This window comes from Ochotona curzoniae, unplaced genomic scaffold (assembly GCF_017591425.1).
Source record: "Ochotona curzoniae isolate NIBS_2020 unplaced genomic scaffold, NIBS_Ocur_1.0 contig_117, whole genome shotgun sequence".
Classification (NCBI taxonomy): domain Eukaryota; kingdom Metazoa; phylum Chordata; class Mammalia; order Lagomorpha; family Ochotonidae; genus Ochotona; species Ochotona curzoniae.
The window spans coordinates 43613-115701 of NW_024464972.1; the positions used below are offsets into that span (position 1 = coordinate 43613).

General features: G+C 48.8%; 3 pseudogenes; 1 reads left to right on the top strand and 2 right to left on the bottom strand.

The window, feature by feature from the left end:
• Positions 1 to 23496: 23496 nt before the first annotated feature.
• LOC121166924 lies at positions 23497 to 54450 on the top strand (annotated as a pseudogene).
• LOC121166946 lies at positions 46725 to 47652 on the bottom strand (annotated as a pseudogene).
• Positions 54451 to 65622: 11172 nt separating the features above from the next.
• LOC121166954 lies at positions 65623 to 66476 on the bottom strand (annotated as a pseudogene).
• Positions 66477 to 72089: the final 5613 nt, after the last annotated feature.

Sequence of the window (72089 nt, forward strand, 5' to 3'; positions counted from 1 at the left end):
AAATTATGCAGTAAAATGCTACATTTATTTAATAGCATACATATATAAGTTGAGTGAAACTACAAATATTCAAAGATAACTCAATGGAAGTATATTGACATATTTCTTCCAAGATAGGGAATCAAATAAAAATGCCAACTTTTCACTGTTATTCAATTTAATACTTTCCCCAAGAAAGTAAACAAGGGAAGGAAATAAAATGCACAGAAATAGGAATCAAGAGATTCAACTTTGTTTTTGAATTCTTTTTCCCTGATTTTGTTAATAATGAAAACTAATGAACACCACGACTCTATTCAGCCATTAAAAATAAGATTTTGTTACCTGCTACAAAAGAGATGAAACTGGATATGATAAAATCAGGAAAATGTACAAATAGATCTAACATGCTATATATATAAGTCAAAAACTCACAGCTGCACTTTGAGTGGTGATTATTACTGACTGAGAAGAGTGAGGCCTGGGGAAAGGAAGGAGGTAGAACAGGTAGCAAAGAAAGTGAGACAGAAGGAGCAAGATCCAGTGTCCCATCCCAGTGTGTGGTGACTACAGTTCACAATAGGATAAGCTTATGCAGGGAACTGGAAGGGAGCACGCTGTGTGCTGTAAAAACAAAGACACATGGAAAGCCTGGGCACCTGGTTTACTCAGCTTAGGCTGTATATGTACACAGATACTGCACTGTACCTTGTGACAGTATTCAAGTACATGGTGATCAAAATTGTGTAGAAGTTTTAGAAATCAGAATCATCCCTTCACAGTAACAACATCTAAAAAATATAAACTGTCTCTACACAGTATAAAATACATTTAGTACTTTGTAAATTCTTTATTGTATTTTCATTTTTAAAGTATTTATTCATTTTCACTGGAAATTCAGATTTACAGAGAGGAGACACAGAGAAAGATTTCCCTTCCACTGATTCACTGCCCACATGGCCATGACTGCCAGAGTTGAGCTGATCTGAAGCCAGGAGCCAACAGCTTCTTCTGGTTCTTTCATGCACATACAGGGTCTCAAGACTTTGGGCTGTCCTCTACTTTTTCCCAGGTCACAAGCAGAGAGCTGGATAGTAACTAGAGAAGCTGGGACAAGAACTTGTGCCCTTATGGGATCCTGACACATGCAAGATTGGGACTGTAGCAACTACAATATCATGCTAGGTTCTTTTTTTTTTCAGGAAAATATAATCTTAATTCTATTTTTTATCTTTTATTATTATCATTTTGTGATAAATTTCCATAGGCCCTGGGATTTTTCTTACCCCCTCATTTTTAATTACTTAAAAACCATTTAATTATTTGCTTAAATGTAAAAATTACACAGCAAGAGTCAAAGACAGACAGAGATCTTCCCTCCACTTGTTAACTCCCCATGTGGCCACAAGAGGCAGCAAGGTCCAGGCCAAAACCAGCAGCCTGAACTCCATTCTGATCCTCCTCATGGTGCAGGTGTCCAAGGAAATGGGACATTTTATTCCATTTTCCCAGCAAATTAGCGGGGAACTGCATCAGAAAGTGAACATCACACTACAACTGATGTCTCTCACATTCTTTTCAACAAATAATAGAGAAATTAATCAAAAAGTACAATGTGATTTTGGATGTTGGGTCACTGAAAGAAAAGTGTTTGACACCAAATGATGGTACAAACATTCACTTTCACCATTCTAATACCTTTTAACATATGAATATTCAAAATGATACTACCAGAATGAACAAAATTGTTGCTCTTGCTACTAAATAAAAAGAATGACAAAAATTACATACAGGGTAGGTGAAAACAGTTGAGACTATACCTGAACTTCTCAAGAAATTGGGAGTATAAAAAAAAAAAAAAAGAATTTGAGAGTATACCTGAATTTCTAAAGAAATGAGAGTGTTATTTACAATTGGGTTGAGATTATTTACAAATATACTTTACAGACACTAGGGAAACTACTCAAAGAAAAATTTAGGAGATACATCCTTGATATCTTCATAGAGACAGAATATGCACCATCTAACATATTCAGTTAAAATGAGGGATGTGGGAGTCTAGTAGAGTGGATGAGAAACTGCTTAGGAGACGCTCACCCTACACTGGACTGTCTGTGTTTGCGTTATCACTCCACAACAAATTCCATCTTGCTGCTAACACACTCTCTGGATGCAAGCAAGAAATTCCTCAAGTATGCGAGTCTTTGCACCTGCTAAAATGGACAGAGATTTAGTTCCTGACTCCTGCTTTTGGCTTGACCTTGTCACAATCTTGTAGGAAGTTAAAGAATTAAGTAGCAGATGGTATATAACTCTCTGTCTCTCCATGACTTTTATAAATGAAATATACTAAGAAGAATTATTTTTTAAATGATAAGAGAAAAATAATTGCAAATTGAAAATTGGCATGGATATTTGGTGCAGCTTTTCACACACAATTTTGAGGACCACATGCTTCTTCCCAGTGATTGTAAATAGACCAGCACGTTCTGTAAAGGAAAATCTCATAGAAGAACAAAGGAAAGTACACACTGACTGACAGTAATGAGTATTAGCTAACACAACATTGTAACTACTGAGTCAGTGGGAACTGCTACTTAGCAATGTGATCAGAGATCTCAGCTAACACTAGATGAAGAAAAAAAAAAAGTCAAGCCTAATCCTAGAGAAACACAAAATAAGTGCACATGGAGGAAATGTTAGCCTGCAAACATTCTACCCTATCCATACTTCACACACTAGCAGAATGTATCCACAATTTTTTTTTAAATTTTTATTTTTATTATGTTTTATTGGAAAGGTGGATATACAGAGAGGAGAGACAGAGAGGAAGATCTCCCGTCCGATGATTCACTCCACAAGTGAGTGCAACGGGCCGATACTATGCCAATCCAAAGCCAGGAGCCTCTTCCGGGTCTCCCACGCGTGTGCAGGTTCCCAAAGCTTTGGGCTGTCCTCGACTTCTTTCCCGGGCCACAGGCAGGGAGCTGGAAGGGAAGCGGGGCTGCCAGGATTAGAACCGGTGCCCATATGGGATCCCGGGCGTGCAAGGCGAGGACCTTTAACCACTTGCGCCACCACGCCGGGCCCTATCCACAATTTCTAACCTAAGACAATGACCCATGTTGAAAACACTTGACAATATTAGCATATGACAAATGAAAAGCAAGACATGGACTGTCACCATATCAAAAACAAAAGCAAAGGCCAGCATCATGGTAAAACATATAAAGCTGCTAACTGCAACATCAGCATCCCATATGGAATCAGCTGTTCCACTTGCAGCCCAGCTCTCTGTGAATCTCCTGGGAAAAGCAGTGGAAGATCATCCAAGTGTCTGGGCCCTGATCACCCACATGCAAGACCTGGAGGAAGCTGCAGGCTCCAGGACTCAGCTTGGTCCAGCACTGGTTATTTTAGCCATCTGTGTAGTGAGCTGTGGGTAGAAGATCTCTGTATATCATTTTTTAAAGATTCATTTACTTTTATTGCAAAGTCAGATATATATAGAGAGAAAGTAGAAGAGACAGAAACATCTGCTGTCTGCTGATTCACTCCACAAGTGGCTGCAGCTGCTGGCACTCTGCCAATTCAAAGTTAGGTGCCTGGGGTTATTCTGGGTCTCCCAACGGGTACAGGGTCCCAAGGCCTTGGACCGTCCATGAGTACTTTCCCGGACCACAAGCACATGGCTGGATAGGAAGCAGGAATGCCAGTATTAGAATCAGCGCCCATACGGGATCCCAAGGCGCTCAAGGAGAGGACTTTAACTACTAGGCCAAGGCACCTGGCCCTTTATCTCACTTGAACTCTCATTTGAACATACACAAATAAAATAAATAAATAAATAAAACAAGTAAAGACATTTTTAAGATCTATTTACCATAACATATCATTTAAAAATTCAATTTAAGAAATCACAAACATCAATTATCAGACAGTACTAGGATTTAGTCACCTTTGGGGATGGAAGATCAAAGAGACCAAGACTAAAATTGACAAAGGATTTTTTTCAAATGGCTTGTCTTAAAAGTTCCTCCTCAGGCCACTGTGTAGCACAACGCCAGCACCACATGCTGCCCCTCAACCTTGCAGCAAAACTCTGAGGAAAACAAGGCTGTTTGTTCTAACTGCTGGAGTCTGTGCTGGTCTGGTGTGAGCAACAAGAAAACTGCCCCAGATCCTTAGAAGGAGCTTCACTGAGAACTGAGCTGGGGGCTCGAGACACTGCTTCTCAACTCAACACATGCCTTGACATAAAGAAAAACGAAATCATGTCCTACATGAAGGTCGAACTGTCCCTGGGCACTCCCCTCTCCTCACTGCACAATGGGTTCCACTCTGAGTCCTAGTGTTCAAGGTCAGTGTTGCAGAGTGAGGACCCCAAGGTCACCCTCCTGGCCCCGGCCCGCCCCGCGGCCTCAGGAGATGCTCTCACACACTCACCCTTCCCAGCTTCTCACCAGTCGGGGGTCCTGCACAGGCTCCTGCGGGGAGGGAGCTCACAGGGCAGCACTGGCTCAGCCACCTGCGCCTCTCCACCAGCACAACCAGCAACGCGGCTATGGTGGTGCCCACAACAACCTCCTGCCTGCTGCCACAGGGCTTCCTGGGTGTTTCTGATTGGACCACTCCCACATAGCTGAGCACATCACAATGTGCCTCCAATCAGAATCACAAAGGGATGAAGGTCAGTGAGGTAGGATTCTGGAGGGAGGGGGAGTGAGGGGCGGGGCTTCACCTCAGGCAGGAAGTGGCCTCCTCTCTTGCAGCTTGAGCCTTCCAACAGCAGGGGCCGCTGTCGCCTCTCACATCAGTCCACCTCCTGGCCTCTCCTTCCCTCTCTGCTTCAGGTTCAATCTAGAAAATGAGAAATGTAGGACAAGATTCAGCAGGTACACACCACTGAATGTTCAACAGAATCTGAGACTTTTCTTTATATTGGTATTTTTTTTTTCCATTAATTCATTTCACTTTGTAAAATACAGTTCTGGCCCGATGAGTTGCTCTAGTGGCTAAAGTCCTTGCCTTGAAAACACCAGGGTCCCATATGGCTTTTGGTTCTAATCCTGGCAGCCCCACTGCCTGCCCATCCAGCTCCCAGCTTGTGTCCTGGGACAGCAGTGGAGGACAGCCCAAAGCCCTGGGATGTAGAAGAAGTTCCTGGCTCCTTGCTTTGGATTGGTGCAGCTCCAGCCGATGTGGTCACTTGGAGAGTGAATCAAAGCACACAACTTATTCCTCTCTGTCTCTCCTCCTCTCTGTATATCTTACTTTGCAATGAAAATAAATAATTTTAATCATTTTTAAGATTTATTTTTTATTATTTTTTATTGGAAAGGCAGATATACAGAGAGGAGAGACAGAGAGGAAGATCTTCCGTCCGATGATTCACTCCACAAGTGAGTGCAACTGGCTGATACTATGCCAATCCGAAGCCAGGAGCCTCTTCCGGGTCTCCCACGCGGGTGCAGGTTCCCAAAGCTTTGGGCTGTCCTCGACTGCTTTCCCGGGCCACAGGCAGGGAGCTGGAAGGGAAGCGGGGCTGCCGGGATTAGAACCGGCGCCCATATGGGATCCCGGGCGTGCAAGGCGAGGACCTTTAACCACTTGCGCCACCGTGCCGGGCCCTGAAAATAAATAATTTTTAAAAAATAGGTATAACTGAAGAATATTTGAAAATATGATATAAATCAATCTATTCAGTCTCATTTCTCCATCGTTCATTTCCCTGTTAGTACTTTTTGTTTTCATATTCTTGCATATCTATTTCTTATTAATACACAGTAACTTGATGATATATAATGATCTCCTGTCCAGAAATCTTGCTTGATACTCTCATGATTTTAAGCTTGCTTTCCCACAAAAGTGCAATTAGTGTATATTGACCATTCTGCTCTATATCCTTTCTGTGTTCAATTTTCTGATTACACATTCACAACAATGTATAAGAGATAAAGAGGGCTTGTTCTGATTCATCAAGTAAAAGAAAACCTGCAGTGACATATTTAACTCATATTTTCTAGGTTATGTTATGCGATGTGATGTGATGTGATGTAATGTGATGTGATGTGATGTATTTTTGTAACTTAGTTTCCACAATTTATGGTTTTTGGTTGCTGTTTTAAAACACATTTTTACGGGTGTTTTAAAAAATTTTGTTGGAAAGTCTGACAAACAAAGAGAATGAGAGACAGCATGATCTTCCATCCACTGATTCACTCCCCAAGTGATCACAAAGGCCAGTGCTGTGCCAGTCTGAAGCCAGGAGCTCAGAGCCTCCTCTAGGTCTCCCATAGGGGTAGAGAGGTCCAAGGCTTTGGACTGTCCTCAACTGCTCTTCCAGTCCACAAGCAGGGAACTGCATGGGAAGTAGGGCTGCTGGGATTAGAACTGGTGCCCAAATGCAATCCCGGCACGTACAAGGCAAGGATTTAGGCCATTAGGCTATTACCCAGGCCCCTATTTTAATACATCTTACTCCTAAGTATTTCAGAACATCCTCTCATAATCTGTGAATGATTACAAATTTTATGCAGGATGATATTTATATCCCAGAAATTGATTAGTTGCAAGGCATTTCTTTCTAAGTGATTTTACTAGTTTTTTTAAATTTTGATATTTACTTATTTATGTATTTGTTGGAAAGACACATTTACATAGAGAAGGAGAGACAGAAAAAAAATCTTGCATCTGCTGTTTCCCTTCACAAGTGGATACATCAGCCGGAACCAAGTAGAGCTGATGTCAAAATCCTCATCCAGGTATTGTATGTGTGCAGGGTCCCAAGGCTAGGTGCCATCAGACTGCTTTCCCAGGCCACAGGCAGGGAGCTGGATTGGAAATGGAGCTGCTGGGTATAAACAGGCACCAATAAAGGATCTCAGCACATATACAAGCCGAGGATGTACCACTGAGCAATCATGCCAGACCCCTATTATTTGTTAATTTTGTTAATGGATTGGCATAATGGCTGGTTTTCACTAAGTGTAACACAAACTTGAGACTATAAACGATTCCCACCTACTGTGCTGGTTTATGTGACATGTTCTGTATTTCTCCCAGTGCTTTAGAAAATTATATAAGCATTGTCTGTCTCCTCATGTCTGGAGCCCTATATGCCTGTAGCTAGGCCTGGATTTGTACATCTCTGATCTTGTTCCAGGGATTATGCAGTTTCAACACTTCACATGAATGAGACCTGTATTCATCCTCACAGTTTGTCATTACAAAAATCTATCATTTGGGCCTGGCACTGTAGCCTTGAGGCTAAAAGTCCTTGCCTTACATGAGCCGGGATCCCATTTAGGCACTGATTTCTGTTCTGGTGGCCCCATTTCCCATCCAGTTTCCTGCTTGTGGCCTGGAAAGCAGTGGATGATGGTACAACGACTTGGAAATCTTACCTGTGTGGGAAATCTGGAAGAAGTTCCTGGCTTCTGAGTTAGGATCAGCTCAGCTCTGGCTTTTGCAGCCACTTGGATATTCCTTGTGCATACAGCATAAGGCAGCTGCCTGTACAGCGGTATTATTTGCTCAGAGCAATAATTAATAATCACACTGTGCTCCACCTACTTCTCACATCTCACTCCTTCCTTCACCCTCCTCTGTCTGAAGTTCCCTAGCTAGCTTTCCTCATGAAACATGAAATAGTTTGTTGCAGTGTTTCATGTTGATTTCTCTACCACACTAGCCCACTTTGCCCTGCAGCAGTGGGAAGGCTATGGGGGTGGCAGCTAGAAATAGTGTTAGGGGGCCAGCCCTTTTGGCCCTGGAGGAGCTTCGATGCAGGCCAGGGGTGTGGAAGATGACACTGGAGGTCAGGTGAGGTGGCAGAGTGGGCATGTTTTGGGGCAGGGGATTCAGGACGTGCAGGCTGGGGCTGCAGGGACACTGGCAGAAGGGGCCTAGCCCTGGAGCGGCTGGCAAGCACACTGCCTGCTGAGGGAGCAGGATCACTGGCTGCCCTCTTTTTCCCTCTCCTCCGTGCAATTAGGTCTGGCCCTAAAATGGAGGACTACAGTGCTTCATGAACAGGGACACCAGCCAGGATGCCTTGGTTATGAAGCAGATGGCAGGCAGAGAGGGGACTCATAGTTCACCTGCCTGTGGAGATTATCCCTGGAATTGTCTCCAGTGTGCTCCTTAGGCTCTGGCCATACTGCCATGGCCATATGTGGACCCATTGGCTCTGGAATGCATGGTGTACTGGTGGCACATGTGAACACCAACCAAGCAGCATGTGGGGCTGAGGGAACTGTGAGCAAGGGCTGAGGGGTGCACTGGCCTAGGTGGCTTGCATGATGTGGCCCTGGAGCAGATGGAGTGCATGCTCAGGGCTATAAGTGCTGTCTGAACAGGCCTGGCCCTAGATCAGCAGAAGGTGGCAATGGTGAGGTAGAGTTAGATGTGTGTGGAGCACCAGTTCAGCCCATCTGATCCTGGAGTGGCTTGCCGGCAAGCTAGGAAAGAGCGGTGTGGTTAAGGGGAGCAGGGTTGTAAGTGTAGTACACATATGTCAAACTGGGAGCATGGGGATGCAGCTAAATGTGCAGCAGTGGTCTGTGGGCTGCCTAGCAGAGCAAACCTACCTTACCATGGGCTGGCAGGTGAGCAAGCAGCCTGTTGTGGTGCCAGGTGACTGGCAAAGCCCACCTGGTTCTACAGCAGCAAGCGGAGCAGCTGAGCAGGTGTCTGTGGTCTTGGGTCCTGGACCTGGAGCAGTGGGAAGTATATAGATATAGGGATCATCAGTCTAGTCATTTTGGCTCTGGAGAAGGTGCCAAGCTGGCAAAGGGAGCCGAGGCACCGTTCATGCTGGGCAGGCCCTGGAGTGGCCATCCTGGGTCAGGTCAGAGGTGCAAAAGAGGTTCCAAGCACTGCCTGATTCTACCTGCTTGAGATACCTGTGACAAGGACGGTCAGGTGGCCTAGAGGCAAAGTGTTCTTCTCCAAGCAAGCCTGTCCCTAAAGCAGGGGACAAGGCAGGAATGCTAGGGGAAGTGTAGGTGCTGGGTGAGGGGGTCTGGTGTTGGAATGCAGGCAGAGTATGGGGCATGAAAACTGGGGTCCATGTACTCTGGCCCAGGCAGCTTGGCTCCATCCAGGACAAGAGGTCATTGTGTCAGGTGGGGTGTGGGTGCAGGGGAGGCAGAGACCAGCCGAGACTACTGAGTGTGGCAGCAGCTGGTGGGCAAGAGGCTGTCTGAAGAAGTAGGTGGCCAAACTGGCTTGGCCATAAAACTGGACCAGGAAGGTGTGCTACAGGCACACTGGGGATGTAGACAGGGGGTGGGCGCAGCCTAACAGCCTGGCCAGGACCAGTGCCAGCAGGTTGGCAGGGTGTACCTGTTGTGGTGTGGGTTGCTGTGGTTAGACGATCTAGCCCTAGAGCGGCCTGTGGGATGACAGGATGGCCTGAGAAATGGCGCAGGGGATGCCGGCAGAGCTGTCTTGGAGCACATGAGGGCAGCTGTGAGCACATGGGGCGCTGGCTGAGACCACCTGGCCCTGGTGCAGTGGGCTTGTGGGAAGGAGCATTCTAGAGACTCACTGAGGGCCAGCATAGCCCAGCTGGGCCTGGAAGGGTTGGCAAGTAGGTAAGGATTGCTGGAGATGCCAGCAGAACCTCAAGAGCCTGGAATGGCATGCGGGGCAGGCTGGCTACAGATGCAACTAGCAGCTGATCAGCCATGAAGTGAACAAACAAGAAATCAAAACACCAGGACATGACAGAGAATGAGCTCTGGGAAGCAGCCTGCTCACACTTCACAGGGAGACCCACACTCAGCAGTTTCCACAGGTTCCCATGCTTTTGCCCCCTTTAAGAAGCTATCTACGAGTCCCACATCAGTATTCTAGCAGCTAAAATCCTCCCATTGCATGGCCAGGATACCATGTAGGTGCCGGTTTTAATCACAACGACACTGCTTCCCATTCAACTACGTACTTCTGGCCTGGCAAAGCAGTCAAGGACACCTGAAAACCTTGGGAACCTGCATCCATGTCAGAGACCCAGAAGAGGATCTAGGCTCCGAGTTTTAGATCTCAGGTCTTTGCAGTCACAGGGAGAATGAATCAATGAACAGAAGATCTTCCTCTCTGTCTCTCCTTTCTGTGTGTCTGCTTTCCAAATAAAAATAAAATGAAACTTTAAAAAGGACACTTCTCCCAGACATTGAGCACAAGTGACACTAACCTTTTATTAAATAAGTCAAATACACTCAAAACTTTTTGTACCCTTTCGCGACCAGAATTAGACCACTGCAAATATTCCCTAAAATAACTTATGAAAACAGTCACTAACACATTCACAAACTGAGAAGTGCTCTAGCCCACCAAAATTTTACCTTCACAAAGATTCATTGTTGGTGCAAATTAGCCTCAGACTAAACCAACTTGTGGATGCAAAATGAAATTGCTGTGTATCCCAAGCTCACGACCCTAGGATGTACCTGGGCCTTTGCCAAGGTTTTACTCCCTAGGCAGCCAAGGCTGAGAGAACCAAGAGTGCATCAATCATTTCTTTAGATGATATGAATATGTCACCAAGGAATGGAGCTCTGAAAGGGTAAAGAAAATATTAATGCTCCAAGGGGGTTAGCTATATAAACAAGAAGAAACACCAAGGATGCCCTCAGGTTTTAGGGCATCAGCTGCTACTTTGAATGGTAACACCATCCAATCTACTGATACCTTTCAGGGGAATGAGTGAGAAAGAGGATAAGACAGACACACTTGTTTGTTACAAGTGTTTTGAAACTCAGACAAACAAATGAGTGTACTGAGGACCATGAAAAGGTATGACCGGGGGAACAAATTTGAAGAATGTCTAACAGATAATTTAGTCTTTTCTTATTTACAGGCAGACTTTTTCATCCACTCTCCCACTTCCCATATGCCTGCAACAGCCACAAGACCAAAAATAAGTCAAATAATTTGCACACTGGTACACAAGCCACTGTCTGCTGCCACCCAGCCTCGGCAGTAGCTGCATACTACATTTGCACAGAAGGGAACCCTATGCATTCTGATGGAGACACAGGAGTCCCAATGTCATCTCAACCACTGTCACACACACCCACACAGGGCAGGGATGCCTTCCTGTGCTGTGTCAGGTGGCCATTCACTGCTTTTCTCTAACGCCTAGTGTTCACAGCAAACAGTTCCTCTAAAGATTTAATGCTTATTTTGTGACACAGAAAAAAAGAAAGAAAAAAACGACATTGTGAATGTATCTGGGAGGAAATAATGACTCCTGTTGTGATTTTTCAGGGCAGAGAGCAGCACTTGGCATTCAGGCAAGAGTTCTGCACAAGGAGAGATTTATTCCCTGCCTTAATGCTCTCTGCTGAACCTGACTTATTCCCTCTACAACTCATGGGGACATTTAATCCCAGTTTGGAGAAATTAAAGAAATGGGTGACAACATACCAGAAGCCATCAGGATAAATCAGTAGTGCTGCCTTCACAGCTCCTTCCTCAGGTTCTTCTAGAGAAGCCCCTTTGCGTGATCCCCGTGCACTCCCTTTGATTGTCTACAAGGTCGCAGGGCCACCCCAGGCCTCTGCCAACCACAACGCCAGCCCCTCAACCTTGCAGCAAAACTCTGAGCAAAACAAGGCTGTTTGTTCTAACTGCTGGAGTCTGTGCTGGCCTGGTGTGAGCAACAAGAAAACTGTCCCAGACCCTTAGGAGGAGCTTCACTGAGGACTGAGCTGGGGGCTGGAGACGCTGTTGCTCAACTCAAAATCAGAACCAAATTAAAAAAAAAATTGTATTAAATTGGGGGAGAAAAAGGAAAAAAGAAGGAAGGCAGGAAGAAAAAACGAAAAGAGAAAGAGACCGAGAGAGAAGATTAGAGACGGAAGAAAAGAGAAGAAATGAGAAAAGAAAGAAATATAAAGAAAAGCATAGCAAAGAAAAAAGAATGAAAAAGGGAATCCTGCCCAACATGAAGGTCGAACTGTCCCTGGGCACTCCCCCCTCCTCACTGCACAATGGGTTCCACTGTGAGTCCTAGTGTTCAAGGTCAGTGCTGCAGAGTGAGGACCCCAAGGTCCACTCCTGGCCCCCGCCCGCCCCGCGGCCTCAGGAGATGCTCTCACACACTCACCCTTCCCAGCTTCTCACCAGTTGGGGGTCCTGCACAGGCTCCTGCGGGGAGGGAGCTCACAGGGCAGCACTGGCTCAGCCACCTGCACCTCTCCACCAGCACAACCAGCAACGCGGCTATGGTGGTGCCCACAACAACCTCCTGCCTGCTGCCACAGGGCTTCCTGGGCGCGCCTGATTGGACCGCTCCCACATACCTGACCACGTCACCACTCCCACAGACACCTTGACTACGCATGACATCACAATGCGCAGCCAATCAGAATCACAAAGGGAGGAGGGGCAGTCAGGTAGGATTCTGGAGGGAGGGGGAGTGAGGGGCGGGGCTTCACCTCAGGCAGGAAGTGGCCTCCTCTCTTGCAGTTTGAGCCTTCCAACAGCAGGGGCCGCTGTCGCCTCTCACATCAGTCCACCTCCTGGCCTCTCTTTCCCTCCCTGCTTTCATGTTAAAGCATGGATACTGATAAATACAAGTGTCTGCAGATACACCTCACTGAATGCTCATTACATTCTATAACCTTCTTAGTTATATAGGCATTTTTTTTTCATTAGTTGATTTGAATTTTTGACGTACAAACTGAGGGCCTGGCGGGACTGTGTAGTGGTTAATGTCCATGCCTTGCATACACAGGGATCCCACATGGGCGCTGGTTTTAGCCCAGGTGGCCCAGCTGCCCACTCATCTCCCTGCTTGTGGCCTGGGAAAGCAGTCGAGGACAGCCCAAAGCCTTGTGAACCCACACCTGCTTGGGTGACCTGGAAGAGGCCCTTGGCGTCGGATTGGCTCAGCTCCAGTTGTTGCGGCCGTTTGTGGACTGAATCATTGGACAGAAGATCTTCCTCTCTGTCTTTCCTCTTTGTATATCCACCTATCCAATAAAAATGAATAAATCTTTTAAAAAATGCAGAACTGAAGAATATTAGAAAGTATAATGTCTTCAATCTCATTTCTCCTACTTATGTTCATTTCCTGCTCTGTATTTTTTTTATTCTCATCTCTTTTCTTTTAAAGCTTTTTTTTTTTATTATTATAAAGTCAGATATACAGAGAGGAGGAGAGACAGAGATAAGATCTTCTGTCTGATGATTCACTCCCCAAGTGACCACAACGGCATGAGCTGAGCCAATTCGAGGCTGGGCCTGGAACCTCTTCCAGGTCTCCCATATGGGCTCAGGGTTTGGGTTCCCAAGGTGATACAGAGGGGAGAACAAACAGAGAGGTAGCTCTTCTTTCCAGTGATTCACTCTCCAAGTGGCCACCTTGGCTGGACCTGTGCCAGTCTGAAGCCAGGAGCCCAGAGTCTTTCATATCTCCAAATCAATATTGGGTCTCAAGGCTTTAGGCCATCCTCAACAGCTGCCCAGCAACAAGCAGGATGATGGATGGGAAGCAGGGTTGCTGGGATGAGAGTTGGTGCTCATATGGAATCCCATTGTGTACCAGGCAAGGACCCAGGCCACTAGGCTATTGCCCTGGGCCCTGTTTTAAAACATCTTATTCCTAAGTATTTCAGAAAATCCTCTCATGATCTCATGGAAGATTACATGTTTTATAAAGAATTGTGTTAATATGGGCCTGGCGCGGTGGCGTAAGTGGTTAGAGTCCTTGCCTTGCACGCTCGGGATCCCATATGGGTTCCGGTTCTAATCCCGACAGCCCCGCTTCCCATCCAGCTCCCTGCCTGCGGCCAGGGAAAGCAGTTGAGCATGGCCCAAAGCTTTGGAACCCTGCACCCGCATCGGAGACCCTGAAGAGGCTCCTGGCTTCGGATCGGCATAGTATCGGCCATTGCGCTCACTTGGGGAGTGAATCATCGGACGGAAGATCTTCCTCTCTGTCTCTCTCTGTATATCCGACTTTCCAATAAAACATAATAAAAATAAATCTTTAAAAAAAAAGAATTGCGTTAATATTCCTGAAATTGATTATTTATATGGCATTTCTTTTTTAATGACTTTCACTACCTTAATTTGGGACTTAGTTATTTATTGGAAAGACAGATTTACATAGAGAACGAGAGACAGAGAGAAAAGGCTTGAATCTTCTTGTTCCCTTCACAAGTGGACACAATAGCCAGAACCGAGTCGAGCTGAAGGCAGGAGCCTCATCCAGGTATTCCATGTGTGTGCAGGCTCCCAAGGCTTTGGGCCACCATCTACTGTAATCCCAGGCCACAGCAGGGAGCTAGTTGGGCAGTGGAGCGTCTAGGGCATGAACTTGTGCACATATGGGATCCCAGCAATGCAAGCAATGGATTTAGCCACTGAGACATCATGTCAGACCCCTATTTTTGATAATTTTGTTGATGGATTACCACAATGGCTGGTTTTCAGTATACGCAAGGAAACAAAACATGAGATTATACATGGATCCGCACCCTCAGTGCTGGTTTATGTGGCATGTTCTGTATTTCTTCCTGTGTTTTACAAACTTATACAAGCCTTGTTTGCCTCCTCATGTCTTGAGCCCTGTATGCCTGTAGCTAGGCCTGGATTTGTATATCTCAGATCTTGTTTCAGGGGCTATAGGTTATCTGCTTTGCAACACCTCACATGAGTGCAACCTGTGTTCATCCTTGCATTTTGTCATTATAGAAATTTATCATTTATGCCTGGTACAGTAGCCTAGTGACTAAAAGTCCCTGCCTTACACTAACAAGGATGCCATCTGAGCAATTCTTCTTGTATTGGTGGCCCCATTTCCCATCCAGCTTCCTGCTTGTGGCCTGGGAAAGCAGTGGAAGATGGTACAAAGCCTTGGAAACCTTAGCAGCACTGGAAACCTGGAAGAAGTTCTTGGCTCTTAGGTTAGGATCAGCTCAGCTCCGGCTGTTTCAGCCACTTGAGTATTCATTGTTCCTACGCCATAAGCCAGCTGCCTATAAAGCAATATTATACAATCTTATCAACAATCAATATTTCCCTCCACCCTCTCCCCTTTATTTAAATCACACTGTGCTCCACCTACTTCTCACAGCTCACTCCTTCCTTCACCCTCCTCTGTCTGAAGTTCCCTAGCTAGCTTTCCTCACTGAGAATCTGAGCGGCCACAACCCCTTCTCCCCCTCCTCCTCCCTCTTTCTCTGCTTGACACTGCACTTTTTCAAAGGTTTAAGCTTTTTCCTTTCTCTTGTATAAATCATCCAACCCAGCCCTAATCCAGAGTGATGCAGTACAGGACAAGCTAGGGAACATCTACTTAGAAACCAAAGCAGGGCCCGGTGGTGTTGCCTAGCTGTTAAAGTTATCATCTTGAACGCCCCCGGATCCCATATGGGTGCTGGTTTTAATCCCAGCGGCCCCGCTTCCCATCCAGCTCTCTGCTAGTGGCCTGGGAAATCAGTGGAGGACTGCCCAAAGCTTTGGGACACTGCACCCGCGTGGGCGACCTTAAAGAGGTTCTTGGTTTGTGGCTTCAAATTGGCACAGCACCGACCGTTGCGGTAAACTTGGGGAGTGAATCATCAAAAGGAAGATCTTCCTCTCTGTCTCTCCTCCACTCTGTATATCAGACTTTGAAATAAAAATGAATAAATCTTAAAAAAAAAAAAAGAAAGAAAGAAACCAAACCAACCCAAACAATTACTTGCCAAGCTTGTTCAGTATCTTGCTATAACAGAGCCCTCCTGTGATGCTCATTTATCATCACCTGGAACCTGAGAGGGGGTGGAATTGCATAGTTTTGTAAGCCCTCCCCTCACCATCCCCCATAAAGGCCCACGATATGGAGGGGCTCAATCTTTTGGTCACGTGCTTCCCTCACTCTTGTACTCCAACTCTGGGCCTCTCTACTACCTGCTTGCTTTCTGGCTTCCCATGGAAAAAATCCAAAAACAGGTAGTCCTTGAGCATGGCCTCTGCATGTCTGTATTCCTCACGCTCTGTTCACAGCCCAAGGTATATAATCAGTAAGTGGCAATGTGAGATGAAATTCCACTATTAAAATTTCATTTTAATCCCATCTTTACACTATTTTCTAATCACTGAAGGCATGAAAACAGTCACATCAATCAAACAGGCACACACAGCACAAACACAGCTTTCTGAGGCAATATCCAGACTGCAAAGACCAAGAGTTCAAAAAACAATGTGAAGTTCACAGTACTTTTGGTGGTAAGAGAACAACTGCTTTGTGGGAGACCCTGGAGGTGCTCCTGGCTCCTGGCCTTGGATCACCTCAGCTCTGGCTGTTGCTGTTGAGGCCACTTGGGGAGAGAGCCAGGGAATGAAAGATTTTTCTTTCTAATTCTCCTCTGCTTGTAAATCTGACTTTACAACAAAAACAAATCTTTAAAATAACAACTACCTGCGATGTCACTGGGATTCTCCCCTAACACACACATTGCATTATTCTCTTTGCTATCTATTTATCTATCTATCTATCTATCTATCTATCTATGTATCTATATTTAGATAAGTCTATGAATAGATAAGTCTTCCTTTACAATAAAAATAAATAAATCTAATGAGCAAAAACCAACAAATGTATAGAAATAAATTAATTAAATGAAATTAAGGGCAATCATAACACTAATTTAAAACCATATTCTCCTCAGAGATGGTTGTTGCCTTTTGGACAGATTACTGCATCCTTCTAACTGCTAAGGACAGAAATGTGTCTCACAATGTTTTGTATCAGAAAGGGTAGACCACCAATATGACTCTTCTCTAAGACACTTCTTTTCACAAGCTAATTAGCTGGCCTGGTGTTCTAGTTGCTAAAGTCTTTGCCTTAAATGGGCTGGGATCCCATGTGGGTGCCAGATATTGTCATGGCTTTTCAACTTCCCTTTCAGCTCCAAGCCTGTGGCATGGGAAAGCAGTAGAGGATGGCCCTGTGCTTTGGGACCCTGCACCTGCAAGGGAGAACTGGAAGAAGCTCTGGGCTCCTGCCTTTGAATTGGCTCAAGTTTGGCCACTGCTACCACTTGAGGGTGTGACCCAGCAGCTAAAAGATCTTGCACTCTGCTCTCCTCTCTGGAAATCGGTCTTGCCTATTTAAAAAAAAAAAAAAAAAACTTTAAAAAAAATCAAAAGAAGTCAATTAGCATCAAGTAATCTCCTGTCTGTGAAATTCTGTCACAAACTGACTTGGTTTCCTTTAGAAAAGAATGCACAGGAACAAAGAAAACACAATGTGAGTGTGTACAAAGATGGAGGCTGTGAGTTGGCCAGGGAGAGACACCTCAGAAGGAACCAAGCCTATTATCATCTTGTTCTTAAATCTTTGATCATTAGAATCATAAGATGGGTGTCTACCATCCTCCACCTTTGAACTGACACCAAGGCAGTGGGTTTGTGCGGGTTTGACCAAGCAGGCTTGCAGAGTGACAGGGGATGGCACTGGTGAGAGCATTCAAGGCCCTAGAGGATCATGCCCATTCAAGCAAAACAATCCTGGGGATTTTCTGATGTGCTTGGTCGCAGGAGCTGTGGAGGAGGGGAGGAGAGAGCCTAGCTTAGCATGCTGGCATGGTCTGCTGGCAGACTGGGTTGCAGAACTTTGAGTGGGCTTGGATCTTGGTTTGCTGGTGAGACAAGGTCCCTGGCCACCACAAAGGACAGAAGCTTGGGACCCATCTGAGTGGACAGATTTTCAGGCAGCACACCACCCCACTGTTAGACTGGGCTTCAGAAGACTAGGCTGTGGAACCCATGCACTCCCAGGTGCAGGGACTGTGGATTGCTCAGGGAAGGGGGTAAGGGGATGTGTGAGAGGCAGGAGCACTGAAGGAGTATGTTGCAGGTGAGGAATGACTGCTGAGGGACTTCTGACAAAACAACTGTACTTGTAGGTAAATGAGGGGGCTAATACCTAGTGGTTTGAGGGGCCAATAGAGGATCTTTCTGAGTTAGACTAATGCACCCACCAATATGGGAGACCTGAGCTGGGCTGGTTAGCATGGACTGCCACCAAACACCATCTATTGGTGCGCAGTAAAGGTAGGGCTGGGAGGCGTGTCTGGCAGAGAAAGGTCACACTACTGCCAGTCAGGTTTTTAGAAGGGGCAGATTATATTAGGCTGGGCCATGACACTGACAAGCATGCAAAAGAGCCAAGTCTGGGGACAGATCCTGTGGGGAATATGCGGTAGCAACTGCAATTTCCACTGCTTTGTTCAAGAGCTAGGAGCTGTAAAGGGCTGAGCTACACATGAGCATGGAACCATCTGACACTCATGGACACTGGGAATGGGAACGGGATACACTGGTCCAGGCTAGAGCACACAGCAGTCTCCTGCACACAATGCATACAGGAACCATGGTCAGGGCAGACCAAGAATGGGTTATTGGGTATCACTGTGATTGGGATGCAGTTCCCAACCAGTTCACGTGAGGGCCGAGTACAAGGTGTGCATGGTTGGGCTCTGCCACAGCATCCATTGGTTTTGCATAACAGAACAGACTGGAGACAAAACTGATCCAGCAACTGCAACCACCAGTATATGCACAGGCTCATGTGGGTGACACACTGAACTGGACCCTGGGCTAGAAGTGCACACAACAGTCAAGTCTGGGATCACCTCAGATAAAATTTCATTAGCGATCATTTAACTGAACCGATGTACTCAGAACTCCATCCATGGAGAGAAACGTGAGATCTCTGCTCTGAGCTTGGAGTGCCTGTGTCAGAACTGGTTCTCTACAGTTGCTGAAGATGGAGCAGAGGACAGCATGCTCTCATGCATATGGTGCCCCTCAACCTTGCAGCAAAACTCTGAGCCTGCTGGAGTTCTACCTGCTGGAGTCTGTGCTGGTCTGGTGTGAGCAACAAGAAAACTGCCCCAGACCCTTAGGAGGAGCTTCACTGAGGACTGAGCTGGGGGCTCAAGACGCTGCTTCTCAACTCAACACATGCCTTGACATAAAGAAAAAGTAAATCCTGCCCAACATGAAGGTCGAACTGTCCCTGGGCACTCCCCCTCCTCACTGCACAATGGGTTCCACTCTGAGTCCTAGTGTTCAGGCTCAGTGCTGCAGAGTGAGGACCCCAAGGTCCCCTGCCTGGCCCCCACCGGCCCCAGCGCCTCAGGAGATGCTCTCACACACTCACCCTTCCCAGCTTCTCACCAGTCGGGGGTCCTGCACAGGCTCCTGCGGGGAGGGAGCTCACAGGGCAGCACTGGCTCAGCCACCTGCGCCTCTCCACCAGCACAACCAGCAACGCAGCTATAGAGGCACCCACAACCTCCTGTCTGCTGCCACAGGACTTCCTGGGCACACCTGATTGGGCCGCTCCCACACACCATGACTATGAGTGAGGTCAGACAATGCGCAGCCAATCAATATCACAAAGGACAGAGGGCGGTCAGGTAGGATTCTGTTACATTGTTCCTAGGTAACAGGGGAACTCATGTTCTCTGTCTTCTAGATTTTATATTAGCATGCAAGATGTTTATGTGCATGGTAATGTGTTCTTGATGAGGAAGACTGTGAAACAAAATTCTATGCATAATATAGTTGATTATAGTCCTTAACTTGTTGCATTTTCTAAATATTTATCATTGATAGATGAAATTGAAATCTGATCCTCTGATAAATAAACTTTTACGATATACATGTAAGTGCAACATCTCTCTTTAAATGTTCTTTATGGCAGCAACCTGAGGACCCAAGGTGCCCACCAGCTGCTATGCCAGGGCCAGCTGGAAAAACTGGTGCTCTCTAAGCCCGCTGTATGCCTGCCATCTGCTTCATTGTCAAGTCGTCCTGGCTGGTGTCCCTGCTTCCACAGGACTATAGTCGCTGCCTTTATGGCCAGACCCAATTGTGCTCTGGGGAGAGTGCACCTCAAGCAACGCCCGCCACTGCCCTGCTTGCTCATCCAGGCCAGGCTTGGTGAGCAGGTACAAGTGTGCCTCTAGCCCATGAGCACTGCCACTCCATCCACCATCTGCTGCTGAGAGCCAGTCAGGCTTAGTCAGTGGTCCCACTCCCTTAGCAGGCAGTGCACCTGCTAGCCATCCCAGGGCTTGGCCCATTGTGCAGTCCCCAGCCTGCATACCTGAGTCCCTGACACCTCACCTGAACTCCCAGTGGCTTCTCCCACACCCCTGGCCTGCCTGCAAGCTGCTCCAGGGCAAGGCTGGCTCAGCAGCTCCAACACTCACTTCTAGCCTGCCTGCCCCACAGACTTCCTGCTGCTCCGGGACAAGGCATGCTAGAGTTGCAGGGAATTCAAAGCTAATCACTGCAGCAACCTGTTTCTTGTCTCACATGAAAGAGGTTTCATGCAGAGAACTCCAGTTTGCAAAGCAGGATTTATTTCATAAGAGGAAGGAAAATGGCTTCTGTCCTAGTGGCAGGAGGGGGCTCCAAGAGAGAAAAGACCAAAAAAATGTTGGAAATGATATTTTTTAACCACCATACTGGGGGATGTGGGGGGAATCACAAGAGTCAGCCCAAGGGCAGAGAGAAAGAAATTCCAGAAAAGAAAGTGAGGCTTGTAACTTCCTTCTCCCAATATTGTGAGGTAGGCAACTAGTTCATGGTCATGGGCTTGGAAGCCACACCCCAACCCAACATCTAGGCATTCTCTTCTGCCAACCTGTGATGCTCCTTTATCATCACCTGGAACCTGACAGGGGGCAGAATTGCATTGTTGTATAATCCCTTCCCTTGCAGGCCCCCATTAAGGCCCAGGATAGGGAGGGCTCAAACTTTTGGTCACGTGTTTCCCTCACTCTTGCACTCCAACTCTTGGCCTCCCTAGTGCCTGCTTGTTATCTGGCTTCCTGTGGAAAAACTGCGAGGACAGGTAGTCCTTGAGCATGAACTCTGTATGTCCATATTCCTCACCCTCTGTTCACTGCTTAGAGGGAACAGTAAAGATGTTAATGGTAAGATGCTTTGTATTTCTTTTTTTAAAGATTTATTTTATTATTTATCGCAAAGTCAGATATACAGAGAGGAGGAGAGACAGAGAGGAAGATCTTCCATCTGATGATTCACTTGCCAAGTGAATGCAACGGCTGGTGCTGAGCCAAACTGAGGGCAGATGTCAGGAACCCTTCTGGGTCTCCCACATGGGTGCAGGGTCCCAAGACTTTGGACCATCCTCAACTGCTTTCCCAGACCACAAGCAGAGAGATGGATGCAAAGCAGGGTACTCAGGTTTAGAACCAGTGTCCATATTGGATCCTGGCGCGTTCAAGGCAAGGATGTTAGGTGCTAGGCCACTGCGCCGGTCCCTAATTTGTATATTTTCAAGAGTTCCAGGAGTGGTGAGGCCTGGCAGTAATGGAATGTGGAGACGGGAACCCGGGAAGGTGGATGTCTGCTTTGTAAGTGTGTCCATATATGTCTCTTGGAATAACTTATATTGCTTGGGAGGCTGGAACAGAGGTCTTCAGTTTAATGGGCGAGCTTCAGGGTAATGCCCTTTTGTTCCTCTTGGTGTTTCCATTCACACTGGATTTTCACATGAGCTTGTGATTTGCTATTTTCAAGTGGGCCCCGTAATTACCAACCTTGCTAATAAAAACTCCGTAAAACACCCTAGATTGTCTGGTGTGGTCTTGCTTTCCACCCACAACACCATCCTAAAGGTGAAAGCTGAAGTGCAATTCCTTTGACAATAACCCAGAGCTGGGATTTGGGGGAGCTAGGGTGAGCCCTGTCTCACTGCTTTTGTTTGGCAACAGCTCTAAGAGATGGGAATTGATATGCTGATTCTATCCTTTTGTTCCCTCCCCAGAGGGAGAATGTGCTCCAGGAAGGATAAGGAAAGAGGGGAAAACCCAGTTCTTACACTCTGAAGGAGAATTTTACCAGGCACCAGGAGATCCTGACTGCCTACTGTCCAGTCTGACTCCTCACATACTCCTCCAGTGCTTTCATGCACACAACAGCCCTCTGCTTGTTCCAGGGCAGGCAGGCTAGGACTGTAAGGCCGCGCGGAGTGGGGACAGCCTTACCGATCCACGAGAATGTGTGAGTCACTCCACTGATCAACGAAGGCAGGCTTGATGCAAAAGCAGGAGGATTTATTCAGATGCCAGCACGCTGGGATGGAGGCCAGTTCCTCACACAGGAGGATGACACATCCGTGCCGCTCACTGTACATTACCCAGTTTTTATAGATCAAATTTTGCTGGCACAAGAGGTCAAAGACTAAATTTAGAACAAAACCAGAGACCTTTTAAAAAGTTCAAATATCACATAGCCGTGGGAATTTACAACACAGGGCTGAATAAACATTGCATAGCCATAAAACAGGGCTGGATATACATTGACATTTGGGATTTATTTCTGTTTGTCTTTTTGCCGCCCTCGAGCTTCCCTAATCTTGGGAACATTCCTTTCCCCTAATTGTCTCCTGGAATATAAATCTTGGGAATATTCTTATCTTCAATTTGTCTCCTGGAATACATGGTGCCTTTGCACTTTGTTCTCTTAAATCACTTACCAAAGACATCCTATTCAGCTATTCTCAGCAAGCAAAGTACAGGAAGCAAAGAAGCAAATTAAACTTTTCTATTCTAAATCTAAATTTTTCTATTTTAAACCTTTCTTTTCAGGACAGCCTCCCTTTTCATTAAGCATGCCTGCCCTGCTGCCACACTTGTTGCTTAAAGGTCACACCACCTCTGGCAGTGCCCACCATATCCCCAGCCTGCCTGCTGGTGGCTATAGAGCCAGACCTACTTAAAACACCCTGGACTTCTTTGGTGTGATCTCACTTGCACCCCACAAACATTGCTAGTGCTTCAGGACAGGAACATAGCTTTGCTAGCCTCTTAAATGATTAACTTCACTCACTTACAACAAATAAGTGAATTAATAATAAAAAGGCATGTTCACTCTGCCGGGCAATAAGACATTGGAAAATCCCAGGGATGAGTTTTGAGTGTAACATATGGGAAATCGATATAAAGGACAGCACCTCCAAACACAACAGAGAAGCAGGGACTGTGATAAAGGACAGTGGACAGAATTGGCTATCAGTGATTCCTGCAGCTGATCATATCTAACATTTCTCCCTCATATATGTGCCAAATTCTGGGTGCTGTTATGTGAACTATCTCATTTTTAATACTCACAGTAACTGAAGAAGGTCAAAACTACTTATTTTACATCAAAGAAATACAAGTTAGAGCATACTTTTTTTTTTTTTTTCCTATAAGAGACCAATAAAGATGTCTACATCCCATTTTGGAGTGTTTATGATTGGTTGAATGCTCTGAATCTAGCTGGTTGCTATCACGCACTCTGGGGAGACAGACCCAGTGTTCAGAAAGTTAGCTGCTGGGCCACACACCCAGATTGAGTTCCTGGCTTTCAGCTCTGGCCAGCTCTGGCATGCCAGTCATTTGAACAGTGAACCAGCAGGTGGAAGAACTCTGTTGTATTCTCTCTGTCCTCCTCTCATATAAAAATGCAACAAACTGAGATTTAAGCAAGATGAGTAGCAGAGTGCCTGCCGGGCTCCCTGGCATGTCAGTGGCCTTCGTTCCTGATTGGCTGCGGGGCAGTGCTGAAATCAATCAGGAGACAACGCAGAGGCTCCTAGAGGAGAATGATCAGCTCATCCACTGCATCGTGGAGGACCAGAACAAGGGCCAAGCCCACGAGTGTGTCCAGTAGCAGCATGTGTTACATAGAAATCTCATTTATCCAGCTACCATTACAGATGCAGCCCAGGCAGTACATCAAAAGCCGAATATCCTTCCAGTTGACTACTGTGAAAAGAAACGGATATAATCCCTCTCCTACAAAATGGACAAAAAATCTTTACCAATTCAATACTCAGAATGTGATTGAAATTCCTACTGTAAAAATATGAAGGTTAATAACTTAATTATGCTTTCAATGTAAACACTGATTTTCATAATCAAACAGAACCCTCAAGAGATTGGCTCAGATGTCATCTTTCCTGAAACAAAAGTATGTTTGGATAACAGACACGATGGGCATCTTCAAGGCCACATTTTTGTTGCACTTTAAGAAGTTTCAGTTGGGGGGCCCGGCGGCGTGGCCTAGTGGCTAAAGTCCTCACCTTGAACGTGCCGGGATCCCATATGGGTGCTGGTTCTATTCCCGGCAGCTCCACTTCCCATTCAGCTTCCTGCTTGTGGCCTGGGAAAGCAGTCGAGGATGGCCCAAAGGCTTGGGACTCTGCACCCCTGTGGAATACCTGGAAGAAGTTCCTGGCTCCTGGCTTTGGATCGGCATAGCAACGGCTGTTGGGCTCACTTGGGGAGTGAATCATTGAACGGAAGATCTTCCTCTCTATCTCTCCTCCACTCTGTATATCTGACTTTGTAATAAAAATAAATAAATCTTTAATGGGATCCTGGCGTAATCGAGCTGAGTACCCTAGCTGCTAGGCCACTACTGCTCTGCATGAGCCAGGGATGCTAGGCCACAGCATCAAAGGCAAAGGCCAAGACAGGTGAGAAGTTATGCCAAGCTGAGACAGAGCAACCACTGGCATGCATACAATTTATGGCTGGGAACAGGCCTGGTTAGGGAGCTAAGAGGACACCCTAGCTGACTCGTGGTTACCAATAAGGAGTGTAGGGGCTTTAGTGGGGAATGCATTCTGGTCTGCATACAGCTAAAGTCTCCCTTGGCACAAGTGTGGACTAGGACTGGATGCACCAAACCAGTTCAGACTCCAATACCATCTCATATTCTGGAGGACCATGGTAGCTGTGGGATGGACTAAGCTTGACCTTTACCCCTACTGAGCCATGTGTTTGGGTATGGATGAGCCTTGGCTGTGCTGAAATATCCAACAACAACCAGAATGGGTTGAAGGTCAGTTAGGAAAGACCACTCCTCCTACTAAGACAGGAGGTGGACTGAATAGGGCTGGCTCATGCACCTACCAGTACATGCAAAATCTGGCATTGGGAGAGGTTCTCATGGAGCATCTGGGCAACACCTCTGTCAGGACACAACCCAGCAGGTAAGCGCAATAAGCACAAAACGAACAGCCCAGAGCAGGCCACAGAAAGGTACCCACCAGCAGACATTTGGCACAGGTCATGTGTGGACCAGGCTGAACCAGTTCATATCACTGCTGATGAATCTGAGCAACAGAACTGTGTGGGTCAAACCAGTTATGGTTGCAACACATACCAGTACACATTAAAGCAGGAATTGAGAGTGGGCCTGGCAATACAGGATATAGCACCCACTAGCTGGTAGGGGGAATGCAGAGGGCACCCCTGCTGGAACACATCACTCACTGCACAGCATGAGTTAATACCAGGCAGGGCTATAACACCTGTGGGCCTCATGCCAGCCAGATCAGGGAAGAGTCAGGCTTGACTGACTGTCCCTCCTACAGGACATACATTCTACATAGGTCAGGGATGGGCCAGGCTGAACCAGTTTCCGTCAGCCACTGATGAATCTGAGCAACAAAATAGTACTGGTCAGGACAGTTATGGTCACAACACATACCAGTACTCATTACAGCTGGGATATGGTACACGCTGAGCTGTATCCCTCACCAGCTGGAATTGGGGGTGAGCCGGGCCAGGCAGACTAGAGCACACACTAGCAAATGCCAAGGTGAGGCGGGCCATGCCAGATTGGGTCACAGCACTCATAGGAACCAGAGAGGAAGGGGGTAAAGCTTGTAAGGAGAATATGGAGGGCACCCTGCTGGAACATGTTGCTCACTGGACAGCACGAGTTGGATGGGGACAGACCAGACCAGGCAGGGCTATAACACCTGTGGGCCTCAGGCGAGCCAGATCAGGGAATAGTCAGGTTTAATTGGCTGTCCCTCCTGGGCAAACATAAAGCAGAATAGGTGAGGGTTGGCTGGGTTTTACAACAGCATCAGATAGCAGATGCTGGCACCGGTGGCTAATCTGTCAAGTTAAACTACAGAATCATGTGAAAAGTGCATGACCTGGGAGTTTTGAGTGATCTAGGAGGGAAACAGTGGGCACCTCCCTCTTGGCTTACCACTTCCACTGCAGAGCATTAAAACCAGCACTGGGGCAGGGGTGGCTGGACAGAATGGCTACAAACAGAATGTGTGTGGGCTGGATAGTGGAGCTGGTTAGGTTAAACTAGGCTTCAATGCCTTTGACATATATGAGAGCTGAATGGGAGGTGAGACAGACTGAACTGGTCGGCTACACAAATTGGTAAGCATGGGAACTAGGGCAAGGGATAGGCCTGGGGGGTGGGGGGGGTTACTGTGGGTGGCCGCAACTAGGTTGCAGTTCCCATTGGTTTATGTGAGGGCCAAAGATGTGCTGCGCAGAATCAGGCTGAACTGCAACACCCATTGGTTCCAGTGGAGGACAGGGCTGAAAACAGAACCAACATAGCAATTGCAACCACAGCTGATTGGGGCGATGGACTGTGTTGGGCCCTGTACCTGCAAGTACACACAAGAATCTAGTCCAGGATCACCTCAAAGTTTCTTTGGGGATTTCCCCACTGAAACTGCTAGACTCAGAACTCTACCCATGGAGGGAAGTACAGGTTCCAGGGTCTGCCATGGAGTGCAAGTGCCAGAGCCGAGCCACCTAGGAGACTCAGACAGAGCAGTGGAGAACATAACCAGGTACACATGGAGGATATGGCAGTCTATGGGAACCTACAGAGGATCCCTGGCACCACAACAGAGGACAGAACAAACCATTCAACTATCCCAGCCATATGTTGGCAGTGAAAAACTGGGCAAATGGAGACTCTAAGATGGACTATGTCAATGAGTGGATTCTGTATTGACTTCATTGTGCTTAGAATGGTGAGATTGGGCCCAGCGCCATGGCTAGTGGGTAAAGTCCTTGCCTTGAGTGCTCTGGGATCCCATATGGTAGCCGGTTCTTATCCAGGCTGCCCACTACCCGTCCAGCTCATTGCTTGTAGCCTGGGAAAGCAGTCAAAGATGGCCCAAAGCTTGGGGACCCTGCGCCCATGTGGGCGACCCGTGACAGCTCCTGGCTCCCAGCATCAGATTGGCATGGTACTGGCTATTGCAGTCACTTGGGGTTTGAATCATTTGATGGAAGATCTTTCTCTCCGTCTCCTCCTCTCTGTATAACCAGTTTTCCAATAAAAAATACATAAAATAATTTTAAAATGACTAAATATTTAAAAAAAGAAAAAAAAAAGAATGGCTTGATTGGCAGCAATTCATAAATGTTGAACTATCAAACCCACTTGAGCAGGACCCTTGGAGCATGCTCAGTGTCGGAGACCTGGAATAGGTGGGAGGCTGAGCGGGCCTTCTCCCTTTATCTCCCCCTTTACCGCAGATACAGAAAAAAAAGAGAATGTGCAAATAGTTTTTTTCAATTTTCTGTAGTCCTTGAACATTTATACCTTAATTAACCATGTAAAGATTGTCAAAAAAAAAAAAAATTATGAGACACAGATCCTTGGTATCTTAATAAAGGACCGAAAATGCAATCTTATAAGATATTCAGTTAAAATGAGGCCCTTGCACACCTGAGGAGCGCAGACCTGCCCAGACTCCAGGCTCCATCAGGGTCCTAGCTTTGCAGTCTTTGCGGGGCCGTCCCAGAGACCCCGCGCCAACAGCTGCTCAAACATCAGGCTAGCCCCCTAAAGGACGCTGTCAGATTCCACAGCCGAGGGCCCTGCATAGACCTGGAATGAACACCCCCTCTTTTCCTTCATGATTCGACTGTAGTGCAGTGGCGATCAATGATGGGGACAGGAGACGCTTACTGGACGTGATTTGTGACCCCCAGGCCCTCAATGACTTCCTGCATGGATCCGAGAAGCTCGACAGTGATGACCTCCTGGACAATGCTGCGAGGCCCAGGGTGCCTTCTATGAAGGCCCGGGGCTGCACGTGCAGGAAGCTTCCAGTACCCATCTGAACCCAGAGCCTGGCCAGCAGCACCCCAGTGTGGACCTGGACTTCCTGGAAGATGACATCCTGGACTCGTCAACCACCAGAGGTGGGGCGGCAGGCAGTGGGAGAGTCGACCCTGTGACATCCTCCGCAAAGCCTGTAAGAAGCCAACATCACCGAGCAGACCCTGGAGGCTAAGGCCGAGCCGGACCTGGGCCCCTTCCAGCTGCCCACCCTGCAGCCAGCAGACACTGGGACCAGCCCTGCTGGGCCTGCGTGCGCTACTGCCATGGCTGCGGGGCACCAGGCGCTATTCCCTGGCAGCACCAACCTGCTGGAGCTGCAGGCCCCACCCACCATGCTGACGCACCAGGCCCTGGTGCCACCCCAGAATGTGGTCAACCAGGCCCTGAGTGTGCAGTCCTTCCTGCAGCCAGTGGGCCTGGGCAATGTGACCCTGCCTCATGTCCCGAGACTCTAGGGCCTGCCCAATGGCAGCCCTGGGGGTGCTGCAGCGGTAGCACTCGGCCTGGTGCCCATCCATGTGGTCAGCCAGCCTGTCATGGCACTCAACCCAACCACCTCCCAGTTACTGGCCAAGTAGGTGCCCATCAGCTGCTACCTGGCCTTGGCAGCAGCCCCTCAGAGCCCATAACACTGTCCTCTGCTGGCATCTCCCCACAGGGGGCTGGCCTGGTCATCCAGAAGAACCTCCCAGCTGCCATGGCCACCACGCTCAATGGGAACTTGGTATTCGCTAACGCTGGGGAGTCACAGCCACAACTGGTTGGGCAACTTCAGGACAGCCACTGGTGTTGCCTGTGGGCCTCGGCATGGCAGCACTGGTCCCAGCGCCCAACATGATCCTGCACCATACACCCACACCCATCCAGCCCAAGCCAGCAGGGGTGGTGTTCCCCAAGCTGCACCAATCAACACCTAAGCCCTTTGTGCCCGCCAATGCCATGCTCACCAGCCAGGGCGAGCCAGGCTCCCTCCCACCACAGCCCAAGGCACCACAGAACCTGACCTTCATGGCAGCTGGTAAGGCTGACCAGAACGTGGTGCTGTCAGGCTTCCCCATACCCATCCTGCAGGCCAGCCTCTTCAAGCAGCCACTGGCCACTGCAACTGGGGAGGCACCACTGAGGCCATGGGGCACCCTGAGCAAGCCCATGAGCATGCACCTGCTGAGCCAGGGCAGCGGTATCATCATCCCTGCCCAGCACAAGCTGCCTGGCCAGAACCAGTTCCTGCTGCCCGGCACCCCCACCATCCAACTCCTGCAACCACTCTCCTCCCTGCCAGCCAATGTGGGTGGCCAGATATTGGCTCTCGTGGCACCTCATGCCAGCAGACAGCTCATCGCCAACCCCATGCTCACAAACCAGAACTTGGTGACCTTGATGAGCCTGGGCCCTGTGCTGGCCCCACCCTCAGGTGCACACAGCGCTGCCACACACATCCTCTCCACTGCGCCCATCCAGGTGGGCCAGCCCACGTTCTTCCTGATGCCCATGTCACTGGTGGTGGGCAGCCTGCCCACACAGAGCCAGCCTACAGCCGTGTGCCCCACCACCACCACCACAGTCCTGGGGGCATCACCCTGCCTCTCAGCGCCATGGCCATGCTTAACACCCCCTCCCCCATGGGCTGGTGCAGCTAGCAGCTCCTACCGCTGCTGCGGCAGCTGTCTCCTCCACCACTACCACCCGGGAGGCCACCCCTTGCTCACCATGCAGTCCACCCCAACAGTACCCCCTGCAGCCAGCACGCCACTGCCCCTGGACCTCCAGCACGTGCAGGTACCAGAAGTCCCCCCAGGCCATGGCCCCTCCAACTGCTGCCCCACCTCAGGCCAGCCCCCTACAGCCCAGCCCAGGCCTGGCATCCAGCCCAGAGAAGATGGTCCTTGGGCAGCCACCGCTCACAGCTACCATGGCCATCCTCACTCAGGACTCCCCACAGATGTTCCTGCCCCAGATCCCGGCAGCTGCTCCACTGAAGGGCCCAAGTCCTTCCTCGACCTCCTCACTACCTCACCAGGGCCCACTGGGAGACAGCCCCCACCTGCCCTCCCCACATCCGGCTGTGCCTCCCTCCTACCCCTCTCTCGGCCCCACTCTCACCCTCCTTCCCAGCCCCAGAGCCTGCCCCATCACCCGTCTGAACCCACCCTGCACCCCTGTCCCCCACCCCAGGCCCCAGCCACTTTGCCAGGCATCTTTGTTATCCAGAAACCACTGGGCATCCCCCAGGCTGCCAGGATGCCTGCTTCCACCGTCCCCTGCCCCCTGCCTCCTCTGCCAGCTGAGGGGCCACTGCCTCCCACCCCTTACCCCACGCCGGCCTCCACCATGGCTTCCTCTGAGACATCCACCAGGGTGCCTGAACCCATACCATCTGATTTCCAGCTTCAATTCCCGGCTGGCCAGGGACCCCACAAGTCCCCCACACCCCTGCCTAGCCTCCCCCTGGTCCCCGAGCCTGTGGTGCCTGGCTGCTGCCCCCACAGACCTTCCAGATGGTGGCAGCCCCCCCTTCCCAGCACTGCCGCAGCCAAAGGCCCTGCTGGAGAGATTCTACCAGGTATCTTCTGGAATCCTCCTCCTGCACAAGGCAGGCGGGGCCTCTGCTGCCACCCCACAGGCCCTGGCCAGCCCCACAACCTTGATGCTGGTCAGCGGCCAGGGCCCCTCCACAACCCCCACCGCCCCCAGCCATGCCCTTGCCCCAGCACCCATGGCCAACACAGGCCTCCCTCCTCTGCTCCCCGCCAAGAGCAAAGCTTTTGCCGGCAGCCTCCCAGCCCTGAGTGTGACCAAGGGCCCTGTACCTTAACTACAGCTGAAGAAGGCCCCTGCACTGCAACCCAGCAAGGAGGCCTGTTTCCTGGAGCATTTGCACAAACACCAAGGCTCCATGTTGTACCCCGACTGTAAGACCGCCTCCCCTCCCTGCAGTGCCTGCTGCCCTACCACGTGTACCAGGGCGCCCTCCCCTCCCCCAGCAACTACCACAAGGTGGACGAGGAAGTTGAGGCAGTCTCCACCCAGCTACTGAAACGCACCCAGGCCATGCTTATTAAGTACCGACTCTTGCTCCTGGAGAAGTCTCAGAGAGTGAGCCCCTTGAAAGATATGGTCATGATTGACCGAATGTTCATTCAGGAGGAAAAGACCACCCTTGCCTTGGATAAACAGCTGGCCAAGGAGAAACCCAATGAGTACGTGTCTTCCTCACGCTCTCAGCCTCCCGCTCCCCGCCTCTTCCGACGGCCATCGGCTGTCCAAGCACAGATCTGGGACGTCCTCCTCCACATGCCTCTGCCCCACCGCAGTCGCACCTGCTCACCAAGCTTGTGATCCGGCATGGCGGCGCTGGTGGATCTCTGTCTGTGACCTGGGCACAAGCATCTTCCTCCCTGTCCTCCTCCTTGTCGTCCACTGTCTCCTCCCTGGACGCCAATGAGGACAGCCCCATGCGCGTTCGCAACTGCCCACCCACCAAGACCTACGAGGCGCGGAGCCGCATTGGTCTCAAGCTCAAGATCAGACAGGAGGCCAGGCTCAGCAAGGTGGTGCACAACAAGGCGCTGGACCCTGTGCACCAGCCGTCCCTTGTGCCCCAGAACGCAGAGCCCCGCAGCGCCAACCCCCGCCACCACTCTGGGCTTGCCAGATGAATGGCATCGTGGTCCACACGCCACCGCCAGTGCTCCCCGCCACTCACAAGTCCCCGGGCCCGTGCCACCCGGGCCATGCCTGCCACTAGGCAAGAGCTACCCAGAGCATGCGGCCACCAGCGCCACGCCCCTGCCTGCCATGGTGAACGAGGCCTAAAGCTGTCTCATCCGCGAGCTGGCGGCCATGGAGGGCGAGCTGTACCAGCAGCTACTTAAGGACACCGCCGTGCCGCCTGAGCCCACCCACACAGTTGCCCAAGCCCAGGGTGGGGATGCCGGCTGGGAGGCCCCCACAATGCCACCCGCTAAGTGACGTAAGTCCTAGTCCGAAGACATGGACAAGGACAGCTTCTCGAGCCACAGTCCACAGGACAACACTCTCATGGAGCACTTGCAAAGTGCATTGACAGCATCCTGAACCTGCAGCAGGTGCCGGGCCAGATACATGGTGTGCTAGCACCTGCCGCCTCCCTGCAACCTTGCACCGGCCCAACGCCTAGCCACCCTCCAGATTCAAAGGTGGCCTGGGCCGCTAGGACATTAAACAGATAATAGCGGGCGGCCAGGACCGCCCATCTAATGACTCAGTTATTGCAGTCACCAAGGGCCGTCAGGCGGACATGCGGGAGTAGGGTGCGCACCTGGGGAGGGGGCCAGAGGGTGACGACGGCCCCTCCTTCCCTCCGCCCCACAGCCCCCAGTGCCCATGCCCACCACAACTCACACTAGCAAGGGGCCAACAGGAGGGCAACCACAGCAGGGAGGGTTGGCCCTGACCACACAGCAGCCCTAGAGGTTGTTGGGAATCAAGCAAGGTCGCCCCACCTCCCCCTGTGTCCTCCCCACAACCCGCACACCCGCCAATCACCCCTCTGCTGGGACCTGAGTGCAGCCACTAGAAATTGCAGTACTCCCTGGCCCCCAAAACACACCCGCACCTGCACGGCCAGTCTTCCTCTGCCTTCAACCACCCACACCACGTTTTAAAATCCCGGAGACAGAACTAGTTGTGTAAGATAATTTTTTTGTACTGTATTTATTGTATATAACAATTTTTTGAAAGGAGAATCCTGTACATTTAGAACTCTTGTAAATTAAAAGCCGATCCTTTAAAAAAAAAACTGAAAAAAAATTTAAAAAAATAAAATGAGGAGATGTGGGCATTTAGTATTTTGGATGAGAAACTGCTTAGGAGACGCTCACCCTACACTGGACTGTCTGTGTTTGTGTTATCACTCCACAACAAAGTCCATCTCGCTGCTAACGCACTCCCTGGAAGCAGGCAGGGAATTTCTCAAGTATGTGAGTCATTGCACCTGCTGTCATGAACATGGATTTAGTTCCTGGCTCCAATTTTTGACCTGACCTTGTCACAATCTTAAAGGACTTTAAGGAGTTAACCAGATGGTAGATCACTCTGTCTCTATGACTTGTACAAATGAAATAAATTAATAAAAATTATATTAGAAATAAGGGGAAAAACATTTTTAAAGATTCATTTATTTTTATTGCAACATCAGATACACAAAGATTAGGAGAGACAGAGAAGATCTTCCGCCTAGTGATTCACTGCCCAAGAGACCACAAAGCCTGCATTGTTTCCAACTGAAGTCAGGAGCCAGGAACTTATTCCAGGTCTCCCACTTGGTTGCAGAGTCCCAAGACTTTGGACTGTCCTTGACTGCTTTCCCAGGCTGCAAGCAGGGAGCTGGACTGGGACTAGAACCTGAGAACATATGGGATCCTGGTGCGTTCAAGGCAAGGACTTTAGCCACGGTGCCAGGCCCGAGAAAAGAAATTTAAAAACAAGAAGTGGCATGGCTGTTTACTGCAGCTTTTCACACACAATTTTGAGGACCACATGATTCTTCCCAGTGATTCTAAATACAGCAGCATATTATGTGAAAGAAATTCTCATAGAACAGCAAGGGAAGGTACACACCGACTGGCAGTAATCAGGACAAGTTAATGCTACAGTATCAGTGCCCAGCCAGTGGGAACTGCTACTTAGCAATGTGATCAGAGATCTCAGTTAACACTACATGAAAACAATAAAATCTACCAAGTCCTAGAGAAACACAAAATAAGTAAGTGCACATGGAGCAAATCTTAGACTCAACCCTTCTACCCTAACAATGCTTCATACACCATCAGAATTTATCCACAATTTCTAACCTAAAAATATTGAACTATATGGAAAACACTTGACATAATTAGCATATGAGAAATAAAAAGCAAGAAAAATATCATCACCAGTATCAAAAGATAAAGCAGGGCCTAGCCCAGTGGCATAACAGCTAAAGTCCTCGCCTTGAACGTGCCATGGTCCCTTATGGGCACCAGATCTCATCCAGGCAGCCCTGTTTCTTTCCCAGCTCCCTTCTTGTAGCCTGGGAAAATAGTCCAGGATGGACCAATGCCTTGGGAACCTGCACCCACAAGGGAGACCTGGAAGAGGCTCCTGGCCCCAGCGTCGAATTGGTATGGCTCCAGCCATTACATTCACTTGGGGAGTGAATCATCAGACGGGAGATCATCCTCTCTGTCTTTTCTCTATATACCTCTGACTTTGCAATGAAAATAAATAATTAAAAAAAATGGGGCCCGATGGCATGAACTAGTGGATAAAGTCCTCACCTTGAACGCGCCGGGATCCCATATGGGTGCTGGTTCATATCCTGGGACCTCCACTTCCCATCCAGCTCCCTGCTTGTGGCCTGGGAAAGCAGTTGAGGACAGCCCAAGATTTGGGACCCAGCACCCATGTGGGAGATCCGGAAGAAGTTCCTGAATCCTGGCTTCGGAACAACATAGCATCAGCCATTTTGCTCACTTGGGGAGTGAATCATCAGATGGAAGATCTTCCTCTCGGTCTCTCCTCCTCTCTGTATATCTGACTTTCCAATAGATGAATCAATCTTAAAAAAAAAAATAGTGCTTGCATACAAAACAAACAAACAAACAAAAACCCTAAAGCAAACGCCAGCACTGTCAGGTATAATGTGTAAAGCTGCCAACTGCAACACCAGCATCCCATATGGAATCAGCTGTTCCACTTCCAGCCCAGCTCTCTGTGAATCTCCTGGGAAAAGCAGTGGAAGATCATCCAAGTGCCTGGGCCCTGATCACCCACATGCAAGACCTGGAGGAAGCTGCAGGCTCCAGGACTCAGCTTGGTCCAGCACTGGTTATTTCAGCCATCAGGGTAGATAGCCAGTGGATAGAAGATCTCTGCAGTTTACTTTTTAACTCTCTCATGAAAATAAACAAATAAAACAAACAAAGCAATTTAAAAAGACAAGAAAGATATTTTTAAGGTTTACTTATTTATTAGAAGGCAAGGAAAAAGAGATCCATCTTCTAGTTAACTCCATATATGACAGCACTTTCTGGGCCTAACCAAAACATTAAAGTAAAGCTTCTTCTGGGTGTCCCACAGGGGGACAGGAACCCAAGCATTTGGGACATGTTAGGATGCTTTCCCAGATTTCATAGTGAGGAGCAGAACTGCAAATGAAGCAGCCACATCTTGAACCCATATGCAGGTAGCAGCTTGATTCACTGTGATACCACATTACTGAAAATTAAAGTTTAAGCCATCACAAACATCAATCATCAGACAGTACTAGGATTCATTCAACTCTGGGGATGAAAGATCAAAGAGGCCAAGGCCTGAACTGACAAAGACTTTTTCCTCGATAAGTATGCAGTTTATATTGCTTACAGTCTTACTGAATGCATACAGAAATAAAGTTGTCAAGAACTTAATTTTCCTTCACTGAGACCATTAAAATAAACTCAGGTTCCACGCAAGAGAGCAAAGATGTGACATCACAATCAGGGCACAGCATTCCTGCCTAAGTGAGCAAACTGTAAATCAAAGCACCAGGACATGACAGAGAATGAGATCTGGGAAGCAGCCTGCTTACACTTCACACAGAGACCCACACTCAGCAGCTTACCCACATTCCCAGGCCTTGGGGATCACTCTCACTGAGGACACAGTGCCCAGGGGGGCTCACTGCACTGAGTGAAGGAATCCTAAGCTGCCAGAAATGTGACAGTGTGGATATGTAAATTCTTATCAGGCTGCAGTATATCCTGCAGCATCTAAGCTCTCTGATGCAACCACACATTTAAGATTAAGTGAATGCTGTGGACAGCAGGTGTCAGCTCTTTCAAGTCTTTTGTCCATGTTAAGGAGGGCCTAAGCACATATCCTAATGGTTGAAATCCTCCCCTTGCATGGACCAGGATCCCAAGTAAGTTCCAGTTCTAATCCCTGTGACCGCCACTTCCCATTCAACTCCCTGCCTGTGGCCTGGGAAAGCAGTTGAGGACAGCTCAAAACCTCGGGAACCTGCACCCATGTGGGAGACCTAGAAGAGGCTCTGGGCTCCTTGATTTGGATCAGCACAGCTCAGGCCTTTACAGTCACTTGGGACTGAATCAATGAACAGAAAAATCCACCTCTCTGTATCTCCTCCACTTTGTATATCTGCTTTCCAATAAAAATCAAATTAAACTTAAACAAGACAATTGTCCCCAATATTGAGCACAAATGACACTATTTATTAAACCAGTCAAATACACTCATTTCTTTTTTAGCCTTTCTGCCACCAAAGTTGGACCACAGCAAATATTCCCTGAAATAACTTATGAAACCAGTCACAAATACACTCACAAATTGATAAGTGTTCTCAAATACCACATTTTAACCTTCACCAAGATTCTTTGTTGGTACAACTTACCCTCTGACTAAACCAACTTGTGGATCCAAAATGGAACCACTGTGTATCATAAGCTCACTATCCTAGGATTTACCTGGGCTTTTGCCAAGGTTTTACTCCCTAGGTAGCCAAGGCTGAGAGAACCCAGAGCAGATCAATCATTTGGATGACATTAGTAAATAACCAATAAATGGAGCCTTGGATAGGTAAAGAAATTATTAATGCTCCAAGGGGTTAGCAATAAAAACTAGATGCAACCCGATAGATGCCCTCCACTTTTAAGGCATCAGCTGCCACTCTGAATGGCAACCTGCAACACTCTGCTATCTTTCAGGGGAAAATAGTGAGCCAGAGGATAAATTAGTCATGTTTCTTTGTTACAAACTGTTTTGGGCCAGGCACAGTGGCCTAGCGGATTAAGCCCTTGCCCTGAACACGCTGGGGACCCATATGGGCAAATGATGTGATCCTGGCAGTTCCACTGCCCATCCAGCTCTCTGCTTGTGGCCTTGGAAAGCAGTAAAAGATGGCCCAAAGCCTTGGGACCTAGCACCTATGTGGGAGACCTAGAGGAAGTTCCTGGAACTCAGCTTCAAATTGGTGTAATACCCGCCATTGCGGTCACTTGGGGAGTGAATCATCGGATGGAATATCTTCCTCTCTGTCTCTTCTGTCAGTATATCTGCCTTTCCAATAAAAATAAATAAATCTTTAAAAAAATTGTTTGGAAACTGAGACAAACAAACAGTGTGTAGTGAGGACCCTGTAAATGTTTCAGTGGGGGATCACAAGTTGTGGACATTCTAATAAAGTGCATGCACTTAAGGTAGATAAAAGGAGATAAGGAAGATTTTGAAACTTCATTTAGTAATTTCTTCTGCACTTGGCAGACTTTTTCATCTGCTCTAACTTCCCACATGCCTGCAACAGCCACAACACCAAAAGTAAGTCAGGTTTTTTACACTGGTGCCCAAGCCACTGTCTGCTGCCTCCCAGCCTGGGCAGTAGCTGCACATTGCATTTGCACAGAACTCAAACCCAGGCATTCTGATGGAGACACAGGAGTCCCAATGTCATCTGAACCACTGTCATGCACACCCACACAGGGCAGGGATGCCTTCCTGTGTCAGGTGAGCATTCACTGCTTTTCTCCCACACCTATTGTTCACAGCAAACAGTTCTTTTAAAGAGCCAATGCTTATTTTGTGACACAGAAAAAAAAAAAAGAAGAAGAAGAACAAGACAGCTTAGTGAAGTGTGTCATGGAGGAAATAGTGATTCCTGTTATGAGTTTTTAGGGCAGAGAGCAGCACTTGGCATTGAGGCAAGAGTTCTGGACATTCAGAGATTTATTCCCTGCCTTAATGCTCTCTGCTGAACCTGACTTATTCCCTCTACAACTCATGGGGACATTTAATCCCAATCATTAAAACTTAAGGGAATGGGTGACAACATACCAGAAGCCATCAGGATAAATCAGTAGTGCTGCCTTCACAGCTCCTTCCTCAGGTTCTTCTAGAGAAGCCCCTTTGCGTGAGTCCCCGTGCACTCCCTTGGCTTGTCTACAAGGTCGCTGTGCCACCCCAGGCCTCTGCCAAGCACAACGCCAGCACCACATGCTGCCCCTCAACCTTGCAGCAAAACTCTGAGCAAAACAAGGCTGTTTGTTCTAACTGCTGGAGTCTGTGCTGGTCTGGTGTGAGCAACAAGAAAACTGCCCCAGACCCTTAGGAGGAGCTTCACTGAGGACTGAGCTGGGAACTGGAGATGCTGTTGCTCAACTCAGGAAAATCAGGGAAAAGAAGGAAGGAAAGAAGGAAGGAAGGAAGGAAGAAAAAGAGAAAGAGAAGAGAAGAGAAGAGAAAGAAGAAGAGAAAGAAGAAAGAAAGAAAGGAAGAAAGAGAAAGAAAGAGAAAGAAAGAGAAAAAGAAAGAAAAAACAAACTTTAAATAAAGAAAAAGGAAATCATGCCCAATATGAATTTCAACCTGTCCCTGGGCACTCCCTCCTCCTCACTGCACAATGGGTTCCACTGTGAGTCCTAGTGTTCAAGGTCAGTGCTGCAGAGTGAGGACCCCAAGGTCCCCCTCCTGGCCCCCGCCCGCCCCGCGGCCTCAGGAGATGCTCTCACACACTCACCCTTCCCAGCTTCTCACCAGTCGGGGGTCCTGCACAGGCTCCTGCGGGGAGGGAGCTCACAGGGCAGCACTGGCTCAGCCACCTGCGCCTCTCCACCAGCACAACCAGCAACGCGGCTATGGCGGCGCCCACAACAACCTCCTGCCTGCTGCCACAGGGCTTCCTGGGCGCGCTGATTGGACCAATGCCACACACCATGACTACGCGTGATGTCAGAAAATGCGCAGCCAATCAGAATCACAAAGGGAGGAGGGGCTGGCAGGTAGGATTCTGGAGGGAGGGGGAGTGAGGGGCGGGGCTTCACCTCAGGCAGGAAGTGGCCTCCTCTCTTGCAGCTTGAGCCTTCCAACAGCAGGGGCCGCTGTCGCCTCTCACATCAGTCCACCTCCTGGCCTCTCCTTCAGGATCCCTTTCAAGTCTGGAAAAACAGAATTGTAGAACAATAATCTAGAGTTACTCTTCATTGATTGTTCAATTGATTCTGAGAAATTTCTTCTTTATATTCGCTTTTTGCTGTTAGTTCATTTGGCACCTTAAAATACAGAGCTGAAAGATATTTGAAAATGTAGTGTAAGTTAATATTTTAGATCTCATTTCTGGTTTTTTTTGTATTCATACTCTTCTTATCTGTTTCTTATTAGTAATACCTGCTTGATTGTATTGATCTCCTACCCAGAAATCTCGCGTGCTTTTTTCATCAGTTTCAGTTTGGTTTTGCATGAATGAGTCATTGGTGTACATTGACAGTTTTGCTGTGTGAAAGGTCACAACTATGCATATAATTTCCTTTCTCTGTTTAAGTTTTTGCGTTGCATGCTCTAAAAAATGTTTAAGAGGCAAGTACTGAGACCTGGCGCGATAGCCTAGTGACAAAATTATTTTTTTTTTTAAATCTTATTTTTATAATGTTTTTATTGGAAAGGTGGATATACAGAGAGGAGAGACAGAGAGGAAGATCTTCTGTCCGATGATTCACTCCCCAAGTGAGCGCAATGGCCGAAGCTATGCCGATCCGAACCCAGGAGCCTCTTCCGGGTCTCCCAAGTGGGTGCAGGTTCCCAAAGCTTTGGGCCATCCTGGGAGCTGGAAGGGAAGCAGGGCTGTCGGGATAGAACTGGCGCCCATATGGGATCCCGGGCGTGCAAGGTGAGGACCTTAACCACTTGCGCCACCGTGCCGGGCCCCACACTGGATTTTCACATGAGCTTGTGATTTGGTAATTACCAACCTTGCTAATAAAAACTCCTTAGAACTCTCTAGATTGTCTGGTGTGGTCTTGCTTTCCACCCACAACACCATCCTGAAGCTGACAGCTGAAGTGCAATTCCTTTGACAATAACCCGAGTTCTTACACTCTGAAGGAGAATTTTACCAGGCACCAGGAGATCCTGACTGCCTACTGTCCAGTCTGCCTCCTCACATACTCCTCCAGTGCTTTTATGCACACAGCAGCCCTCTGCTTGTTCCAGGACAGGCAGCCTAGGAAACCTCCCCTTTCATTAAGCATGCACCGCTGCCATGCTTGTTGCTTAAAGGCCACACCAGCTCTGTCAGTGCCCACCATATTCCTGGCACGCCTTTACCTTACATGAGCCAGGATTGTATATCAACCTGGTTCTTCTTCTGTTTTTGTTTTTATTTATTTTTTTTAAGGGAACATGCCCCAGACAAAAACCTCACTGATTATTAGGACGCTTATAATCAGTTACTTTGTCAAGGTAACTGTAAGCAGCAGTCAAATAAATGATTTCCTCAGAACAGCCTCTGCCCTTTTTTTGGAACATGGCTGTCTCTGCCAGTGCCACTGTCCTGCTGGCTGACTACCCTGGATCACACCGGTGTTAATGAAAACCTCTATATGTGCAGGTCTGCTCAGCTTCCAGACCCTGCACCTCTTGACCACACGTCCTGTGTGCCACTCCAGGCTTGTGGAGTTTTGCCTGCAACCCCAATGACCCTGACCCACATGCCAGCTCTTCCAGGGCCAGCTGGGCTGTGCTGGAGCACTGTGAGCCTCTAGCATGCCCCCTCCCACAAGCCATCTGCACCAGGGCCAGATGTTTTTTTGCACTGCCCCAAAGGCTCACCGCCACTGCTGCTCCTTTATTGGGCAACAGTGTCTCTGCCAGTATCCCAAGCACTGCTTCTCAGCCCACCCTGACACCCCATATGCTACTCTCGGGCCAGGTCGGCTTGGCCACAGTCAAATTCCCTCCAGAATAGGTGCACCCCGTGGACATGCCTTGAGCTCCAGGCCCCAGCATTCTTGGCTACATGCCCCACTTCCTTCTTCCCTTATGAATCTGTAGCATGCCCACCCAGTTCATAGAACTAGTGTCATGCATCCAGGGCCAGGAACCTGTTCACTCACACAACCGCTCTCCCAACAGCCACTACCAGATTGGGTATGCTGGGCTGGCCACTGGCCCCAGGTCCCATCACTATGCCAGTTGCTCCAGGGTGGAGCCAGGTTGCCCCAGCTCTCCAGCTTGGCATTCTGCCTGCATTCCAGGGCCAGACCTGCCCACCCATCTACACTGCCTCTCGCACTCTTAACCTGATGCAGGGACAGGCCTACTTGGAGGGAGACCCCTAACCTCCAGTCCACCTGGCCCTCTATTCCACAGGTGACTTGAAGGCAGAGAGAATTAGTCAGTGGTTCCAGCTCACCCTGTACCTCTAGTGCCTGTCAGGATGGCACTCCAGGTTCAGGCCAGTGTACATGGGGCCCATGCTCCGTTTACCCACTGGCCCAGCGCTCCAGAGCTTCAAGGACTAGGTGAATGATCCCCACACCTCTAACCCTCCCACTATGCCTGCCGCTCCAGGGTCAGGTACACTCTGCCTGCAATCCACTCCCACCCCCATACAAACACACACACACACACACACACACACACACACACACACACGGTATGCTATCTGCTTGCTGCAGCAGAACCAGGTGGGCACTTCCAGCTTCCCAGTGCCCCCAGCAGGCTGCTTGCCCACCTGCCACTCCAGGAGCTTGTCCTGCACAGGCAGCTCATAAATTACTGCTGAAAGGACCTACTGATTCAGCCAGCATTTCCCGTTCCCAGCCTGCCTACTGTCCACTTTGCTAAGAACGCACCCCCTAAGCCCTTGTTCCCGGCTTGCCTGGAAGCCATTCCAGGCTCAGGTTGACTCAGCTGGTATTTCATGCCCTTCTACGCCTTCCTCCTCCACATCCCCATCCTGAGGTTCTGAGGCAGGGCACATTCAGAGGTTGCTTCACGGTCCCCAGTACTCACACCATTCCCTCTAGGGCCATGTCATCCAAACCACCTAGGCCAGTGCATCCTGCACTGCACCCCTAGCTCACAGGCCATACAGCCCCACTCACTGTTTGTTACAGGATTAACCAGGCTCAGCCTGCGTCACACACCCTGCACCCTTTCTCTGTGCCTGAGCCCTATCAGACAGCATGCATGTGCCCTCAGTCTTCCCACTGTGCCAGATGCTAATTCAGACTGCGCCCTGTTAGCCGCTGGGCCTGTTTGATCCACAGTCTCTTCCAGGGCCATGCTGCCCTGATTGCCACATCAAAACCAGGCCAGGGACGGACCCCATCAGCTGCAACCCACCTGCCAGGTGCTCCAGGGTCAGGTGTGCTTGAACAGCGACTCACCCAACCCACTGTCCACTCCGGGGCCCACGGTACACTCCTGGGCCAAAAGGGCTTGGCTGGTACCCACATGCATGCCAGGCATGCACAGTTTGCTCCAGGAACAAGGGGTCATGAAATGAGCCAAGGAAAAAACACATTCACCAGCCGTGTTTTCCAGAGCCAGACAAGCTGGTGCATTCTACAACCGCTCTCCTCCCACCATCTACTTCATAGCCAAGTCATCCTGGCCAGTGTCCCTGCTGCCATAGCACTGTAGTCATCCACTTCAGAGCCCAATTGTGCTGGGGGAAGGGTGTGCCTTTAACACGCTCCCTCTGTTTCCCATCTTGCCCATCCAGGGCCAGGCTTGGTGAGCCAGCACCAGTGCACCTCTAGCACACTCTCACACTGTCCATCATCCACTGCTGAGAGCCAGTCAGGCTCAGCCAGTGATTCTGTGTCCTCAGTGCTGGGTTCCTTCTGCTGACCACCTGCCCCTGCCAACCCCAGCCTGCATGCCTTGAGTCCCCTGCCCCATGACACATCCACCCTGTCACCTTACCAGATGCTACCTGACCCTCTAGTGGCATGTCCCACATTCATAGCTCTTCTGCAAGCTACTTCAGGGCCAGGCTGGCTGGGCAGCTCCAAAACTCACCTCTAGCCTGCCTGCCACAGTAGCCATCCTGCTGCCACAGGGCAAGGTGGGCTAGAGTTGCAAGGAATTCAAAACAAAACACTGCAGCAAAAACCTCATTTCTTGTCTCACATGACAAAATTTTCATGCAGAAAATTCTAGTTTGCAAAGCAGAATTTATTTAATAAGAAGAAGGAAAATTGCTGCTGCCTAGAGGAGGACAGGCTCCAAAGGGAGGAGAGAACCAAGAAAATATTGGAAATGGTGTTTTTATGCACTGTCTCAGGGAGGGGTTCACATGAGTCACCCCAAGCTCAGAGAGAAAGAAACTTATTCACAACAGGCAGTAATGTCTATCACCTCACCCAGAAAAAAGATGGTGAGACTTGTGGCTTCCTTCTCCCAATGTTGTGGGGTAGGCAGCCAGTTCAGGGTTATCAGCTTGGAAGACACAGCCCCTACACCATCTAGGCTTTCCCTTCTGCCCATCTGTGACACTCACCCATCATCACCTGGAACCTGAGAGGGGGCGGTATTGCATTGTTGTGTAACCACTCGCCTCACAAACCCCAATGAAGCCTATGATAGGAAGGGGCTCACTCTCTTGGTCACGTGCTTCCATTCCTCTGGTATTCTGACTCTTGGGCTCCACAGTACCTGCTTGCTCTCTGGATTCCAGCAGATAGATTCTGAGGACAGTTAGCTTTCTGCTTGTGGCCTTAGAAAGCAGTAGCAATTGGGCAAAAGCCTTGAAACTCTGCACTCAGCTGGCAGACCAGGAAGAGGCTCCTGGATCCTGGTTTCAGATCATCTCAGCTTTGGCTGCCACTTGGGGAGTAAACCAGTGGATGGACGATATTTATCTCTCCATCTTTCTGTCGATCTGACTTTACACTAAAAACAAAACAAAGCTTATGATGTCACTAATATTCTCACGTAATATGCATACATTCTCTCTCAACTTCTCTTTACATGTGTATATATATTTAGTAGAGAGCCTGTCAGATAAGTAAACACTTGGATCCAAAGGGCTCCAAATGCAATGGAGAGGGCCCGGCGAGGTGGCCTAGAAGTTAAAGTACTCACCTTCTATGCTTAAGAATCCCATATTGGCATTGGTTCTAATCCTGTCAGCCTGGTGTCCAATCAAGCTCTCTACTTGTGGCCTGAGACAGCCTTGGGACCCTGCACCCATGTGGGAGAATGGAGAAAGTTACTGGCCCCTGGCTTCAGATCAGTGCAGCACCAGCCATTGCAGTCACTTGGGGAGTGACTCATCAGACAGAGGATCTTCCTCTGTCTCTCATTCTCTCTGTCTATCTGACTTTGTGATAAAAACAAAATAAATTCAAAGAAAAAAACAAAAAACAGAGAGATGCTTGGACTGCAGACATCCACCTTTCCCTGGCTTCTCTGGCCACATTCCATTACTGCTAGGCCTCACCTCGCCTGGAACTCTGGAAAGCACACAAATTAGAAATACAAAGCATCTTAGAATTAACATCTTTCCTGTCCCACCCAAGCAGTAACCAGATTGTGAGGAATACACACATACAGGGGCCATGCACAGGGGCCACCTGGAGACCCGAGACCAACCATGTACTGGGGAGACCCAGAGTTGGAGTGCCAGAGCAATGGAAGCACGTGACTAAGAGAGCCAGTCCCCATCCTGCTATCAGGGGCCATTGTGGGGGCTTGTGAGGACATGGTTCAACAACAATGCAATACCGGCCCCTCTCAGGCCTCAGAATGTGAGCATCACGGGTGGGCAGGAGGAAACACCCAGGTGGTGGGGTGGGGTGTGGTTTCTAAGCTGGTGACCATGAACTGCCTGTCTACCCCACAACACTGGGAGAAGGAAGACACAGATTTCAGTCTTTTAGTTCTGGTCGATGCAGCAGACATCACTGCCCATTATTGTGAAAAACTTTCTTTCTCTCTGCCCTTGGGGTGACTCATGTGAACCCCTACCTGAGATGGTGCATAATGGACAAAATTTCCACCATTAACTCAGGGTTTTCCTCCCTTGCAGTCCCTCCTGCTGCTGCGGAAGGCCGCCTTCCTTCTACTTCTTAAATAAACCCTGCTTTGCAAACTAGAGTTTTCCACATGAACATTTCTTCAAGACAGGAAATAGGTTGTAACAGTGTTTCATGCTGATTTCCCTACCACGCTAGCCTGCTTTGTCCTACAGCAGCGGGAAGGCTATGGGGGTGGGCAGGCTAGAAATGAGTGTTGTCGGCCAAGCCCTTCTGGCCCTGGAGGAGCTTCCAGGCAGGTCAGGGGTGTGGGAGATGACTTTGGAGGGTCAGGTGAGGCGGCAGAGTGGGCAGGTTGTGTGGCAGGGGACTCAAGGTGTGCAGGCTGGGCTGCAGGGTCACCGGCAGATCGGGCCTAGCCCTGGAGTGGCTGGCAAGCACACTGCCTGCTGAGGGAGTGAGATCATTGGCTAAGCCTGACTCGCTCTCGAGCTGCAGACAGTGGACAGTGTGGTAGTGCTCCTGGGTAGAGCCGAGGCTGTCTAACCAAGACTGGCCCTGGATGGGCAAGTGGAGCAATGGAAGGTGTTATGTTAAAGAAGCCCCTCGCCACCTCCCTCCACCCACGCAATTCAGCCTGGCCCTGAAATGGAGGACTACAGGCTGTAGGAGCAGGACACTGGCCAGGATGTCTTGGCTATGAAGCAGATGGCAGGCAGAGAGGGGGCATACAGTGCACTGGTTTCTCCAGCGTGTCCCTGGAATAGCAGCCAGTGGGTTCCTTAGGCTCTGGGCTTACTGCCATGACCCAATGGCTCTGAAATGCATGGTGTGGGTACTGGGGGCACATGGGGATACCGACCACGCAGCGTGCAGGTCTGAGTGATTTTCAAGCTAGGATGTAGGGGTGCACTAGCCTAGGCAGTTGAAATGTTGTGGTCCTGGAGCAGATGGAGTGAATGCTCAGGGCCATGAATGCTGTCTGAACAGTCCTGGCCCTAGATCAGCATTAGGGGGCAATGGCGAGGTTGGTTTAGAGGCACATGGAGCACCAGTTAAGTCCATCTGACCCTTGAGTGGCTTCAGGAAAGTTGGGAATGTGGACAGGGGTCAAGGGCGGGCAGGGTTGTTAGCAGAGTGGACATCCGGCAAGCTAGGGGCACAGGGAATGCCAACTGAACTGGCCAGTGCTTGCAGCAGTGGTCTATGAGCTTCTTAGCGGGGCAAGGCCTGCATGCTGTTCAGTCTATGAGCAGCTTGTTGGGAGTGCCAGTGGCTGGTAGTGGCCACCTGGTTCTACAGCAGCAAGTGGAGCAGTAGGGCAGGTGTGCTGGTTTCTTGGGCAGAGTGGGCCTGGGCCTGGAGTAGCGAGAAGCCTAGAGGTGCAGGGATCATCAGCCTAGTCTTGAGATCCTGTACTCTCATGGGAGACCCGGAAGAGCTCCTGGCTTCTGGCTTCTGATTGGCTAAGCTCCAGCCATTGTGCTCACTTGGGGAGTGAATCATCAGATGGAAGATCATCCTTTCTGTCCCTCCTCCTCTCTGTATATCCACCTTTCAATTAAAAAAAAAAAAAAATTGTGTGCAGTTTTCTTTTCCTTTGGATCTATACAAGGTCCACTCCCTCTGCCCTCCCCAGCCCACCCACGCCGAGGTTTTTTTCTATGTACAAAAATAGTCTCCCCCAAACAGAAGTCAAGCATCTCTACATCTTTTATAAAGTTCTCTCGTTGGTGGCGCAGGTTTTGCATTGAGCAAAGAAGGGATTGGTGGTCTGCTCTGAAGCTGTTATTTGCTGTGGGTAATGAAATTTTCTTCTTTGTCAGCATACCAGGATTTTTGTTGCATCGCGTTTGTTTTCCTCATGCTTCCTTCTCACTCTACATTTTCACTTCTTCCATTTCCCGGCATTTTTGTTTCTTTGTTTTCTTTTCCTCTGAGAATGTCTTTCCCCCTAGTCCCCACCCACTATCAGCCCCCAACCTCCCTTCCCACCCCCAGACCTGCTTCCGTCCGCTGTCCGGAGGGCCCCCCTCACGTGTGCGAGAGGGGCAGTGTACCGTTAATGGCCGTGCTGGGCACCGGGCCGCTCTGGTAGTGCTGCAACACGTGCAGTCCACTTGGAGTGGTTGGCTCTGGCACTTCGGCACCGGGGAGGTATATGCTGATCCTGTTCTGGAGGTCCCTGGCCTGGGAGGGTGCCCTGGAATGGGAGGAAGAAGTAGTCACTGAGAGGCTGCAGTTGGCCTTGGACTTGACCACCAAGCCCATGGATCCAAGCGCCATGCCGGGGGTGCCCTGCTGCGAGGAGGACATGCTGTAGGTGGGAGAGCAGTTCATGTTGGTCTGCGAGCTGGTCATGGAGTTGTACTGTGGCACGCTGATGTAACAGTGGTGCACGGGCTGCATCTGAGCCCCACCATTCACGTTGAGCCTGAGTGCTGCGGGCAGCCCAGCTGGTGCTGCATTATGCTGTAGCTGCCATTGCTCTAGCCTTCACATGTGCGTAGCTGTCAATGCACTGGTTCACGCCTGTGCCGAGGCCTGCGCTAACCCCAACCCCGTTGGCCACGCTGTTGCTGCCAGGGGCCAGCAGCCCTCTGGGCTGCATTTGCTTACCCTTCTTCATGAGCATCTTGGTTTTCTGCCACGGCCAATATTAATAATTCAGGAGCTCCTTCCTGGGCAGCGCCCACAACCGCTTGGCCTCTGTGATGAACGGCTGCTTCGCCATCTCCGACGAAGTTTCCACTCGGGGCCCAGGTGCTTGCTGATCTCAATGTTGTGCATCTTGGGTTCTCCTGGGCCATCCTTCCACGCTGCTCACAGGACCACACCATGAAGGCGTTCATGGCCCTTTTGGTTGCCGCTGGCCGCTGGCCACTGTCCCTGTGGCATTGCCATCACCACAGCTCCCCCCTGAATTCGGCTGCAGGCCCAGCGGCTTGAGCTCCGTCTCCATCTGTTGTACATGCAGACGCTGTGCTTGTAAGCCTGATCGGCCTAGGCCAGAAACCCTAGGGGCGGTGGGGAACTTGGGGGTGCCTGGCGGGCGGGCGCGCAGGAGGAGGAGGAGGTGGAGGGGTGGCAGGAAGGGTGATTGGGGATCACAGGGTTTTGAAAAGAGACCAGGTGGAGGAGAGCAATTTGGGGAGGGGAAGAAGGAAAGTGACAGAGGGGTGAGAGAGAGAGAGAAGCGAACTGGAATCGAGATAAAAAAAGTAGTGCTTCCCTCCGCCTCAGGCCCATGACGCCAGCACGGACTGCGATTATTATTATTATTGTTGTTTTTGTGTGTTTTTTTTTTTTTTCTTTGGAAAGGCTTAAGCCCCGGACTCAAACTTCTTCCTACCTTTCTTTCTCTCCTCTTCTTGCTCACTCAGTCCTTAAAGAGGCAGCAAACTACTTTCCCCCTTTTGTAAACACTCTCTCCTCTGCTTTACAACTCCTGGTGTTTTTTTGAACAAGTTAATAGACAACCGTCGAAGCGCTGGTTCTAATCCCAGCAGCCCTGCTTCCCATCCAGCTCCCTGTTTGTGGCCTGTTTGTGGCCTGGGAAAGCCTTGGAACCCTGAACTCCAGTGGGAGACCTGGAGGAAGTTATGGCTCCTGGCTCCATTTTGGCAATCACCAGCCTTTGTGGTCACTTGGGGAATGAGTCATCGGACAAAAGATCTTCCTCTCTGTCTCTCCTCCTTTCTGTATACCTGACTTTGCAATAAAAAGAAACTAAATCTTAAAAAAAAAAAAGAGTTGCATTTATTCAGGCACAAACATTGTTCTTAGGGCACAAGAGGCTAGGAAAATCTCACTGGTTGGCAAAGGGTGTAGGCTTGTTTGAGCTGACGTAATATTATTAGATAGGGCAAGAAACAGAGAGCAGATTACAGAAAAGTTAGGGGCCAGGAAGTCAACAGCGATATACTTGGAGAACCCCCTGGACACAGGGAAGAGGGGATGATGGCTGAGCGGTTTTAGGAAATAGAAAACCCAGCATCTACTGGTGAGCTGTGATCTGGACTCAAAGGACAACCAGGGATCCAGAGGCAGCCACAGATCAGCCCTTGCAGCAGCCAGGTGGGAGCTTGGGTTCACATGGGGAGCTCGGGAGGTGAACACAGGCTGGGACTGGCCAATCATGCCAAATACTCTGGGTGGGGGGAGAAAGGCACCCTCCTTCACTGCTGGTGGGAGTGTAGGCTAATACAAGCACTGTAGAAATCAGTATGGAGAGCAATTGGAGAATTGCAAATAAATCTGCCATATGACCCAGCTATCCCACTGCTAGGAATATACCCAATAGAAATGAAATCTGCATATGTGAAGGGGATCTGTAATCCTATTTAGGGTAGCACAAGCTACAATAGCAAAGACATGGAAACAATCTAGATGTGCGTCCAAAGAAGAGTGATTAAAGAAACTGTGGTACATCTAATCCATGGAATATTATTCAGCTATTAAGAACAATGAAATTATACTATTTACAACAAGATGGTCCCAACTAGAGCCCATTATGCTCAGTGAAATGAGTCAGTCACAAAACAACAAATACCATATATAAGGAATACCTTATAAAAGGAAGCTGTGTGGAATGTGTAACTTCAATAATCCAATTGATACTGTTTCTTCTGTTTTGCTTTGGCTGCATTCCATGTGTTTTGAGGTTTTTTGTTTTAGTTTTATTTATTCCAAATACTCTCTCTCTTTTTAAAGATTTATTTATCTTTATTGTGAAGCCAGATAGGCAGAGAGGAGGAGAGACAGAGAGGAAGATCTTCCATCCGATGATTTACTCCCCATGTGAGCGCAATGGCTGGTGCTATGCCAATCCAGAGCTAGGAGCAGGGAAATTCCTCCAGATCTACTCTATGGGTGCAGGGTCCCAAGGCTTTGGGTCGTCCCTGACTGCTTTCCCATGCCAATGTGTGGGTTGGTAGTGGAACATGGTAGACACAAGCAAAAATAGAAATCAAGATGAAGCACAAATCATGCTGAGCTAGGCTCTTACACCTACTGATCTGCATGAGCCAGGGATGCTAGGACACCACATTAAAGGCAAAGGCCAAGACAGGTGAGAGGCTGAGCCAAGCTGAGTCAGAGCAACCACTGGCATCCACACAATTTATGGCTTGGAACTGGCCTGGTTGGGGAGCTAAGGGTCCACCCTAGCTGAATTGGGGTTAACACTGAGGAGTGCAGAGGCTGTAGTGGAAATGGATTCTGGTCTGGATACAGTTGCAGTCTCCCTTGGCACAAGTGTGGACTGGGACTGGACACACCAAGCCAGGCCAGACTCCAACACCATCTGATGTTCTGGAGGACCAGGGTAGATGTGGGATGGACTAAGCTTGGTCTCAATCCCTACTGAGCCATGTGTGAGCTGTGTTTGGGTATGGATAAGCCTTGGCTGCACTGAAACATCCAACAATAAGCAGAATGTGTTGAAGGCCAGTCTGGAAAGATCACTGTTTCTGCTAGGACAGGAGGTGGACTGAGAAGAGCTGGCTCATGAACCCACCAGTATATGCAAAATCTGGCATTGGGAGAGGTTCTGATGGAGGAGCCTGGGCAACTCCTCTGTCAGGACAAAACCCTGCAGGTAAGCACTATAAGCACAAAAGGAACAACCCATACCAGGCCAGGGAAAGGTACCCAGTACCACACATTTGGCACAGGTCAGGGGTGAACCAGGCTGAACCAGTTCACATCACTGCTGACGAATCTGAGCAACAGAACAGTGTGGGTTGAACCAGTTGTGGACACAACACATATCAGCACACATTACAGCTGGAATTGGGGGTGGGCTGGGCCGGGCAGGCTACAGCACCCACTAGCAAATGCCAAGGTGAGGAGGGCCATGCCAGATTGGGCCGCAGTGCTAGTAGGAACCAGGGAGGGAGGGAGGGGGTAAAGCTGGTAGGGAGAATGCAGAGGGCACCCTTGGTGGAACACCTCATCCACCGCACAGCATGAGTTGATACCAGGCAGGGCTATAACATCTGTGGGCCTCATGCAAGCCAGATCAGGGAAGAGCCATGCTTGATTGACTGTCCCTACTGGGGCAAACATAAAGCAGAATGGGTGAGGGTTGATTGGGCTTTACAACAGCATCAGATAGCAGATGCTGGCACCAGTGGCTAATCTGTCAAGTTATACTACAGAACCACCTGCAGAGTACATGATCCGGGGGTGAGAGTGATTTAGGAGGGAAATAGTGGCGCTTCCCTCTTGGATTGCCACTCCCACTGGAGAGCATGAAAACCAGCACTGGGGCCAGGGTGGCTGGACAGAACGACACCCACCACCATTTGTGTGGTCTGGATAGTGGAGCTGGTTAGGTTAAACTAGGCTTTAATGCCCACCGGCATGTATGAGAGCTGAATGGGATGTGGGACAGACTGAACTAGTCTGCTGCACATACTGGCAAGCATGGGAACTAGCACAGGGGGCAGGACTGATGGGAGTTATTGTGGGGGGCTCCAACTAGACTGCTGCTCCCAGTGGTTTATGTGAGAGCGAAGTGTGTGCTGGGCAGCATCAGACTGGACTGCAACATCCATTGGTTCCAGTGGAAGACAGGGTTGGAAATAGAACAAAACTAGCAATTGCAACCACCAGCTGATTGTGGCAATGGACAGTACCTGGCCCTGTACTTGCAAGTACACACAAGAATCTTGTCCAGAATCACCTCAAAGTTTCTTTGGGGATTTCAACAAACTGCCAGACTCAGAATCCTACCCATGAAGAGAAGTGCAGGTTCCATGGTACGCCCTGGAGTGTAAGTGCCAGAGCCTAGCCTCCTCAGTGGCTCAGACGGAGCAGTGGAGAGCACAACCAGGTACACATGGAGGATATGGCAGTCTATGGGAACCTGCAGAGGATACCTTGCACCACAACAGAGGGCAAATCGAATCAATCAGCTACCCCAGCCATATGTTGGCAGTGAAAAACTGGGCAAATGGAGACGCTAAGATGGACTATGTCAATCAGTGGATTCTGCAGCGACTTCATTGTGCTTAGAATGGAGAGATTGGGGCGTGGCGCCATGGCCTAGTGGGTAAGGTCCTCGCCTTGAGCACTCCAGGATCCCATATGGTGGCCTGTTCTAATCCAGGCAGCCTGCTTCCCATCCAGCCTCCTGCTTGTGGCCTGGGAAAGCAGTCGAGGACTGCCCAAAGTATTGGGACCCTACACCCATGTGGGAGACCCAGAAGAACTCCTGGCTCCTGGCATCAGATTGGTGCAGTACCAGCCATTGCGGTCACTTAGGGAGTGAATCATTTGACGGAAGATCTTCCTCTTTGTCTCTCCTCCTCTCTGTATAACCGGCTTTCTGATAAAAAAAAATAAACAAATACTAAATAAATATTAAAAAAAGAAAAGAAAAAGAATGCCTTGATTGCCAGCAATTCATAACTGTTGAACTATCAAAACCACTTGAGCAAGACCCTTGGAGCATATTCCATGTTGGAAACCTGGGATAGGTGGGAGGCCGGGTGGGGCTTCTCCTTTTATCTTCCCCTTTACCCCAGATACAGAAAAAGAGAGAATGTGGAAATAATACTCTTACCCACTTCCTGGAGCCCTTGAACCTTTATGCCCTAATTAACCATGTAAAGATTGTAAAAAACAAAAAATTATGAGACGCATATACTATAAGATATTCAGTTGAAATGACGCCGTTGCAGACTCAAGAGGCACTCCCCCACGGCCAGGGCCGGAGGCGCAGCCTGAAAGGCCACCATGTGATCAGGCAGTGCGCTGACCGGCCCTGCCACCTGGCCCCATCTGGGTCTTCCCTTTACAGCCCATGTGGAGCGTCCCAGAGACCCCATGCCAATGGCTGTTCAAACATCAGGCTGGCCCCCAAATGGACACTCTCAGATTCCCCAGCCGGGGGCCTTGCGTAGACCTGGAGCGGACACCCCCTCCTTCTTTTCATGATTTGATTGTAGCACAGAGACGATGGATGATGAGGACGGGAGATGCTTACTGGACGTGATTTGTGACCCCCAGGCCCTCCATGACTTCCTGCATGGATCCAAGAAGCTCGACAGTGATGACCTCCTGGACAATGCTGGCAAGGCCCAGGGTGCCTTCTATGAAAGCCCAGGACTGCAAGTCCAGGAAGTTTCCGGTAACCATCTGAACCCAGAGCCCAGCCAGCCAGCCCCCAGCGTGGACCTGGACTTCCTGGAAGATGACATCCTGGGCTCGCCAGCCACCAGAGGCAGGGCAGCAGACAGTGGGGGCACCAACCCTGTGACATCCTCCAGCAAAGCTTGCCGGTGCCACGTGCACCATCCAGGGCAAGCCGGGCTCACTCACACCACAGCCCAAGGCACCGCAGAACCTGACCTTCATGGCAGCTGACAAGGCTGGCCAGAATGTGGTGTTGTCAGGCTTCCCCGCACCCACCCTGCAGGCCAGCCTCTTCAAGCAGCCACTGGCCACTGCAACTGGGGTGGCGCCACCACAGCCACCAGGCACCCTGAGCAAGCCCATGAGTGTGCACCTGCTGAACCAGGGCAGCAGTATCGTCATCCCTGCCCAGCACAATCTGCCTGGCCAGAACCAGTTCCTGCTGTCCGGCGTCCCCACCGTCCAGGTCCTGCAACCACTCTCCGCCCTGCCAGCCAATGTGGGTGGCCAGATCCTGGCTGCCGAGGCCCCTCACACAAGCAGACAGCTCATCGCCAACCCCATCCTCACAAACCAGAACTTGGCGACCCCGATGAGCCTGGGCCCTGTGCTGGCCCCGCCCTCGGATGCACACAGCGCTGCCACACACATCCTCTCTGCTGCACCCATCCAGTGGGCCAGCCCACGCTCTTCCAGATGCCTGTGTTGCTGGTGGCGGGCAGCCTGCCTGCACAGAGCCAGCCTACATCCCCGGGCCCCACCACCACCACCACAGTCCTGCAGGGCATCACCCTGCCTCCCAGCACCGTGGCCATGCTCAATGCCCCATGGGCTGGTGCAGCCAGCAGCTCTTCCCGCTGCTGCGGCGGCTGCCTTCTCCACCACTATCACCGGGGAGGCCACCCCTGTGATCACCTTGCAGCCCACCCCACCAGCACCCCCTGCAGCCAGCACGCCACTGCCCCTGCACCTCCAGCAGGTGCAGGTACATCTCCCAGTTTGCTGGCAGCCTCCCAGCCCTAAGTGTGACCAAGGGCCCTGTACCTTAACTACAGCTGAAGAAGGCCCCACTGACCACTCACAAAGCTCCCCTGGCCTGCGCCACCCGTGCCACACCTGCCGCTATGCAAGAGCTACCAAGAGCATCTGGCCACCAGTGCCACGCCCCTGCCCACCATGGTGAACGAGGCCAAAAGTGGCTTCATCTGTGAGCTGGCGGCCGTTGAAAATGAACTGAACCAGCGGCTACTCAAGGGCACCGCCTTGCCGCCTGAGCCCACCCACGCAGCTGCCCACACCCAGGGTGGGGATGCCGGCTGGGAGGCCTCACAATGCCACCCACCAAGCGGTGCAAGTCCTAAGACATGGACGAGGCAAGTTCTCGAGCCACAGCCCACAGGACAACACTCTCATGGAGTACTTGCAAAGTGCCATCAATAGCATCCTGAACATGCAACAGGTGCCGGGCCAGCCACATGGTGCACTAGCACCTGCCGCCTCCCCTCCATTCCTGCATCGGCCCGACGTCTAGCCACCCTCCAGCTTCAATGGTGGCCTGGGCCACCAGGATATTGAACAGATAACAGCGGGTGGCCGAGACCACCCATCCAATGACTAAGTTATTGCAGTCATCGAAGGCCAACTGGCAGAGATGCGGCAGTGGGGTGTGCACCTGGGGAGGGGGCAAGAGGGTGACGGCCGCTCCTTTCCTCCCTCCCCGCAGCCCCCAGTGCCCACAGCTCACACTAGCGAGGGGCCAGCAGGAGGGCAACCACAGCAGGGAGGGTTGGCACTGACCACACTTCAGCCCTAGAGGAAACCAGAGGTTGGTGGGGATTAAGCAGGGTCCCCTGTGTCCTCCCCGCGACCTACACAGCCGCCCCTACCCCTCTGCTGGGATCCGAGTGCAGCCACCAGAAACTGGGGTACTCCACGACCCCCAAAACACACGCGCACCTGCACGGCCAGTCATCCTCTGCCTTCAACCGCCCATGCCACGTTTTAAAATCCCGGAGACAGAACTAGTTGTGTAAGATAATTTTTTTTGTACTGTATTTATTGTGTATAAAAATTTTTTAAAAGGAGAATCTTGTACATTTAGCCTCTTGTAAATTAAAAGCCGATCCTTTAAAAAAAAAAACTGAAAAAAAATTAAAAAAAATAAAATGAGGAGATGTGGGCATTTAGTATTTTGGATGAGAAACTGCTTAGGAGACGCTCACCCTACACTGGACTGTCTATGTTTGTGTTACCGCTCCAATACAAATTCCATCTCGCTGCTAACACACTCCCTGGAAGCAGGCAGGGAATTTCTCAAGTATGTGAGTCATTGCACCTGCTGTCATGGACACGGATTTAGTTCCTGGCTCCAATTTTTGACCAGATCTTGTCACAATCTTGCAGAGCTTTAAGGAGTTAACCAGATGGTAGATCACTCTGTCTCTATGACTTCTACAAATGAAATAAGTTAATAAAAATTATATTAAAAATAAGAGAAAACATCTTTTAAAGATTTATTTATTTTTATTGCAAAGTCAGATATACAAAGATTAGGAGAGACAGAAAAGAACATCATCCATCCAGTGATTCACTTCCCAACTGACCACAACGGCCTGCTTTGTTCCAAACTGAACTCAGGAACCAGGACTTATTCCAAATCTCCCACAGAAGAGGTGCAGAGTCCCAAGACTAAGGTTGTCCTCGATGCCTTGCCAGGCTGCAAGCAGGGAACTGGATGGGAAGTGGAGCTGCCAGAATTAGAACCGGCGCACATATGGGATCCTGGTGAGTTCAAGGCAAGGACTTGAGCCACTGTGCCAGGCCCGAGAAAAGTAATTTAAAAACAAGTGGTGGGGCCCGGCGCAGTGGCGCAAGTGGTTAAGGTCCTCGCCTTGCACGCCCGGGATCCCATATGGGCGCCGGTTCTAATCCCGGCAGCCCCGCTTCCCTTCCAGCTCCCTGCCTGTGGCCCAGGAAAGCAGTCGAGGATGGCCCAAAGCTTTGGGAACCTGCACCCACTTGGGAGACCCGGAAGAGGCTCCTGGCTTCAGATCGGCATAGTATTGGCCCGTTGCACTCACTTGGGGAGTGAATCATCGGACAGAAGATCTTCCTCTCTGCCTCTCCTCTCTGTATATCCACCTTTCCAATGAAAAAATAATAAAAATAAATCTTTAAAAAAAAAAAAGCAAGAAGTGGTATGGCTGTTTACTGCAGCTTTTCATGCACAAGTTTGAAGACCACATGATTCTTCCCTGTGATTCTAAATACAGCAGCATATTATGTGAAAGAAATTCTCATAGAACAGCAAGGGAAGGTACACACCAACTGGCAGTAATCAGGACAAGTTAATGCCACAGTATCAGTGCCCAGCCAGTGGGAACTGCTACTTAGCAATGTGATCAGAGATCTCAGTTAACACTACATGAAAACAATAAAATCTAACAAGTCCTAGAGAAACACAAAATAAATAAGTGCACATGGAACAAATCTTAGACTCAACCTTTCTACCTTAACAATACTTCACACACCATCAGAATTTATCCACAGTTTCTAACCTAAGAATATCGACCCATATGGAAAACACTTGACATAATTAGCATATGAGAAATAAAAAGCAAGAAAAATATTGTCACTAGTATCAAAAGCTAAAGCAGGGCCCAGACCGGTGGCCTAGCAGCTAAAGTCCTTGCCTTGAATGTGCCATGGTCCCAAATTGGCACCAGATCTCATCCCGGCAGCCCTGTTTCTTTCCCAGCTCCCTTCTTGTAGCCTGGGAAGATAGTCCAGGATGGACCAATGCCTTGGGAACCTGCACCCACAAGGGAGACCTGGAAGAGGCTTCTGGCTCCTGCTTTGAATTGGTATGGCCCCAGCCATTACATTCACTTGGGGAGTGAATCATCAGACAGAAGATCGTCCTCTCTGTGTTTTCTATATATATGTCTGACTTTGGAATGAAAACAATTATTTCTTAAAAAATGAGTGCTTTGGGCTTGACACGGTTTCTCAGTGGTTAAGGTCCTCACCTGGCACACCCGGGATCCCATATGGGTGCCGGTTCTATCCTGGCAGCCCCGCTTCCCTTCCAGCTCCCTGTCTGTGGCCCGGGAAAGCAGTCAAGGACGGCCCAAGGCTTTGGGACCCTGCACCCGTGTGGGAGATCCAGAACAGGCTCCTGGCTTCGGATCGGCATAGCATCAGCCATTGCGCTCACTTGGGGAGTGAATCATCGGACGGAAAATCTTCCTCTCTGTCTCTCCTCTATGTATATCTGCATTTCCAATAAATAAGTAATAGAAATAAATCTTTAAAAAAAGTGAGTGCTTCTATAAAAAACACACAGAGAAACAAAAAAACCCTAAAGCAAAGGCCAGCATTGGGGTATAATGTGTAAAGCTGCCAACTGCAACATCAGCATCCTATATAGAATCAGCTGTTCCACTTCCAGCCCAGCTCTCTGTGAATCTCCAGGGAAAAGCAGTGGAAAATCATCCAAGTGCCTGGGCCCTGATCACCCACATGCAAGACCTGGAGGAAGCTGCAGGCTCGAGGACTAGCTTGGTCCTGAACTGGTTATTTTAGCCATATGGGTAGTGAGCCAGTGGATAGATTTCTGCAGGTTACTTTTTAGCTTTCAGTTGAAAATAATCAAATAAAACAAAAAAAAATTTTTTAAAGGAAAGATATTTTTAAGGTTTATATTTATTTATTAGAAGGCAGGGAGAAACAGATCCACCTTTTAGTTAACTCTATATATTGGCAGCACTTTCTGGGCCAAAACAAAGCAAGGAAATTAGAGCTTCTTCTGGGTGTCCCACAGAGGGCAGGGACCCACACACTGGGGACAGGTTAGGCTGCTTTCCCAGATTTTGTAGTGAGGAGCAGAAGTGCAAATGAAGCAGCCACATCTTGAATCCATATGCAGGTAGCAGCTTGATTCATTGTGATACCACCTTACTTGAAAATACAGTTTAAACAATCACAAACGTCAATCATCAGACAGTACTAGGATTTAGTCACCTCTGCAGATGGAAGATCAAAGAGACCAAGACCTGAACTGACAAAGACTTTTTTCTCCATAGCTATGAAGTTTATATTGCTTCCAGTCTTACTGAAAGCATGCAGAAATAAAGTTGTCAAGAACTTAGTTTTCCTTCACCGAGACCATGAAAATGAACTCAGGTTCCATGTGAGAGAGCAAATATGTAACACACCCCAATCAGGGCACAGCATTCCTGCCTTAGTGAGCAAACTGGAAATCAAAGCACCAGGACATGACAGAGAATGAGCTCTGGGAAGCAGCCTGCTTACACTTCACAGGGAGACCCACACTAAGCAGCTTCCCCACGTTCCCAGGCCTTGGGGATCACTCTCACTGAGGACACAGTGCCCAGGGGGCTCACTGCACTGATGGAGGGAATCCTAAGCAGCCACAAATGTGACAGTGTGGGTAAGGAAATTCCTCACAGCCTGCAGTGTCTCTTCCAGCATCTTAGCTCTCTGCTGCAACCACACATTTAAGTTTAAGTGAATGCTGTGGCCTCTGTGATTATAATACCAGATGTGCTATATTTGCTTAATACAAATTTACTACCAAGAACTAATCACACACAATTCAATTATCTCATTATCTGCAAGTAGTAGAGGACTCAGAGTCAAGGCTCAATCTCAAAGTGCAGGTTAATGTTAGTGGACAGCAGGTGTCAAATCTTTCCAGTCTTTCGTCCACATTAAGGAGGACCTAAGCCCAAATCCTAATGGTTGAAATCCTCCCCTTGCACGCACCAGGATCCCAAGTAAGTTCCAGATGTAATACCTGTGGCATCGACTTCCCATTCAACTCCCTGCCTGTGGCCTGGGAAAGCAGTTGGGGATAGCTCAAAGCCTTGGGAATCTGCACCGATGTGGGAGACCTAGAAGAGGCTCTGAGCTCCTTGATTTGGATCAGCACAGCTCAGGCCTTTGCAGTCCCTTCAGGAGTGAATCAATGAACAGAAAAATCTTCCTCTATCTCCTCCACTTTGTATATCTGCTTTCCAATAAAAATCAAATTAAACTTAAACAAGACTCTTGTCCCAGATATTGAGCACAAATGACACTATTTATTAAACCACTCCAATAGACTCATTTCTTTTTTACCCTTTCTTCCACCAAAGTTGGACCACAGCAAACATTCCCTGAAATAATTTGTGAAACCAGCCACAAACACACTCACAAATTGATAAGTGTTCTCAAATACCACATTTTAAACTTCACCAAAATTCTTTGTTGGTACAACTTACCCTCTGACTAAACCAACTTGTGGATCCAAAATGGAACTGCTGTGCATCATAAGCTCACTATCCTAGGATTTACCTGGGCCTTTGCCAAAATTTTACTCCCTAGATAGCCGAGGCTGAGAGAACCCAGAGCAGATCAATCATTTGGATGACATTAGTAATTCACCAATAAATGGAGCCTTGGATAGGTAAAGAAATTATAAATGCTTCAAGGGGTTAGCTATAAAAACTAGATGCAACCCGATAGATGCCCTCCACATTTAAGGCGTGAGCTGCCACTCTGAATGGCAACCTGCAACACACTGCTATCTTTCAGGGGAAATTAGTGAGCCAGAGGATAAGTTAGTCATGCTTCTTTGTTACAAACTGTTTTGGGCCAAGCACAATGGCCTAGCGGATTAAGCCCTTGCCCTGAACACGCTGGGGACCCATATGGGCAAATGATGTGATCCTGGCAGTTCCACTTCCCCTTCAGCTCCCTGCTTGTGGCATGGGAAAGCAGCAGCAGACGGCCCAAAGCCTCGGAACCTAGCACTGATGTGGGAGAGCTAGAGGAAGTTCCTGGCTCTCAGCTTCAAATTAGTGTAATACAAGCCATTGCGGTCACTTGGGGAGTGAACCATCAGATGGAAGATCTTCCTCTCTGTCTCTTCTGTCAGTCTATCTGCCTTTCCAACAAAAATTTAAAAATCTTAAAAAAATTGTTTCAAAACTGAGACAAACAAAAAGTGTGTAGTGAGGACCCTGTAAATGTTTCAGTGGGGGATCACAACTTGTGGACATTCTAATAAAGTGCATTCACTTAAGGTAGGTAAAAAGAGATGTAGTAAGAATGTGAAGCTTCATTTAGTAATTTCTTACACACTGGGCCGACTTTTTCATCCGCTCTAACTTCCCACATGCCTGCAACAGCCACAACACCTAAAGCAAGTCAGGTTTTGCACACTGGTACCCAAGCCACTGTCTGCTGCCTCCCAGCCTGCGCAGTAGCTGCACACTGCATTTGCACAGAACTGAAACCCAGGCATTCTGATGGAGACACAGGAGTCCCAATGTCATCTGAACCACTGTCACACACACCCACACAGGGCAGGGATGCCTTCCTGTGCTGTGTCAGGTGGCCATTCACTGCTTTTTTCCCACACCTGTTGTTCACAGCAAACAGATCTTTTAAAGAGCTAATGTTTATTTTGTGACACAGAGAAAAAAAGAAGAAGAAAGAAAAAGAAAACTTACTGAATTGTATCTTGGAGGAAATAGTGACTCCTGTTGTGATTTTTCAGGGCAGAGAGCAGCACTTGGCATTGAGGCAAGAGTTCTGCACATTCAGAGATTTATTCCCTGCCTTAATGCTCTCTGCTCAACCTGACTTATTCCCTCTACAACTCATGGGGACATTTAATCCCAATTGGGAGAACTTAAGGGAATGGGTGACAACATACCAGAAGCCATCAGGATAAATCAGTAGTGCTGCCTTCACAGCTCCTTCCTCAGGTTCTTCTAGAGAAGCCCCTTTGCGTGAGTCCCCGTGCACTCCCTTGGCTTGTCTACAAGGTCGCTGTGCCACCCCAGGCCTCTGCCAAGCACAACGCCAGCACCACATGCTGCCCCTCAACCTTGCAGCAAAACTCTGAGCAAAACAAGGCTGTTTGTTCTAACTGCTGGAGTCTGTGCTGGTCTGGTGTGAGCAACAAGAAAACTGCCCCAGACCCTTAGGAGGAGCTTCACTGAGGACTGAGCTGGGGGCTCGAGACGCTGCTTCTCAACTCAAGAAAATCAGGCAAAAAAAAAAAAAATGCAATAACTTAAAAAAGAGAGAGAGAGAAAAGAAAAAAAGGAACCCTGCCCAACATGAAGGTCGAACTGTCCCTGGGCACTCCCCCCTCCTCACTGCACAATGGGTTCCACTGTGAGTCCTAGTGTTCAAGGTCAGTGCTGCAGAGTGAGGACCCCAAGGTCCCCTCCTGGCCCCCGCCCGCCCCGCGGCCTCAGCAGATGCTCTCACACACTCACCCTTCCCAGCTTCTCACCAGTCGGGTGTCCTGCACAGGCTCCTGCGGGGAGGGAGCTCACAGGGCAGCACTGGCTCAGCCACCTGCGCCTCTCCACCAGCACAACCAGCAACGCGGCTATGGCGGCGCCCACAACAACCTCCTGCCTGCTGCCACAGGGCTTCCTGGGCGCGCCTGATTGGACCGCTACCGCATACCTTGACTAGGCATGACGTCACAATGCGCAGCCAATCAGTTTCACAAAGGGTGGAGGTGCTGGCAGGTAGGATTCTGGGGAAGAGGAGGAGTGGGGGCGGGGCTTCACCTCAGGCAGGAAGTGGCCTCCTCTCTTGCAGTTTGAGCCTTCCAACAGCAGGGGCCGCTGTCGCCTCTCACATCAGTCCACCTCCTGGCCTCTCCTTCAGGATCCCATTCAAGTCTAGAAAAACAGAAATGTAGGACAAGAATCTAGAGTTACTCTTCATTGAATGTTCAGTTGATTCTGAGAATTTTCTTCTTTTTACTCGCTTTTTGCTGTTAGTTCATTAGACACCTTAAAATATAGAGCAGTAAGATATTTGGAAATGTAGTGTGAATTAATGTTTTAGATCTCATTTCTCTTTTTTTATCTTCATACTGTTTCTTATCTTTCTCTTATTAGGAATACCAGCTTGATTGTGTTGATCTTCTACCCAGAAATCTCGCGTGATTCTCTCATCAGTTTAAGTGCGGTTTTGCATGAATGAGTCATTGGTGTACATTGACAGTTCTGCTGCGTAATAGGTACAACTATGCATATAATTTCCTTTCTCTGTTTAAATTTGTTTCTTGCACATTCAAAACAATGTTTAAGAAGCAAGTAGTGAGACCTAGCGCGGTAGCCTAGTGACAGAAATCTTTACCTTTCATGCGCCAGGATCCTATATGAACCTGGTTCATCTTTTGTTTTTGCTTTTGTTTTAAGGGAACATGCCCCAGACGAAAAGCTCAGTCTTTATTAGGACGCTTATAATCAGTTACTTTGTCAAGGTAATTTTAAACAGCACTCGCCTCGCAAACCCCAATGAAGCCCATGACAGGAAGGGGCTCACTATCTTGGTCATGTGCTACCATTCCTCTGGTGTTCTGTCTCTTGGTCTCCCCAGCACCTGCTTGCAATCTGGATTTCAGAAGAGAGATTCTGAGGACAGTTAGCTTTCTGCTTGTGGCCTTAGAAAGCAGTAGCAATTGGGCAAAAGCCTTGAAACTCTGCACTCAGCTGGCAGACCAGGAAGAGGCTGCTGGATCCTGGCTTCAGATCATCTCAGCTTTGGCTGCCACTTGGGGAGTGAACCAGTGGATGGAGGACCTTTATCTCTTCTTCTTTTTGTAGATCTGACTTTACACTAAAAACAAAACAAAGCTTATGATGTCACTAATATTCTCACGTAATATGCATACATTCTCTCTCAACTTCTCTTTACATATGTATATATATTTAGTAGAGAGTCCGTCAGATAAGTAAACACTTGGATCCAAAGGGTTCAAAATGCAATGGAGAGGGCCCAGCGAGGTGGCCTAGAAATTAAAGTACTCACCTTCTATGCTTAAGGATCCCATATTGGCATTGGTTCTAATCCTGTCAGCCTGGTGTCCAATCAAGCTCTCTGCTTGTGGCCTGAGACAGCCTTGGGACCCTGCACCCATGTGGGAGAATGGAGAAAGTTACTGGCCCCTGGCTTCAGATCAGTGCAACACCAGCCATTGCAGTCACTTGGGGAGTGACTCATCAGACAGAGGATCTTCCTCTGTCTCTCATTCTCTCTGTCTATCTGACTTTGTGATAAAAACAAAATAATTTCAAAGGAAAAAAGAAAAAAAAGAAAAACAGAGAGGCTCAGACTGCCTAAATTCACCTTTCCCTGGCTTCTCTGGCCACATTCCATTACTGCTAGGCCTCACCTCTCCTGGAGCTCTGCAAAGTACACAAATTAGAAATACAAAGCATCTTAGAATTAACATCTTTCCTGTCCCACACAAGCGGTAAGCAGATTGTGAGGAATATACACACATGAGGGCCATGCACAGGGGACACCTGGAGACCCGAGACCAACCATGTGCTGGGGAGACCAAGAGTCAGAGTGTCAGAGCAATGGAAGCACATGACTAAGACAGCCAGTCCCCATCCTGCTATCAGGGGCCACTGTGGGGGCTTGTGAGGGGAGTGGTTACACAACAATGCAATACCGGCCCCTCTCAGGTTCCAGATAGGTGAGCATCACAGGTGGACAGGAGGGAACATCTAGGTGGTGGGGTGGGGTGTGGCTTCTAAGCTGGGGGCCCTGAGTTAGCTGCCAAGCCCACAACATTGGGAGAAGGAAGACACGGATTTCAGTGTTTTAGTTCTGGTAACTGTAGCAGACATTATTGCCCATTGCAAATAATTTTCTTTCTCTCTGCCCTTGGGATGACTCATGTCAACCCCTCCCTGAGATGGTGCTTAATGGACTCAATTTCCACCATTTCCTCAGGTCTTTCTTCCCTTGGAGTCCCTGCTGCTGCAAGGGCAGGCCACCTTCCTTTGTCTTCTTAAATAAACCCTGCTTTGCAAACTAGAGTTGTCCACATGAACATTTCTTCAAGACAGGAAATAGGTTGTAACAGTGTTTCATGTTGATTTCTCTACCATACTAGCCCTCTTGTCCTGCAGCAGTGGGAAGGCTATGGGGGTGGGCAGGCTAGAAATGTGTGTTGTCGGCCAAGCCCTTCTGGCCCTGGAGGAGCTTCCAGGCAGGCCAGGGGTGTGGAAGATGACACTGGAGGGTCAGGTGAGGTGGCAGAGTGGGCATATTGTGTGGCAGGGGACTCAAGCTGTGCATGCTGGGGCTGCAGGGTCACCGGCAGAAGGGGCCTAGCCCTGGAGCGGCTGGCAAGCACACTACCTGCTGAAGGAGTGAGATTATTGGCTAAGCCTGACTCGCTCTCAAGCTGCAGGCAGTGGACAGTGTGGCAGTACTCCTGGGGTGGAGCCCAGGTTGTGTAACTAAACCTGGCCGTGGATGGGCAAGTGGGGCAATGGGAGGTGTTATGTTAAAGCAGCCCTTCGCCACCTCCTTATGCCCATGCAATTTAATGTGGCTCTGAAATGGAGGACTACAGGCTGTAGGAGCAGACACACTGGCCAGGATGTCTTGGCTCTGAAGCAGATGGTAGGCAGAGAGGGGGTGAACAGTGCACTGGTTTCTCCAGCGTGTCCCTGGAATAGCAGCCAGTGGGTTCCTTAGGCTCTGGGCTTACTGCCATGACCCATTGGCTCTGAAACACATGGTGTGGGTACTGGGGGCACATGGGGATACCGACCAAGCTGCATGCGGGCCTGAGTGGTTTTCAAGCTAGGACTGAGGGGGTACACTGGCCTAGGCAGCTGGAATGATGTGGTCCTGGATCAGATGGAGTGCATGCTCAGGGTCATGAATACTGTCTGAACAGGCCTGACCATAGATCAGTGGTGGGGCAATGGTGAGGTTGGGTTAGAGGTACGTGGAGCACCAGTTGAGCCCATTTGAACTCTGAGTGGCTTGCAGGCAAGCTGGGAATGTGGGGCGGGTCAAGGGGGGGGGTCAAGATTGTTACCAGAGCCGACATCTGGCGGACTGGAGGCCCAGGAGGTGCCAGCTGAACTGGCCAGTGCTTGATGAGCTTCTTGGCACGGCAAGGTCCCCATGCTGTTTGGTCTATGAGCAGTGTGTTGGGGGTGCCAAGTGGCTGGTAGTGCCCACCTGGTTCTACAGCAGCAAGTGGAGCAGTGGGGCAGGTGCGTTGGTGTCTTGGGCAGAGCGGGTATGGGCCTGGAGCAGCAAAAAGCCTAGAGGTGCAGGGGTCATCAGCCTAGTCTTGGGATCCTGCAACTTCATGGGAGTCTCAGAAGAGCTCATGCAGCTGGCATTAGATTGGCTCAGCTCCAGTCATTGCTCTCACTTTGGGAGGGAATCATCAGATGGATGATCTTCCTCTGTCTCTCCTCCTCTCTATATATTAACGTTTAATTAAAAAAAAAATGTTGTGTGCAGTTTTCTGTTCCTTCATTTTTATACAAGGTCCATTCCCACCAGCCCTCCCCAGCCCACCCACACAAGCCCGGATTATTTCTCTATACAAAAATAGTTCCCTCCCCCCCCCCAAAGAAGTCCAGAATCTCTACATGTTTTAAAAAGTTCTCTAGTTGGCAGCGCAGGTTTTGGGTTGAGCTTAGAAGGGATGGGTGGTCTTCTCTGAAGCCGCCATTTGCTGTGAGCAATGAAATGTTCTTCTTCGTTGGCACCCCAGGATTTTTGTTCCATGCGCCTGTCATTTTTTTGTTGTTGTTGTTCGTCATGCTTCCTTCTCACTCTCTACTTTTGCACTCCTCCCATTTCCTGGGTTTTTTATTTGTTTCCTTTTCCTCTGAAAATGTCTTTCCTCCTACCCGCCACCCCGTTATCACCCCCCAACCTCCCTTTCCACCCCAGTCCTTCTGCAGTCCGCTGTCAGAGGGCCCCCTCACATGTGCGAAAGGGGCAGTATGCGGTTAATGGCCGTGCTAGGCACTGGGTCGCTCTGGTAGTGCTGCAACATCTGCAGACTACTGGGAACCGAATGCTCTATCACCTGGGTGCTGGGGAGGTGCACGCTGATCATGTTCTGGAGGTCCCCGGCCTGGCAGGGAGCCCTAGAGTGTGAGGAAGTGATAAGCATGGAGGGGCTGGAGCTGGCCTTGGACTTGACCATGGAGCCCATGGAGCCGAGCGCCATGCCGGGGGTGCCCTGCTGGGAGTAGGACATGCTGTAGAAGGGAAAGCTGTTCATGCAGGTCTGCGAGCTGGTCATGGAGTTGTACCACAACATGCTCACGTCTTAGCGGTGCATGGGCTGCATCTGAACTGTGCCATGCACGTTGAGGCCCAGGTACTGCAGGCAGTCCAGCTGATCCTGCATCGCCTTGTATATGCCTTTGCTGCAGCCCTTCATGTGAGGGTAGCGGTCCACGCCCTGATTCACGCCCGCGCCCAGGCCAGCGCCCACCCCGAGCCCGCTGAACATGCTGTTGCTGCGAGGAGCCAGCAGCCCACCGGACTGCGTGTACTTATCCTTCTTCACCAGTGTCTTGTTTTTTTTTTTTTTTTTTTTTTTTTTTTTTTGCCATGGCTGATATTTATAATCCAGATGCTACTTCTTGTGCAGCACCCTCAGGCGCTTGGCCTCAGCGATGAACAGCTGTTTCGCCATTTCCGGATAAGTTTCCACTCGGGGCCCAGGCGATTGCTGATCTCAATGTTGTGCATCTTGGGGTTCTCCTGGGCGATCTTGCGACGCTGACGCTGCCCACGGGAGCACACCATGAAGCCATTTATTGGCATTTTGGTTGCTGCTGGCCGCTGTTGCCACCGTGGCGTTGCCATCGCTGCAGCGGCTCCCCAAATTCGGCTGCTGGCCCAGGGGCTTGAGCTCCTTCTCCATCTGTTGTACATGTGGGTGCTGTGAGTGTGGGCCTGGCCCGCTGGAAGTCGGTGACCCTCGCTGCAGCCAGGACCTCGGGGGCGGGCGAGGGCGGCGGGGGAAGGGGTCATAGGAGGAGGTGGAGGAAGGGCGGGCTGCCTTGGGGTGACTGGGGATTGCGGGGTTTCTGAGAGGAGACCAAGTGGAGGAGAGCAGTTTGGGGAGGAAGGGGACAGAGGTGGCAGAGAGAGAGAGAGAGAGAAGCAAACTGGAATCAGCATCAAAAAAGCAGTGCTTTCCTCCGATGTCGCAGCCAACAGCGATTATTATTATTATTGTTGTTGTTGTGATTATTATTTTTTTTTTTGGAAAGGCTTAAGCCCCAGACTCAAACTTCTTTCTACCTTTCTTTCTCGCCTCTTCTTGTTCCCTCAGTCCTTAAAGAGGCTGCAAACTACTTTCCCCCTTTTGCAAACACTCTCTTCTCTGCCTTTACAATGCTGATACTTTTTTGAACAAGAAAATAGACAACCGTCCGAGCGCTGGTTCTTGGGACCCTGCACCCCTGTGGGAGACCTGGAGGAAGTTTCTGGTTTCAGATTGGTTCTGTTTTGGCAAGCACCAGCCTTTGCGATCACTTGGAGAATGAATCATAGGACAGCTTCCTCTCTGTCTCTCCTCCTTTCTGTATACCTGACTCTGCAATAAAAATAAACTAAATCTTAAAAAAAAAAAAGAGTTGTATTTAATCAGGCACAAACATTGTTAGGGCACAAGAGGCTAGGAATTCTGAAGTTTACATTTAGAAAATCTCACTGGTCGGCAAAGGACGTAGACATGTTTGAGATGACAGAAAATTATTAGATAAGGTAAGGAACAGAGAGCAGATTACAAAAAAAGTTAGCGACTGCGAAGTAAGCAGGGAGGTACTTGGAGAACTGCTGGACACAGGGAAGAGGCGATGGTGGCTGAGCGGTGTTTAGGGAACAGAAAACCCAGAAGCCACTGTGGTTTGGATTGTGATCTGGATTCAAAGGACAACCAGGGATCCAGAGGCAGCCACAGATCAGCCCTTGCAGCAGCCAGGTGGGAGCTTGGGTTCACATGGGGAGCTTGGGAGGTGAAAATACTCTGGGTGGGGGGAGAAAGGCACCCTCCTTCACTGCTGGTGGGAGTGTAGGCTAATACAACCACTGTGGAAATCAGCAAGAGTGCTTAGAGAAATGCAAATAAATCTGCCATATGACCCACCTATCCCACTGCTGCTAGGAATATACCAATAGAAATGAAATTTGCATATGAGAAGGGGATCTGTAATCCTATTTCCAGTAGCACAAGCTACAATAGCAAAGACATGGAAACAATCTAAATGTGCGTCCAAAGAAGAGGGGTCAAAGAAACTGGTGCATCTAATCCATGGAATATTATTCAGCTATTAAGAACAATAAAATTATACTATTTACAACTAGGTGGTCCCAACTAGAGACCATTATGCTTAGTGAAATGAGTCAGTTACAAAACAACAAATACCATATGTTCTCTCTTATATAAGGAAACCAGTGTAGAATGTTTAACTTCAATGATCTGATGATACTTATTTTTGTTTTGTTTTGTTTTGGCTGCAACTCATGTGTTTTGAAGTTTGTTTGTTTTTTTTCAGTTTTATTTATTTCAAATACTCTCTTTTTAAAAATTTTATTTATCTTTATTGCAAAGTAGGATATAAAGAGAGAAGGAGAGACAGAGGGGAAGATCTTCTGTCCGATGATTCGCTCCCCAATTGAGCACAATGGCCGATGCTATGCTGATCTGAAGCCAGGATCCAGGAACTTCCTCCAGGTCTACCCCACATGGGTTCAGGGTCCCAAGGCTTTGGACCATCCTAACTGCTTTCCCAGGCCACAAGCAGGGAGCTGGATGGGAAGAGGAGCTGTTGGGATTAGAATTGGTGCCCGTATGGAATCCCGGCAAAAATACTCTCTTTTCTTTTTCAAATTCATTGCTGGATCATGGACTATATGGTGGCATCATTTTTCCCGAGATACTTGTGTATCTCTTTATTATCACCCATGTGTTGGTTACTCAGTGGCATGTTTTTCTCATGGAGCTGTATTTTATTGTTGTTTCTGAGGCTGCTGTTCTAGCTTATACCAGTTGTTGACCTTGTTTCTCAATTATGGAAACATATAGTGATGGGTCTACCATATCCAGATGTGGGGATATAATGCAACATTGATCCATGCATCCAGATGAAAGATGGATTCCTAAAGAAACTGCTGGACAAGTGTAGACAATGGGATACTGTACTGTCTGCATTTTGTCTGTTCCAGCAATGTTTGTGTACACTTAAATAAGAGACTGATGAAATTATAATTCCTCATGAAGAATTATACCACTGTAGTAAAATCAGGAAAATCTGTCATGGGGTGGGACTTTGGGGGGAAATCCCAGTCTATGTGGAATTGTAACACATAATTCAAATATTCAAAATTAAGTATATATCTATTCATATATATGTATATATATATATTCATATATATAAAGAACTAAAATGCTCAATGTGCCTTTAATACCCTTTATGCCTTTAATATGTCGTTAATCCACAATGGATTAAGAGAGCAGAGAAATCTTCCACCTTTTTAGAATGTGTGAGGTAGAAGTTATATATAATCTATCAAGATTGTAACAGGTAATTTACAGACTCCAGGCTCAAATATGCATTTGACATTAGCAAAAAGTACAAAGATATATAGTAGGATCCAAGAGCGATCCTGACAAACTCTTAACAGGAGGTCATATGCACAGAGCAGGAGGGGACCCCAGAGTGGAACAGGAGGACAGGAGGAGGCTTGTATCCTAACCCCAGAGACTCCCGGTACATCACCAAAAAATATCAGTGTGGGCACCAAAGACTATATCACAACCGCCGAGAAGATCACAGGGAATTGTGGTGCCCTCATAAGCCAAAAACTCTGAGGTCAACAAGCTTTTTTGGACTATCCTAAAATTTGTGAAGTTCAGTAAAAATCACTCTTGAATACTATAAGGTGCTAAAAATGAAAATGAAAATAAACAAGAGAAAGCTAAATCATACCACATAACCATTTAAGGCTTATAGCAACTCATTGTGTATATACTAAAATTTAGATGTCAATGAAGTAGTTACAGGATGTGGTTAAGAACTTGCAATTTCTAACAAATTGGTCACTCAATACCATGTTAATTAACATCATGATGTTGTGAATTTCCATGTTTCTTCGTGTTGTTGATGTTGTGTAGTGTCTTTTCATTTGAGGGGATGATAATCTGCCAGCTGTATTTTGGACCAAGAAGGATACCCCAATGAAATTGTAGAATTTATCTGGACAATGGGATGCTGGACTCTCTGCATGGACCTTTCCCACAATGATGGAATCATGACTGGATATGAACTACACTGCTGTAACAATATGGAGGAATTCTATATGGGGGAAGGCTTGGTGAGAGATTGGGGCAATCCCAGAGCCTATGAAATTGTGTCATAAAATGAAATAATAATTAACAAAAGAAAATAAAATATTTATTTCATTTAAATAAAAATAATTTTTAAAAGATTTATTTTATTTTTTAGAGCAAGGGCAGTTGTACAGAGAAGAGAAGAGACAGAGAGGAAGCGCTTCTGTCTGATGGCTCACTCTCCAACTGACCACAATGGCCAGTGTTGCGCCGAGCCAAAGCCAGGATCTAGGAACTTCCTTCAGGTCTCCCATGTGGGTGCAGGATCCCAAGACTTTGGGTCATCATCCTCCACGGCTTTCCCATGTCATAAGCAGGGAGCAGTATAGGAAGCAGGACTGCCGGGATTAGAACTGGTGCCCATCTGGGATCCTGACACTTTCAAGTTGAGAACATTAGCTGCTAGGCTTCCTTGATGGGACCTAAATTGAAATTTAAGGTGTAGAAATCTTGTTGGACGCTTAATACTTTTGGAGGACTCTGTTATACCAAGTTACTGACAAGTTTTGCAAGTAACATTTTGTTTTGTTTTGTTTGTAAGTAGATGTTACTTAGCTTATCCTGTACCCTATCCATTTGGATTGGGGTAGGGGTGGGTGAAGTACACAAAAAAAGAAAATAAAAAGCTTAAACCTTGGAAAAACTGCAGTGTCAAGCAGAGTAAGAGGGAGGGGGAGAAGTGGTTGTGGCCGCTCAGATTCTCAGTGAGGAAAGCTAGCTAGGGAACTTCAGACAGAGGAGGATGAAGGAAGGAGTGAGATGTGAGATGTAGGGGGTTAGCACAGTGTGGATAGAGAGGAAGGAGGATGGAGGAAAATATTGATTATTGACCAGATTGTATAATACTGCAACGCCAGAGCTGAGCAGATCCTAACCTAGGAGCAAAGACTGTTTTCTAGGTTTCCAACACTAGTAAAATTACCAAGGCTACTCACAGAAGGTGAGGAGGGATTTATAGCCTCAAATGAGTATTTGCACATACTGAAAACTAGCTATTGTGGCAATCTATTAACAAAATTAGCAAAAATTAGGGGTCTGGCATAATAGCTCAGTGGCTAAATCCTTGGCTTACAAGTGCTGGAAACCCATATGTGCACCATTCATATGTAGCTGCTCCACTTCTCATCGAGCTCCCTGCTTGTGGCACGGGAAAGCAGTCAAGAATGGTACAAAGCCTTCAGACCCTACACACACATAAAATATCTGGATGAAACACTTTACTTCAGATCAACTATGTTCTGGCCATTGTGTCCACTTGTGAAGGGAACCAGCAGGTATGATTGCTCTGTCTCTGCTTCTCTATGCAAATCACTTTTTAAATTAATTAATTAATGGCCATTAAGGAAGCAGTGCTTTGCAAGTAATTCATTTCTGGGATATAAACATTGTCCTTCATAAAACATGTAATCGTTCATAAGAACTTGAGATTTTCTGAAATACTTAAAAGTTATTTTTAGGGCCCGGCGCGGTGGCGCAAGTGGTTGAGGTCCTCGCCTTGCACGCCCGGGATCCCATATGGGCGCCGGTTCTAATCCCGGCAGCCCCGCTTCCCTTCCAGCTCCCTGCCTGTGGCCTGGGAAAGCAGTCGAGGACGGCCCAAAGCTTTGGGACCCTGCACCCGTGTGGGAGACCCGGAAGAGGCTCCTGGCTTCAGATAGGCATAGTATCGGCCCGTTGCGCTCACTTGGGGAGTGAATCATTGGACGGAAGATCTTCCTCTCTGTCTCTCCTCTCTGTATATCCGCCTTTCCAATGAAAAAATAATAAAAATAAATCTTTAAAAAAAAAAAGTTATTTTTAAACAGGGCCCAGTGCAGTAGCTAAGTGGCCTAATTCATTGCCTTGTACATGCTGGGATTGCACTTGGGCACCAGTTCTAATCTCGACAACCTTATTTCCTATCCAGATATCTGGTCGTGGAATGGGAGTTCAGTTTAGGACAGACCAAAGCCTTGGAACCCTACAGCTCTGTGGAAGAACTGGAAGCAGCTCTGGGCTCCTGGCTTCAGACTGGTGCAGCACCACCCATTGTAGCT